Source organism: Centroberyx affinis, unplaced genomic scaffold (assembly GCF_046629955.1).
Source record: "Centroberyx affinis isolate AG114_WGS23_722 - 3 ecotype Tasmania unplaced genomic scaffold, CSIRO-AGI_Caff_v1 ptg000063l_1, whole genome shotgun sequence".
Taxonomy (NCBI): Eukaryota; Metazoa; Chordata; class Actinopteri; order Beryciformes; family Berycidae; genus Centroberyx; species Centroberyx affinis.
Window position 1 is genome coordinate 290691 of NW_027278774.1, and position 71503 is coordinate 362193.

The 71503-nt window shown below is 39.4% G+C and overlaps 4 protein-coding genes across 6 annotated transcripts; 2 read left to right on the plus strand and 2 right to left on the minus strand.

The window, feature by feature from the left end:
* Positions 1-17795: 17795 nt before the first annotated feature.
* LOC139644728 (uncharacterized protein PF3D7_1120000-like) lies at positions 17796-22089 on the minus strand. Of its 2 annotated transcripts, XM_071520191.1 has the most exons (11): positions 22009-22089; positions 21732-21791; positions 21321-21359; positions 21149-21178; positions 20489-20566; positions 20288-20335; positions 19451-19498; positions 19151-19331; positions 18670-18771; positions 18511-18588; positions 17796-18363 (listed from the first exon to the last, which is right to left on the minus strand). In XM_071520191.1, exons 1-11 carry the CDS (start codon positions 22029-22031, stop codon positions 18175-18177), a joined length of 876 nt encoding a protein of 291 aa, XP_071376292.1. In that variant the 5' UTR covers positions 22032-22089; the 3' UTR covers positions 17796-18174. The 2 variants fall into 2 exon arrangements, with proteins under 2 accessions (XP_071376292.1, XP_071376300.1); XM_071520199.1 differs by lacking the exon at positions 21321-21359 and having other exon boundaries at positions 22009-22046.
* A 129-nt stretch (positions 22090-22218) lies between these two features.
* Positions 22219-25500, plus strand: LOC139644765 (heat shock 70 kDa protein 12A-like). The gene is made up of 4 exons (XM_071520245.1): positions 22219-22551; positions 23158-23382; positions 23504-23675; positions 23916-25500. Exons 1-4 carry the CDS (start codon positions 22270-22272, stop codon positions 24944-24946), a joined length of 1710 nt encoding a protein of 569 aa, XP_071376346.1. The 5' UTR covers positions 22219-22269; the 3' UTR covers positions 24947-25500.
* Positions 25501-34935: 9435 nt separating this feature from the next.
* On the minus strand, positions 34936-41990 carry LOC139644612 (uncharacterized). 2 transcript variants are annotated; one of them, XM_071520047.1, is made up of 16 exons: positions 41865-41990; positions 41587-41646; positions 41176-41214; positions 41004-41033; positions 39845-39916; positions 39423-39461; positions 39251-39280; positions 38595-38672; positions 38409-38456; positions 37638-37715; positions 37437-37484; positions 36600-36647; positions 36300-36480; positions 35825-35926; positions 35666-35743; positions 34936-35518 (listed from the first exon to the last, which is right to left on the minus strand). In XM_071520047.1, exons 1-16 carry the CDS (start codon positions 41885-41887, stop codon positions 35330-35332), a joined length of 1143 nt encoding a protein of 380 aa, XP_071376148.1. In that variant the 5' UTR covers positions 41888-41990; the 3' UTR covers positions 34936-35329. The 2 variants fall into 2 exon arrangements, with proteins under 2 accessions (XP_071376148.1, XP_071376157.1); XM_071520056.1 differs by lacking the exons at positions 38409-38456; positions 38595-38672 and having other exon boundaries at positions 41865-41985.
* A 60-nt stretch (positions 41991-42050) lies between these two features.
* Positions 42051-45866, plus strand: LOC139644601 (heat shock 70 kDa protein 12A-like). The gene is made up of 4 exons (XM_071520035.1): positions 42051-42407; positions 42995-43219; positions 43341-43512; positions 43714-45866. The coding sequence occupies exons 1-4, from the start codon at positions 42126-42128 to the stop codon at positions 44742-44744; spliced, it is 1710 nt and encodes a 569-aa protein (XP_071376136.1). The 5' UTR covers positions 42051-42125; the 3' UTR covers positions 44745-45866.
* The last annotated feature ends 25637 nt before the right edge of the window (positions 45867-71503 follow it).

Here is a 71503-nt window from a genome sequence, read left to right on the forward strand (position 1 = left end):
GCCGGAGCCATTTGAGGAAGAGCTCCGTGTCCATGTACCCTTCTCCTGGACACCATAGTTGGGGGGCCCACCCAGCCTATAGGCATTGCTTGGGAGGCAGCCGGGGTAAATGATGAAGGGTGGAATGCTTTCCCCGGCTGCATTCACACAGCAGTGCACCGTGATGTGCTCTCTGGTCGTCTGCTGCTGCTGGTATATGTGTTTCCTCCCAGTCTGGCAGAGGACTTTCTCCCTGGACCTAGGCTTGTCCCAAAAGCCAGTTTCATCACAGTTGAAGATGAGATGTGGCTTGTCCTCCAAACTGTGTTTCATATAGAGGGCCTCATATATCTTAAAGAAGCCTTCTGGTGTAGCGCCGTGGACTCTGGCTCTGTCCAGGGAATCTGCCGTCCTAGAGGTCAGTTCTGGATGGCGGCCTTGAACCTGGACCACCAGGCGTCACTTGGCCCCTTCTCCAAAATTACCATTGCGCTCTCAGTTCTGCCACTCTCCTTGATGATCCCAATGGCTAGTACTTTGACTAGGGATCTAGTCACCGGGAAGCCATGGTCTGCCATCCAGATATAAAGAAGATGAGGGCATCTTCCTCCGCAGGTGTCAGGGCCGAATTGGGATGAGGGTTGTGGGTCCACTGCCTTCTCTAGCATCTCCTTTGTGTACTGCTTTTTCTTTCCTGACATCTTTCTTCCCTTGCTTTCCCTTGTTTTGCTTTCCTGACTGCTTTGAAAATAACATGTTAACATTAGTAATCATGTTAATGTTTAATCAGCTAATGTTATGTGAATAATTTTGAATAATGTTAATCAAGTTATATAAAATCACAATATTTGTCAGCTTCATGTAAGTTAACTTAACTAAAATCATTATAAACAATCGTTTGATGTATGAAATCTTATTAAATCTGTGTGAATATCCTAACATTGTGTTTAACATTAAATAACGTTACTTTTTATGAAAAGTTGGCTATGAAATAACATCACAATCAATTCACAGTTATTTATAAGTTAATTCATGTTTCATCTGTTAAAGAATGAAAATTTAAAATGTTAAAATATTCAATTGGTGTAACTTAACTGACGCTTTATAATTAACACTGTTGTGCTGTGACGTTAACATCATCACTGCGCGCAGGATGACATGCAAACAGCGTCTGTGTTGACAGACTTGCTGCCTCAGTCTGAGAGTGGCGCCAAGCGGTCATCGCCCGAAACCGACGTTAAAAAATGCCCATTTCAAAGCATTTATTCAACAAAAAGTAATATATTTAACAACTTGTGATAACATAATAATCATTTCATATAGACTGTAGTACTGTGAGAAGCATAAATTAAATCGAAATGTACATTTTCGCTGCTCTAGTTGTCTCCCCACCCAAGCTGCAGTCTGGACTGGAGCTTGCCCACTCCCCATTTTCAAGCGTAGTGGGCACACCTAGCAAAACTTACTGAAATCTCACAGGAACAAATGGCGGGGGGTCAGATATATATTTTATTCATGACCTGGAAGTATTTATTCAGCGATCGGCGGGAGAAGGTCATCTGTATGGAACATTGTTGTGTACGGAACATAGTTAGATTAAATCAATAAAATCTGTAGTTACCATATTAGTATAAAATGCAATGCTACTGATTTTGAAGTTCTGACAATATGTTTTTTTCAAATACAGAAGCGGTGAAACGGTGGGACAGGTCGGCAACTGACCTCAGTGTCACCTTCATAGTTGGTGACTATCTCAAACATGCCCCTGGGAGGTCTGGTGGTGGGGGGTATAATAAGAGGAGTGCAGCCAATAATGCAGCTTATGATACCCCATCCACATGACCCCATGACAATGTGTTAATTGTTCAAGTTTAATTCATGTTAATTGTTCAAGTTTTGATAAATACATATTTTCACAATCTACTGTTGTACTGCAAAATGACTGAGTTAAACATTAGAATGTAGATGAGCATTTTAGATGAGAAGTTGTCTATATTTGTGATCACATATTTATTGCCCTTGTATTTTTAGACAATGCTAGTTTTTCAAAATGCCAAAGTTAATAGTGCACTTTTTCCACCTCAGTCTTGCTCTGGATTTAAGTAATATATAAATTAATCTAGCAAGGCAAATCAGTAAAAGGGAGCAAGGCAGCAAGCAGATTACGTCATGATGGCGTTGTGATGAAGTCTTTCAGTGACGTCCAGGACTAGGCCAGATCACAGCTGATATGGGGATGATTTAGATTATTTCCAGGACATCGTCACCAGGATGTCATCTCAACTTTTTAATGACCCCAACCGGCCGTAGAACCAGCTGTTTTAGGTCACTAAAAAGTCGTCGAGATGACGTCCTGGTGATGACAAAGGAGTTGGATGGTCTATCTAAACATGGTGAAAGTATCAAAACGCACGGTTGCCAGATATATCCACACAATCCATATTAAAAAAGCGAGCCTCTAAACGACTTCCGTAACTTTGTGGCATCACGAAGGTTCGCTTATTTCACATGAACCCTTCACAGACCCTTGATATAACATCCAAGGGTCTGTGAGTGAGACTATCACTCCCCAAATGACAGAAAAATTCAAATATTTGTCTTATACTGAGCCAATGCAAACAGGGAAACATAGTCAAGTAGATTGAGTTCTTATAGTGACCATGGAAAACATCTCCTTCAGCTTTCTCCCTTGGTGCCCCCTTCTACTTTCGAACACCTTCAGCAGGTTCGCAGAGTGCAGGTCCAGTTGTGATAGAAACTTGTAGAGGGACGGTCGTGATGCGTTTGAACTCTGCATTTATCTGAAAGCACATATGGTACCACTTCATTAGACAATTTTCACCAATGTGGCACATTGACATGCACACAAGTCACACCAACTATTACAGTACTGAATAGGGTTGTCATGGTGTTGCCATTTTTACACTGGTGGTGCTTCCCTCCTCAATCCCTGTCATACCGTTATACTGCCTTTTGCCACAAGATGGCAGTATAAGCGCTATCAAAGTCAGTCGCAGACGTGATTTCCTAACAAGTAGGTCTGGAATACCCACACTGAAATTTTAATCAATATATTGCATCAAAATAAAACTATAAGTGTTATCCCATCAGACAGTTCCAGAAGGCAATTAATCAGTAATATTAATGACTATATACCTGAGAAGTAGGGGGGGACCAAATCCTCCACCATAATTAAGACACGAGTGACCTGTAATCTGGAGAGTATACTCAATTATTGGTAAAATATCAATGATAATATGATTATCAGTCAATTATGATTAATTGTAATGCTCATCAAAACAAACAAAAAGTTGCACATGAATTGAACACCGTCATATTAGTGATTCAGTATGTTATTTGTATGTTCGTTTATCACTTAGTAGCCTAAATTTAACATGGAAGATCTGAATATGTAGGCTACTTTTATTTTTTTGATTACAAAAATAATGGTGTGAGGCTAGTAAGACCAGGATGATTCCAAGACCACATGCCACCGGGAACACCGCCCACCACAACAACCCTAGTACAGAAGACCATTTACTAACCTCAGTCACATCGAAGAGCGCTGGCCATCTCATCATGAAATCGCTGATCATGGGAGCACAACGAATGACTTTGTATCTTCTTAATGCGAATGTTCTCTCCATTTTAGCCCTAACAGTCTCCCTGTTGTTGCGTTTCTTAAATCTGAAAGGAGTTCAACTCTAATGTTCTCTAGGGTCTGGTCATTCTCTCCAGGGGGATAGGAGGGGCAGTAAGCCACTTCACCTCTTCTTGGTCTCTTAACATCAAAAGCAGGACTACGTTTCCCATCTGGTTTATGCTTCAAAGCATTTACAGCAACTTCAGGACATCCAATTTTCCAGAGATGTGTGCGGTAGTTTGACAACTTGTATTTGAGACTTGTTTTCCATCCTCCATACCCAGTTTCTGAGCCTCTTTCTGCTAAACATGGATGTCTCAGGATGAGCCCCTCTGCGACTTTTTCAAACTCCCTATCTTTGACAGACTTTTTGCTGGACTATCTCCTGAATCAACCCTTCAAGTATGTCAGACTTGAGCTTTGGATCAGGGATCAGCAGTGTCCCTTTTTCTCTGTAGGCCTTGTTGGCCTGCTCAAGGTTCAACTCTGCATCGTATGAAAAACAGGGAACACGGAAGATGTCTGGCCAAGAAGACCTCGAGCAAGTGGACTCCAGAGAGGAGAGTATGACTGTATCATCACCAGAAGAAAGAGATCCATCAGGGTGACTAGGAACGTATGTTGGAGTTAATGGGGAACTGTCCATACAGCCACCAGCAGCAGCATTCAAAGGTCTGAGGGACATGTGTATCACTTTGACTGTAGCTTTGTCCTGTATTTCTTCCATGGAAGTCAAGTTCATAAACTTGTTTCCGAAAAGTGCATCCATGAATTGCAGTCGAAAGGGGTCTGTTAGACCCGCAAACGTAATAACGTCCCACAAACGTAATAACCCACAAACGTAATACAAATCTGCACCTTTTAATGTAATAATCCCACCAACGTAATAAGTTTCCCACAAACGTAATAACAGTTGCCTACCGCAAACGTAATACGTCATTTCCCGCAAACGTAATAACTATTACGTTTGCAGGGATTTGTTACGTTTGCGGGAAGGTGAAAATCTTCAGCTTTCAAAATTGTAATAACTTCCCACAAATGTAATAAATCACTAATATAATCAAAATCTGCAGCTTATACAAGTTGCTAACTCTAAATATCTTCAAAAGCCAATGACATTTTCTTCCCACATATTGTTGTCCTTTAGGTTCTTGCCTGTTTAGACTGATCAAGTGTTGTGTATACAAATGAGCAATAAATCCCAAACATATTTATTCCAGATTTCTTCAAGGTTTTACTACAAAGACAAGTGCAAAAAAACACAGGATTGGCAAAAACATTGTAAAGGTTTATAACCAATCATAGTAACCCTATACAAAAGCTTCAGTATGAATTTGCTCAGCAATTAAAATATTTAATATACAGTACAGGCCAAAAGTTTGGACACACCTTCTCATTCAATGCGTTTTCTTTATTTTCATGACTATTTACATTGTAGATTCTCACTGAAGGCATCAAAACTATGAATGAACACATGTGGAGTTATGTACTTAACAAAAAAAGGTGAAATAACTGAAAACATGTTTTATATTCTAGTTTCTTCAAAATAGCCACCCTTTGCTCTGATTACTGCTTTGCACACTCTTGGCATTCTCTCGATGAGCTTCAAGAGGTAGTCACCTGAAATGGTTTTCCAACAGTCTTGAAGGAGTTCCCAGAGGTGTTTAGCATTTGTTGGCCCCTTTGCCTTCACTCTGCGGTCCAGCTCACCCCAAACCATCTCGATTGGGTTCAGGTCCGGTGACTGTGGAGGCCAGGTCATCTGCCGCAGCACTCCATCACTCTCCTTCTTGGTCAAATAGCCCTTACACAGCCTGGAGGTGTGTTTGGGGTCATTGTCCTGTTGAAAAATAAATGATCGTCCAACTAAACGCAAACCGGATGGGATGGCATGTCGCTGCAGGATGCTGTGGTAGCCATGCTGGTTCAGTGTGCCTTCAATTTTGAATAAATCCCCAACAGTGTCACCAGCAAAACACCCCCACACCATCACACCTCCTCCTCCATGCTTCACAGTGGGAACCAGGCATGTGGAATCCATCCGTTCACCTTTTCTGCGTCTCACAAAGACACGGCGGTTGGAACCAAAGATCTCAAATTTGGACTCATCAGACCAAAGCACAGATTTCCACTGGTCTAATGTCCATTCCTTGTGTTTCTTGGCCCAAACAAATCTCTTCTGCTTGTTGCCTCTCCTTAGCAGTGGTTTCCTAGCAGCTATTTGACCATGAAGGCCTGATTCACGCAGTCTCCTCTTAACAGTTGTTCTAGAGATGGGTCTGTTGCTAGAACTCTGTGTGGCATTCATCTGGTCTCTGATCTGAGCTGCTGTTAACTTGCGATTTCTGAGGCTGGTGACTCGGATGAACTTATCCTCAGAAGCAGAGGTGACTCTTGGTCTTCCTTTCCTGGCTCGGTCCTCATGTGTGCCAGTTTCGTTGTAGCGCTTGATGGTTTTTGCGACTCCACTTGGGGACACATTTAAAGTTTTTGCAATTTTCCGGACTGACTGACCTTCATTTCTTAAAGTAATGATGGCCACTCGTTTTTCTTTAGTTAGCTGATTGGTTCTTGCCATAATATGAATTTTAACAGTTGTCCAATAGGGCTGTCGGCTGTGTATTAACCTCACTTCTGCACAACACAACTGATGGTCCCAACCCCATTGATAAAGCAAGAAATTCCACTAATTAATCCTGATAAGGCACACCTGTGAAGTGGAAACCATTTCAGGTGACTACCTCTTGAAGCTCATCGAGAGAATGCCAAGAGTGTGCAAAGCAGTAATCAGAGCAAAGGGTGGCTATTTTGAAGAAACTAGAATATAAAACATGTTTTCAGTTATTTCACCTTTTTTTGTTAAGTACATAACTCCACATGTGTTCATTCATAGTTTTGATGCCTTCAGTGAGAATCTACAATGTAAATAGTCATGAAAATAAAGAAAACGCATTGAATGAGAAGGTGTGTCCAAACTTTTGGCCTGTACTGTATGTAAACAACAACATGTAAACAACAACATGTAAACAACGCAAAGTATTGTTTTAGTAACAAGAGGTCAGTAACAACTGGATATTATTTATCTTCACTAAACACAGTAGTAGCCTATGTTTGAACCATGTAAATAAAAGATGTCGGCATATCGTAAGCCAACATATGTATTTTGAACATACATATGCAAAATATTGTTTTTGTAACAAGAGTAACAAGAGGTCAGTAACAACTGGATATTATTTATCCTCACTAAACACAATAGTAGCCTATGTTTGAACCATGTAAATAAAAGATGTCGGCATATCGTAAGCCAACATATGTATTTTGAACATACATACATACATACATACATAAGTCTTTCAATCTTTGAAATAACGAAAACAAAACATTTCTCAAAACTTCTGAAAATTAAAGGCTTGCAAACAATTAATGACTAAATTAATCTAAATTCCCCCGTATGTAACAGAAAATTTCCAAGATAAAATAAAAGGATAAATAACATGTTACATTCAGGTACAGGGGAATTCAGATTCTTTCCTGCATTCACTGACTAAGCTCACCTGATGTCAGTCATTAATCGTTTCCAAGCCTTTAATTTTCAGTCTTAAAACATTAATTCAATACAGGGCATAAGTTCATTCTAGTAAATGAGTTAAACAACAACTGAATATCAGAAGTTAATGATATCTTTCTTGCTATGTCAGCTGAAGTTTTTGTGTCTGTGTGTGTTCACACTTCATTATACGTAAGCCAGTCGTATTTCAAGAGCGTGGCAAACCGACTGCAGGGTTTGGGTTCTGATATTCCACAGACAATTTGATTGTGATGACAGAAAATGCAGTCTGATTTGTTTGGCCAGACAAAAGCATTTTTCTTTCCAAGTTGTTGCATACAGTTCACCTGCAGCTCCTCCTCACCACCTCCCCTAAGTGGAGTAGGCATACATCTTTTTTCATGTGATGATAGACAGAAAAAAAGTGTTAAAAAGGACAAAACATACATTAAACTTAGCTATTAGTTATAAAATACAAGAATAAATTGTTAGCTCATATGAATAATTATTCCGTGTGTAGGAAAACACAGTTCATATCATATGGTGTGACAAACGGATCATATGAAGTGACAAGCAAAACCTGTCACACAATATGATGTAGTGTCACACCATATGAGGTTTCATGCACTTAGCACAACATTGGGCCTTGTGGTTATACGCTAGCATGCTAACAGCATACCCACTGCAACATGGTAACATAGATTTAAAAGTAATAATGACAAAAAAGTAATTTATCTTTGGCATTTTTATGTAAAAATCGTCACACTAAAAGACACTGGGAAAGGGTGCTGAAGTGGGAGTGCCAAAAAGATTTGATTTAATGAAAAAATGACAAGAGACAACTCACCTTGTAACCCTTCCATGTCCTTCTGATATGTTTTCTGTATTTTCTGGTTGAACAAGGACCCCTCCTCCCCAAGGGTCTCCAAACAATTGCCTGTTTAAATATCACAATATAGTGTCACACCATATGAGAATATCAATTTCTGGGACAAAATCTTTTTGATCAGAGCTGACTCAAAATATTATGCCTGGTCTTTGAAAAGAGCAGACTCACAAATAGACATCTGTGTTATCATTCTGTACTTTATTGAGGAGAGGTCCATTTATTTTTCTTAGTTTTATTCAAGTTTACACTTTGTGAAACATGCTTGGGACAGTCACACCATATGAGCTTTTTCATGTTTGGTTGAAAATTGTGAAAAAGTGAGCAATGAATTGCATGAATGTTCAGTATGTTCACATAAAGCAGCATGTTCTGAACAATATCAAATAAATTTTTGACAAATTGAATTTGTATTTATTTGTTTTTGACACTCTGAACCACAAAAAGGCCATGTCACGTCAACCACCCCTCCGCGAAATCTTCCAACGAAAACAGCTTGTAAATCAGTGCAAATTATGTTTCCGATGTTACACAAGGAACATGACAGTGCTGGTCAGATTGAAAAATACGTGATTTGACCTTGATTACAACCATTTAGTTATCCTCGTGGAGATTTCAGTGGCAAAGTCTTTTTCTCTAGAATTTATGTGAGTTGAAATAGAGTGATATTCTGGGCCAGATCTGACTAGTCATCATATGACTTGATCTGGACCCTATCAGGCTCTAACTGATTTGTCCGGGTCCATCTGTGTTTGCTGGGCTACTAAATGTACAATCATAACTTTATTTATTAAAATGTAATTTTGAAAACAATGTTTGCATTAATGCAGGATGGTAATTCGTTGCTAATTCAGAGTTCTACATCTTCGGAAATAAGCCCAAATAACCGCTTGTTCTTCCATAGATGGACATGGACAAGAACGAAGAAATGGTCCCCACAATATCAAACAAAGAAGTAAGTAACTGCGGAAATAATGCATTAGCCTACATTAGCATTCTTTAAAGATATAACAATATAGGAGTTTACTATTCAGTCTGCTCCTCTGCCAGGAAAAAAAAGCAAAGCAAAAATCATGCAGTGAACGGTGCACTGCAATACATAGCAACCAACACAGCAATCAATATCTGATGAATCTAATAATAAACTCACCGATGAAGTTCACCTCTTGAAGAGGAAGGTGTCCCGGCGATCGCTCATGTGTGCGAACTTCTCTGTGGCCTTGGTGTTAAAATCCAACAGTCTATGAATGAATTCATTTTCAATAGATAGCATAACAGGGGGCATGCTCATGCAGCAACCAGCAGCAGGTGTACTGTCCTGTGTTGTCAGTTGTTTTAAGTTGGTTTTATGTGTTATGTAAATGTTTTTAAACGTTCCCAGTGTTTTGTGGTAAGGTGCTCATGTGTAGGTGTAACTGGGCATGCAGACAGATGATAAACCTGTAAAACAGGAGAATTTGTGAAGAAATAACGCAGAGGAAACTTGCTGCCGTTCGTCTGGACGGTCTTGCCAGAATTTATTAAATAAACACATTGTCAAATGCTTTATGTTTTCCTTTTTTTTTTCTACTCTTCCACTTAATCCCAAGTCTCTCTTTGGTTTCCATTCAAACACATTCACTAAAAATGAACACATTCCATAAACAAATAGGGGAATAAATCCACATGCTATATCATCGATGTGATGACCCATTAGGAAGGAATATAAACCTTTCTTCATATATAGTAGTTCTGTACTCACTTACAGTCCTGTTAACTGTACTCACTTTAAACCCACTGCTTTGTATGTCCCCAGGCAAGATAACGGCATATTAGCATTCACAGGGTATTTATATGAATGACCTCAAACCAACATGGCACATATTTTATAAACAAAATAAGCACAAAATAAAACACTTGAAATGTAAAACTAACCAAGTGCACGGGAACTGTAAACATAAAAACTGGAACTCTACATTGATCAGGGAGCAGGAGTCTATGCTAAAGAAAAATAGCTAACGTTAGTGTCCGCCATTAACAACGAGGCCGTCTCCACCATAGCGGAGCCAGAGCGAACACGACAAACTACACAGTGCATTATAAACACAGCTTAAAAACATAAGCGATAAAGCTTCTCAATGCTTATTTATACCTTTTGTGCCTTTATACACATCACTAACCTGTAAAACAGGAGAATTTGTGGTCGGTCTTGCCAGAATGGCAAGCTAACGACAGCTATGTAGTCTAAGACAGTCCCTTTACGGCAAGCGCTCTGCTGTCCTCTGCTGCCCTCTGCTGTCTGTAGTTGTGTACATATGTGTACAAAAGCCTTAGAGGACTTAGTTAAATCACTATTACCTGAATATAAATTACTCATACAAAAATAAAATATTACATTAAATTAAACCAAAAATGTGACCACATATTTTGCCATATATACTGCAAGGTATGGACTAGGAAGCGGTTGAGGAGAGGTGGCGTCCGCCTCAAGATGAAAAGTCGGCCTCTCTCTCGTACTCCCCTGCCTTCTATTATATTTTCCAATGTCCAGTCTCTTCGTAATAAAATCGAGGAATTGCAAGCCCAGGCTCGCTACAACCATGAATTCAGAGATGCCTGCATCTTCGCCTTGACGGAGACATGGCTGTCGGATAGAGACACAGACAAGGACCTTGAAATTGATGGATTCGGTCTGCCCATTCGGCTCGACAGAGACTCTGCGATCACAGGCAAGTCCATGGGAGGGGGAGTATGCCTCTTTGTAAATCAACGTTGGTGCAAAAATGTTATAGTTAGAGATAGGTTTTGCACTGCAGATCTGGAATTGCTTTCTGTCCCACAGCGACCTCATTATTTGCCTCGGGAGTTTCCTCAGGTATTTGTCACTGTTGTCTACATCCATCCAAAGGCTAATGGAAGTAATGCCTGTGAACTTATACTCCAAGTAATACAAAGGCTACAATTAATATCTCCTGATGCCCCTAACATCATTCTTGGTGATTTCAATCATTGCACACTGTCAAAAGCTTTGAGGAACTTTCATCAGTATGTTACATGTCCAACTAGACATGATAGGACTTTGGACTTGTGCTATGGTACAATTAAAGGGGCATATAAATCCATCCCTATCCCACCCCTGGGCACGGCCACCCACAACTGTGTGCACCTCATCCCCGTATATCGCACTGCACTGAGGAGGGGCACGGTGCAAACGATGCAAGTGATGGACTAGACAGAAGATGCTTGCCTGACTCTCCAGGGTTGTACTGACTCTACTGACTGGTGCATGTTTGCTCCGACATTGATGAATTGACTGATGTTATTAGTAGCTGGGTATCCTATTGTGAAAATGTTGTTATTCCAGACAAAACTGTTATGGTATACCCGAACAGCAAGCCATGGGTATCCAAGTCCCTTAAAATGCTGTTGGACAAAAAGAAGAGGGCATTTAAGGAATGGAACATTTCAGAGCTGCGCAGGCTGCAAAAAGATATTCAATTGGAAATCAGGGCAGCTAAAAGCAGGTATAAGGACAAAACTGAGACACAGCTTAGTATGAATAATCTGGGCTCCATCTGGGATAGCATGAAAACCATAGTGGGGCTCAAGGAAGGTACTAGGAGCAAAGTAGATCTTAATGGCTACAATTCAGACCACCAGTTGGCACAGGATCTCAATGAGTTTTATTTTTTTATTTGTCAGGGACAATGCAAAACAAACATTGTAACAGGTTACAATAACATGATACAGATGCATACAGCTGCATATGGGATTTCTAGCCAAGGCTAATTTGCGACCCCTGTCCCTGGTTAGGCTTTTCTACTTAAAAAATGGTCATAACATCATCATTACCAAAAGTACATTAGTTAATTGAGCAGATAAGTCGTGACATTCTCATACGTGTGACATGATCATACAGAAGTTACAATATTTAAATTTAAATTACAGTCATTTTACATGTGTTGCGTATGTGTGCACATGTGTATGTGTGTATCCCTACTTCATGGCAATTTACAGTATGTGTATGTGCATAATGTTTGTAGATTTGTATGTCCGTGTGCATGCATGCGTGTATGTATGTTTGTCTATGTGTGTCTGTTCCTCTATCCATGTGTCCATGTGCATGTGCATGTGTGCGTGCACAAGTGCATGATCAATGATCAATGATCGCAGGTTTGGTTTTGTTTCAGCCAGTCTTTCACCTTTTCATTGAACGTTTTCGGATCAGTCTGTGTTTTTATTTCTGTTGGTAGGGCATTCCAAAAATGTATCCCTTTTACTGAAAAAGATGACTGACCGAAAGTAGTTTTGCGCTGTGCCACCCTGCAGTTGCCATTTGCTGATCCCCTAGTGGCGATTCTATTGGTGTTTGTTTTTGTGACATATGGACAAAGTACAGCAGGGGCGAGATTGTTCACACATTTAAAAATCAATTTGATAAAAGAAAACTTTATAAAGCTGTCATAACTGAGCAACTTGTACTTTTCCAGAATTATACAGTGATGCCATTTCATTTGTTTTTGATCCATTATTTTCAGTGCTTGTTTGTATAGTGATGTAACTGGTTTGACAGTTGACTGTGAAGCCTGGCTCCATACAGTTACACAATAGGATAAATGTGAAAATATCATGGCATGCATGAACAGTTGAGCTGCCTTAAGGGGTATGTAATGTCGTATCATTCTAAAACAGTTCAGATTTGTCTTTACTGTCTTGCAAAGCTTTTTTAACGTGTTTATCAAATTTAAGTTGGGAGTCCAGAATGACTCCTAAGAATTTAAAATCACTGACTTCCTTTATTTCCTCTTGATCTATTTTAATTCTAAGTGTATCTTTTGCTTTCCTTCTCATGGAAAAACACATTGACACAGTCTTTTTAAGATTCAGGGTTAGATGATTATTTTTGAGCTATTGGGATACACCCTCCATTTCATTTGTTAGTGTCTCTGCTGCTACATAAGGGGTTTTAGCCGATACATAAATGATTGTCATCAGCGTACATTTGACAACCAGCTCTTTTACAGCATGTTGGTAAATCATTTATGTATAGGCTGAAAAGCAGAGGCCCCAAGATTGAGCCTTGTGGAATACCCATTCTGGATCGTCGGGGGATTGTTTTGCATTTATTTTAACACATTGCTCTCTACATTCAAGATATGATGCAAACCAACTGGTTGCTTGCTCTGAAAAATTAAAGGTGCTAAGTTTGTTCAGAAGTATGTCATGATTCACGGTGTCAAAAGCCTTTTTAAGGTCTAAAAACACCGCTGCCACTACATTACCCTTGTCTAGTGAGCTCTTGATGTTTTCAGTGAGGTAGCAGTTGACCATTTCCGTTGAGTACCCTGGCCTAAATCCGAATTGTTTAGGATAAATGAGTTCATTGCTTTCAAGGTGGTCAACCAGTTGTTCTGCAATAACTTTTTCCAAGACCTTTGAGAAAACTGGTAGAATAGAAATCGGTCTATAATAGCCTACTTGTTCTGGTGCTCCAACCTTAAAAACTGGTGTGATGATCGCCGTTTTCCAGCTTTGTGGGAATTTACCAGTTCTGATGGAAAGGTTTATCAGATACGTTATAGGTTTGATCAGGGTGGAGCTGTATGTTTTAATAAGAGCAGTATCCATCCTAAACAGATCCTTTGCCTTTGAATTACTTAATTTGTTGATGATTTTACCCACTTTCTCTTGGTCAACCTCCTTAATATAGAAAGATTGCGATGAATCTGTCCTAGCAACCTGTGGTAATTTTACTGGTTCAAAATTTTCAGCAAGCTCCTCCACTGATTGAATGAAGTAATTATTAAATTCATTTGCAATTTCTGTACTGTCAGTACTAATCACTCCATTCACTTCCAGCTCCGTTATTGATTTTCGTTGACTGGGCTTAAGTTTAGTAAGACTATTTAGGTGTTTCCAGAGAGAGGTGCTATTTCCTTCATATTCCGCAATCAGTTGCGTAACGTATCCTGTTTTTGCCTTGCGCAGTTCCCTTACTACCATATTTCTCAGACTTTTAAAGATAAGGAGATCCGTATTCATTTTGGTGGACAGTGACTTTTTCAGTGCAACATCTCTTTTTTTCATTAACTGCCGAATATCATTATTCAGCCAGGGTAAAGAGACTCTTCTTCGCTTGCATTTAAAGATTTGTGTATATTTCTCAATCAGTTCTGTAAGTGTTTTTATGTGTTTTATATTTTATGTAAGTATTACAACAGTTATCTAGATCATTTGTTTGTAAAACGTCATTCCAGTCAATATTATTTAGTTCGTTTTCAAATTGTGGCATTATATTTTTGGGAATGACTGCATTCCCTGATTTATGTTCATTCATAAAAATTGGTAGACGCTGTTTTGTTAATTTTCTGGCAATCAGGGTCAAGTTATGGTCAGAAAGGCCCGTTAATAAGTTATACGTCCTTGTGACTCGTTCGGGTCTGTTTGTGACAGATCAATCATGGTTTTACTCATTCGAGTGATTCTTGTTGGACCCTTTACCATCTGTTGAAAATTATGTTTTGACAATATCATTTTCAACTTTTGTTTGCAACTTTTATCTAACCAATTTATATTGAAGTCTCCAAAAAAGAGAGATTCAGAGCGAAAATTTGACAGTTTAAGCAATTCATCTAAGTCATGATAAAATGAGATATCATGTGATGGTGGATTATACAGGATTACAATGTTGAAATTCATCTTGGGGGACAGTACTACATTTAAGGCTAGACATTCTAAAGATGTGTCCAGTTTGATTTCGTTACATTTAAGAGTGTCTCTGACATAAAACAATACGCCCCCTCCCCTGCCAGATGATCTATCCTTTCTGTGGCAAACATAGCCGGGAACATCAATCATGCTGGTTGCGATATTACAGTTAAGCCAGGTTTCACTCAGAGCTAGAAAGTCTAGATAAGAGTCCGTCAGTAGATGTTGAATTTGATCTCCTTTTGATATTATACTCCGAATGTTCAAGTGGCCGCCCAGGATACCTTTAGGTTTAGACATAGAGTCCCATATCACCTTCGCATGATTTACAGTCTGGAAAAATCGAAATTCATGTTGTTTTCATGCTGATCGGATACCTTTTTCACAGTGTGGTTTAGGAATCCCGTTAGCTACGGACATCACCCACTCTGGTGGTTTGGGTCGCCTGTGAGAGTATGGTTGTTCAAACTCACCAGACAGTTCATGTCCCTCTGGGTGGAAAACCGTGCTGGCAGGTGGACTGAGGTCTCGTCGGTCAGTCGCAACGTGAAGCGCGTCCGGCGCAAGCAGTTCGGACAGGCCCAGCAGCAAGTCGGTCCCTCCGATCGATCCACGCGCAGCCCCACGACGCGCCGCTCCAACCGAGTCCGCCGCTCCAGCAAAGGACGCCGCTCCAGCGAGGCCCGCGCCCAGCCGCCCCCCGGTCAGCCCACCTGCTGGTGTCTGCTCCGGTGAATGGTTGGACACTCTGTTGTGAATGTGTGCAGAGAGAGCAGCCGACTAAAACGTCCGATACCTCGGCCCAGCGAGGGGAGAGGACCTGAGAGGAAGACGGACTTTCCACAGTTTTTAAGTTCGTTAAAAAGACGGTTAAAATCCTGTTTTAAAACTTCAGACTGCTGCTTGGTGGTGTCGTTTACCAATATGAACAATAATGTGTCTGCCAGCTGGTTCTGAAAGAGTGACAGCCAGCTTTGATCGGTGGCCGGAGGGATTGACCGAGCAGCCGGACAGTGCCGCTGGAGCAAGGGGCACCGTGCACGTCGAGGCAGTGGCTGCGATGACGAGGTGGGATGGAAGTCTCTTGTCAGCGGGGGGAAGTCCTGCTCATCCAGGCTGTTGTACCGGTCAGTGAGCTGAAGTTCACAGGGAGGAGAAAGGCGCGGGGGTGACTTCTTTCCCCTGCTATCCCTACGAACTATAGACCAAGGCTCCTGGTTGAGAGTGGAGTTGTGGATTTTCGGATTTGGTGTGAATGCAGCCTTAGCCAGTTTCTTTGGTTTTGCTCCCTGCTGTAGCCAGAGGTCTTCATCGAGGGATTGGGCAGCCGGGATAGTGGAGTCCAGCTCAGCTTCAGCTGAGGCGGTAGGAGCGGTGCCCACTGCAACCACGGAATCAAGGAACAGTTCTTCATCCCTGAGCCGGTAGAGATTGGAGATACGTCCTTCCAGCTCGGCGATGGTTTGGGTCAGTCAATCACACCCGGATGGAGAGGTGAGCGGTGGCATGCTGGAGTCAGACGATAGCTGGGGAAACAGAGAAAATGACTACGGCAGCAACGGTGTAGTGTGTGTTGAAGTCCAGCTACTATAGGTTTTACAACTGATTGCAGAGACACAAGGTTAAAACTTACACGCGAGGACTCCACAAACGGGAGTCCACAGCGTTATCTTGGCTTGGGCAGAGATAAGAGCAGGTTTAGGTCCTCCAAGGAGTGAAACTTACCGGTACGGGCCCAAATACTGGGCCCGTTGAGATGGATGAGAATCCGACAAGTTTAGCGATTCTATCAGGCGGGCATAGATGTCTTTCCATCACTCGATTTACTCCAGATCCAAGCGTCCGATGGCTAAACTCTTTTACCCGGTTAAAACATATAGGTAAAAACAACAAGGATCTAAAAAGTGTATCATAAGATTATGGCTTAAAACTGAATAAAAAGTCAATTTGTGACAGAGCTTCCTGGCGGACAAACAGAAATGCCGACGCATGCGTGATGACAGACATGAGACATTAAACTGAGGCCTGGCTCAGTTTGAATAGGAGCCGGTGTCAAAATGCCGGCAAATCAGTTCCAGCAATTTAACTGCTCAAATTGTACGTAGTAACATTTCTGGCAAAGTTCTGTATCAATCATATGTGTGAACAATTCCATAACATTAACGGCACAAGCACGAATGTGGATGCTCTGACGTAGGACACTCTGTTGTTGAACTGTGTGAGCCAATTATAAAGTTCATAAGGTGACAAGTTCATTCCGCACCAGCTGTGCCGTGTAAAGACCACATGTAGGAGGGAAATACAAACCACAACGGGCAGTAGCATTTTGACGAAGGATTGGCAAAAATGTCGAATTGGACAGACGTGGAAATAAGAGAGCTCCTCAGCGTCTGGGCGGATGAAGAGATTAGCCAACAGATAATTCACCTGCTATGTTTTCAAACTGCAGTGACTCAAACACTAAACACTAAACATAATTTCCGGGAAATGACAACAGAGGAATTTAACGGTATTGCCAGTGTTGTGTGAATGGTAGGCTTACGTTAAAATGCATAAAGGTATGTCTCGTGTGAACAACAGAAACTGATACCTTTACCGGAAAAAATTATCTGTCAATTTTTATAGGTTACATGTGTGAAAGGGGCTATAATATGTCAAATGTGTTACTCCCCAATGGAATTTTGTTAATTTATTTAAAATGAGAGAATCTGTTACCATCATTCATCATTCAGATTTGTTGTTTTATCCTCTTTTTGCTGGCTCTCTGTGATGTTTTCATAATGAATCATCAGTGAATTGAACTTGTGTTGATTCAAATTTTCTTCTCAACTTTATATTACAGTGCTCTAAACACTGATCACACTAGATCAGTTTCATCTGGATAAGCTTGAACCAATTGTTGCTTAGAACTCTGCCCATAGCATGGAGTAAAAGGCAATAGGCTGCACTGAGTAATTTATCACATTAACCCTGCTGTCTATAGTGTAAGATGTGTAAAGAGTAATTGTGAAAAACAGTCAAACAGTAGCTAATTTAATTCACTCAACTTTATTTAATAAGATAGAAACCAGAAACTTTGATTGTTTGCAAATATTGTCAAAAATAATTGATGAAACCTTAAGTATCCTTTCATGCTAAATAATAATCTGAAATTTATTAATACAAGACTTAAAATACCTCAATAGAAAATACCCCAATTAGAACTATACAGAATGCCTGATTTCAAATTAATGAAGCTGATAAGTGGTTAAAAAGTTGAATATAACGTAGTGCTGTACAAATGAAAGCTTGATCAAAACAGAAATTAAAACAAAACCTTTGCAGGTTTTGCTAAATAGTATAATTCATGATTCATGACACCTGAGCATCAACACTGAGCAACACATCTGATCAGCTTGGTTCTCCTCATCAAAACCAGACAGATTCTTTACTTCATTGCTCCATTGGCTCATTCTCCTTGTCAGAAACACATTTGATGTCAGAGGGGAAAATGTCCCAAGCGTCCAGCCCAGGAACGTGCTTCTTCCAGTCGGGCTGAAGAGGAGGATTGTTTAAAGCCATCAAACAACCCAACCAGTAGCATTCAGCAGCGAGATGTGCTTTGTGTTCCAGGAAAGGAGTCTGCAAAATTAGAAGGTGAGAAATTGCTAAGTTTTACATGTTGAATCTAGCAAATTAAAGTTAAATTTCCCATTCCCATTTGCCCATTTGGTCCGCAAATTTCTGAACTTTTTCGGTGCACAAAACACTGACATACACCTGACATACCTTAACAATATCTTCTTTTCTGCTGTAATACAGAGCCATCTGAAGATTTTGAACTGTTGACAGTTTGTACTCTGTAACCTGTAAGAAAGAAAGAACACTGACAAAAGTATAGTAACACAAGCTTAAAGGTGTCAGTTTTCACCAGTGGCCCTACAGTACCTTCTGAGGTGTTGATCCTCTGCTGTGCTTGTTCAGGTCAAACATTTCCTCTATGTGCTGCTTCTTTTTCTCCATTTGCTCTCTTGCATCCTCAAACATGCACTATGAATATTAATAGTTTAGTTTAGTTTTGCTTTATTTCACAGTGATAAAGAAATGCATTAATGAGGACACAGTAATAAAATGTGAGGATAAAAACAGAAAGAAGAGATGAAATTACTAATATTTGCAGGTGAGATAAAAAAAAACAACAACCAACAAATAACAAACAACAACAAATTCAAAATAAAACAAAACAAGGAGCCACTGAAAACTTCTCAAAACAAAACAAAAAGATAAACAAACTGAACAACAAGAGCAGGTTTATTACAAGGTTTATGACTCGGATCAGGAATTGAATAAGTGAACTACTCAGTTATCTCAGTTCAATGTAGTTTCCCAAACAGCATCAGTAACTTAGAGTCACCAGACTGCACCGTACCTGAATCAAACGTTTGGCCGACTTTATGTTGTCATCCTCTGATTTCAATTGGCCTTTGATTTTAGGCCACTGTATGATTCTGAGCTGGTCGTACATCTCTTTCAGTCGAGTTTTATTGACTGGGTTGTTCATGTTCTCAGAGTCTCCTGTCTTTATTGAAAGAGACATTTCACTTGCCACTCTATGCAAGGAGAGATGAACACAATAAGATTTCTCCTACTTTATTTACATGCTTAAGTTTCCCAAGGCAACACTATATAAAGCAAATTGCAATTTCTTTTTTCAAGATGCTGCATGTACCTGTCTTTGAATGATTTAAATTCTTCCTCAGATTCTTTCAGGGCGGATCTGTAGGGATAAAATGTAGCGTGTGAAAATGTCACTTTTATTCAACAAGTTCATAAATAAACGGAATTAAAGTTTGTAACAGCATGTAACACATTCATGTAACAGGATTATATTTTTAAATTTACTAACAATATTTTTGATGTATCCAATCCATAGTTCACATCTTAATGGTAGCCGAAAATTTTCTATGAACGTTGTCTGGCCTCAAACTGTCCTTTTATCCTTTAATTGCTATTTATTTATTGAGGGTTTATAATGAATTTATCTCTTGAATTCTCTGCATCTCGACTTGGAACAACCTGCAGAGGGAGCTCAAGCTTCAGAAACTAGTCACTATTTTAAAGTCAATGGAAACAGCATCTATTTAAAATTGAAAACATTTCAAAGGTTTTGATGACTTCTGTGTTTGTGACTATAAACATGTGTATTGTTAATGCCTTTGAAACTATGTGAGTGTTTGTAATTGTGAATGTGGAGCAGGGCGTTGCTGGAGAAGAGCGTCCGTGTTCAGCAAACCAAACCTGGGTTTGTAAAGGTTAAATAAATATGTTTTTAAAAAATCAGTAACGCATTGCTTTGTGGGACCTTTTTCTCAAATCCAGTACATTAAAGAAACATAGATAGAAGTCTAAACGTGTAATCCTTAACATGTTACATACCTGTTACATCATGTAAACCCTTTACAAATAGTGTTACCAAGGCAACTATGTCAAGCTAATTTGAATTCATTACCTATTTCATTGTAATATTTAAAATTACCATTAAAAGAATGTTCAGAAAAATATTTACCTCGCCTCCTTAAGTTTCTCCTTGTAATGTTCTTCCATTTCAGCCATACTGTGTTAAAAGAATCTTAAATGGTTATTTTGGTTAAACCAGGTTCACTGTAATTCATAACTTTAATACCATAAATGTATGTAGTTCATGGGATGTTTTTTTGATTATCTCTGTCACTTCCATAAAATGAATACAATATTATCAGAAACCCACCTGTTTTTATATTGTAGTGCATTTTGTTGACACCGATGGCAACTTGATGTGACACATGCATCTCTCTTGGAGCTTTGGCTGTGTAAAGGAAATGGAAATTCTAATTGGTATAAGATGTCTGTTTCTGTATGATTTTTTTTGTGCCAAGTTTTACTGCTTGTGGTTGATTGATTATTCAGGAGTGAAACATATTGGGGCAACTTCAGAGGCAAAGTTTCAGGATTTCCCAGTGGAGTTCCACATTCACAAAAGTTTTTTTTCCGACTAGACTCCATCAGTGTCCATGAAAGAAACCCACTACATATATGGTAGGTCTTTACTGTAAAGTTCTACCAAAACAGTTTATCTTACCCACCAAATTCCATCTATTTTGTATAACACTCTTCTATTCAAAAGTCAGCAGCATAGATCCATTCAACAAATTATACAAATATAGCAAGAACATGTCCTAGTTTGTGTGAGAATTAATGTTAACCCAAGCCAACCAAACAGTGCTGCATCTTTCACCTACATGGCAACAGTCTACATGCCATTTGACAACTGTATTTTAAGGCAGATGATAAAATTAAGGGGAAATTGTAGAAACTTCTTGTGCACCAATTTTCAGCTATCAGCTATATGCCATGAGTGTAAGTAAAAACGGTCAGTTGCATAGCATACCTTCCAGGATCTGTCTGATAGTTAATGGCCCTGAATATGTGGAAGAAATCAAGTGTTTAGTCATTTTTAATGTTTCACTTGTTATCTGATCAACATAATTCATGGTTTTTAGATGTATAGGATGTGAAGTCACTGAGAAATGCAGCAAATTGTAGCAGATAACAACCTCTACCTCTGCTCTGGTGGATATCCTGCATCATGAAATTGCCCACTGCATCCACAGAGTTTGGGGTTTGGAGAAAGAGCCGATGATGGCATCCCATTATCAGGGTACATGCATTTTGAATTGACAAAGACGATAAATTACCTGTAGTACACTAATACAGGATGTCTTTCTCACAATGAATTAGGATTCAGCAATGAAATGATAAGTCTATGTCTGTGAAGTTCAGCATTTTTCCTTCGCTAAGTATTTTACAGACACTCTTTGAACATTTCCTAAAAGTAAGGTGTTATAGGCTTCTAGCAACCAATTACAAATTTGCATCTTAATTTAATCACAATCAGCATGTCTCAGTGAACAAAGTGTGTCAAGACACAAGTTCAAACTGTGATGTGTGAATAAAAATGCTGATAACCAAACCTTTGGACATGGTGTTGCTCCCTCCAGACATCCTTTACTTCATCAGATTTTGAGTGATATCTGCAAAAGGGGCATAACAAAAATGTTATCAAGCAGCATGTATCTCTATCTTGTACTGTTTGAACAAGTAATAGAATATGATATTTTGTATAGGAATGAATTTAATTAAATCTGAAAACAGTATGTCACTCCACTCAACAGCTGCTGCATTCTACAGTATAGACTTTTCAATGGGAAAGTTGTTGGAACTTGTTTTCTTGATTTTATTTCTACTCACCTATGCTCTCGCTTTTTATTCATTTTGCTGTTTCTCTTATCTCTTATCTTGTCCAAGGCAGATGTGTACTGAAGCTACAACTCTGTCTGTCAGCGGTACTAATGTAGGTTCCAACAAACTCCAAGGGGGTTGGGCCTCAGCGAAAGAAAAGAAAAGCTTACAGGCTATAAATACACAAAGTGAAACAGTATTCTTCACTTTGTTGGAAGCACTGCTGCTGCTGCATTTAGATTTTTTTATTTCAATTTTGTTGATTCTACCATGGGTGATTCGTTTATCATAGCGATAGACTTTGGTACTGCATACAGTGGATATGCCTTCAGTCTGTCACCCAGAGAGGCACAAATCCAACCCACTGTGCCATCCTGGGGAAAAGAGAATGGATTTGAAACCTTGAAGACTCCTACCTGCATTCTTTTCGATGAAAATGAAGAATTCCTCAAGTTTGGTTATGATGCCAAAATGGCATATACTAGAATGGGTAGCGAAGAAGCAAAGAAAAACTACCTCTTTGAAAACTTTAAGATGGCACTCTATGGAAAAGTGAGTAAAGAGTGGTCTGTAAATCTAAATGTACAGTAGTTTTACATTTGAATGCCTCATGCATAAAGGCAGAATATACATTTTCCTATAATGTAGATTAGATTAATAAAATGATATCTTGTTATTACCCACACATCAGAGCTACCTAGAAATTATTTTTAATCCAAGATGTTTTTGTAATGCTGTATTGCACAGTTTCAGGAGGGAAAAAAGATTACTAAATTTATCTTTAGTGCTGAGTCAAAAGGAAGAAGAGAATTGAATCCAAATTGAGGGTTGAAGTGGTTGTAGTGGAAGCTGGTGATTGAAGCTGGAAAATAGCTCTTTCACTTCGGTTGTTCTGCCCTCACAACGTGTTTGTTTACAGTGGTTGAATCTCAGTGTCTCACTTAGTGTCCTAGTGTCATATTCTGCAGTGTTACTCAGTGCTAAAGATGGGTCATAGGCTATTTTGACTTTAGACCTTCCAAGTCGGACTCCTTTACATCACCACACAGTAACTCCTGGTTCAATCTGACTCAAATGGCAATGTTTTGTGTGATGACTTTAGAAATCAGGTTCCAGCTCTAAGAATATTTGCACTAACATCTTGTCAATCATCACCAGCAACTCAGCAAGAATGTAACGATTGCAGCCATAAATGGCAAGTCGATGAGTGCCTTGAAGGTAATCGCAGGAACCCTGCGCTACCTGAAGGAACATGCACTGAAAACCATCAGTGACAAGACAGCTGGGAAGAAGTACATCGCCTCTGATTTCACCTGGGTGCTGACTGTGCCTGCTATCTGGGATCCTTCTGCAAAGCAATTCATGAGAGAGGCTGCAACTGAGGTAACTGCATTTAAACTATAATTTAAGCTGGCATTTAAATTATGAAATGATTGGCAAAATATACAATACACATTTTCTTCCTCATATTAACAAGAATGTGTGACTTTTATTTTATTTCTAGGCTGGTATTGTGACTGAACACAAAGCAGACAAGTTGGTAATAGCGCTGGAACCCGAGGCAGCCTCAGTCTGGTGTAAGAAGCTCCCATCTGATGGTTTCAGAGCAGAGAACGTTGGCCAAAACACACTGGAGCAAGCTCCTGGAACGCAGTACATTGTTCTCGATTGTGGAGGTATGTGGTGCTGTTAGTAATTATGCAGACTATTTTCTGTATTTCCACAGGCAACAGCATACAAGTTTGAACATTTGCCATTTCCCATTTCAAATTTTACTTACATTGCAAAATATTTATTGTTAAGCATAGCTTTTATTTATTGCCTCAGGTAATAGTGTCCAGATTTGTAAGAACATATTGTTAGCTCAAATGCTGTAGTTGCTCAGCAGTTTTAAGCGCAGCCTTTTTGTCTTATAGGTGGAACTATTGACATAACTGTACATGAAGTGCTGGGTGGAGGAGCCCTGAAGGAGCTGCACAAGGCCTCTGGTAATGACCTGGGAGGTCAAAATGTTGACAAAAAGTTCAAAAGTTTCCTCAAAGAAATATTCTCTGATGACCTCTGGGATGAGTATGTAAGAAGTTATCCCAGTGAGTTTCAGAAGATGATGTACAGCTTCACGGTTCTTAAATGTGTGGAAGAGGATGTGGAGATTACCTGCTCGTTTAACTTAGGAGCATTAGCTCAGAAAAGGCAAAACATAGAAATGTTTTTCCAGAGAGTGCAAGGTGCATCCTGGGATGAGGGAGCGATCAAAATCTCAAAAGAGAAAATGAAGTCTTTCTTTGATGAGAGTCTTAGCGGGATCACTAAGAATCTCAGAGAAATCTTGAAGAAAGATTTAAGAATTGAATACATTGTATTAGTGGGGGGCTATGCCTCAAGCCAGATTCTGCGCAGACACATTAACAGGCAGTTTGGCAGTCAGTGCAAAGTGTTGTGTCCTTTAAATGCCCAAGAAGCAATCATGAAGGGAGCTGTCATGTTTGGAAGACATCCAGAGGTTGTGGCATCACGAAAAAGTGCCTTTACTTACGGGATCAGTGTGTCTCAGAGGTTTGACGAGTCCAGGCATAAGGCAGAAAACAAGTTCTCAAACAAAGAGGGTGACTGGTGTCGTGATGTTTTCAACAAACTGGTGGAAATTGATCAAAATGTGGGTTGGAATGAACCCAAAGAGCACATCTTCAGTCCAATAGAAGCAGATCAGACATTGGTAACGTTTAGTTTTTATCGCACAGAGAGAAAAGATCCTAAGTATGTGGATGAATGGGGAATGGACCCAGTTGGTTCATTTGAAGTTAGCATGCCTGACACTAAACGTGGCATGGCTCGCGAGATCAAATTAGAAATCAAGTTTGGCTCCACAGAAATACAAGCCACAGCCACTGACGTAGATTCCAACTCAACAGGATCTATCAAGATTGACTTCATGAGCAAAGCATAAGACTGTTACAAGAATATCCAAAATGCAGCTGTTTCCTCTATAGGAGCTTGGGGACCCAAGTTATGCCTGGGTTATTCTATAGCAGGCAGATGCAGATGATAGGCAAAGCCTAAGCCTAAGCTTACAAAAATGTTGGATGGTTTGACATTGATTAAATTGGAGGAATTATGATTTTTCACTTTCTTTCTTATTATACTGATGTTATATTTTATAAGGGTGTTTGTTTTTCATGTCTGTCAATAGATTTTGTATTTCTCAAAACTGCTGAAACAGTTACTGTTACAATGAAGCAACTTGTATTACACTTTAATGTTACATGAGATTAACCTAACTAATAATTATGAGCACAGTACTGCAGCATTAACATAAGCATCTGTAGCATATATCAGTGTTGCATATATAAGTGAAGTGTTTTTGTTCTTCATGTTCATCATACAGTTTGGTGTGTTACTCCCTGATGAAGGCCACAGTATAGCCAAAATACTTTGGAGTTAATTTTAATATGTTGTTTTGAACTAGTCATTCAATAAAGGATTTTTCATTTTTTGCTTGAAGACTGCCTTGGAACTCTCTTTTCATTGAAAGCAAAAACTCCAAGCCAAAGAGCATCTTCAACAAATGCCTCCACACATTGGGTGACTGAATCTTCAACACCTCTTGAGTGCTGTATCTGATTAAAATTTCCCAGGACGCATGTTAATACCAGGTGTAAAGGGGGTCTTTGTAATCTTTTACTTCACAACAAAACGGAGGGGAAAATATTGTCTCAGCAAATGACAAAATGATATACTGTACTGTCAAAAACATGCCCTGCTTCTTTATCTGTTTTTTATTTTTATCTGTGTTGCATAGGGGTCCTTGACCAAATGTTATTGAACTTCCAGTTATAGCAATGAGATTAACCTAATTAATAATTATGAGAACAGTAGTGCAGCATTATCATAAGCATCTATATATAAGTGTTGCATACATAAGTGAAGTGTTTTTGTTCTTAATGTACCATACAGTTTGTTGTGTTACTCCCTGATGAAGGCCACAGTATAGCAAAAATACTTTGGAGTTAATTTTAATATGTTGTTTTGAACTAGTCATTCAATAAAGGATTTTTCATTTTTTGCTTGAAGACTGCCTTGGAACTCTCTTTTCATTGAAAGTAAAAACGCCAAACTAAAGAACATCTTCAACAAATGCCTCCACATGTACAAACCCAATAAAACACACACTATTATCTCTTGATTAAAGACATTATTTGTTCAAAAAGTTACACACTGAAAGCAGTGCTCCATTACAATAAGGAGATAATTTGTAAAATACTTGAGTGAATAAACTGACATCATTATCAACAAACTGATGGCTCTTTAAAGCAATATTCCACTGAGTTTTAACATGGGGGTTATTCGGCACTTGACCACCATGAAAACCAGAATATAATCTACTCACCAAGATCAGATAGTAGTAGTTTCACTCTTGCCATACGCAAATTTCAGGGCACTACGTCTGTTGAAAAACTGTAGCGCTCCTAGGTGTGTCCAATACAAAACAATGATAGTAATTATTTGCTTGTCCCTCATAGGAAAAATTCTCTTAAGTGTTTTTCCATTAATTGCAAAAGGGCAAGCCAACAAATTGGTAGTGTTGTAACACTGACCTCTTCCTCCTCTTCCCACCTTACTGTTTTGGATTTTTTTTATAGCAATAATATTCATTGTTGCTTGCATGAAACTAGCCTGAGACGCCAGTATGTGACTTGTGTGGGAATACATGAATCTAGCACATCAGGCTGATATGAAACAAGTTCCTCTGGATCACACTGCATTCCTTTAAATCATACATCATCCTCACACATCATTGTGGTATGGCTGTCCACTTTGTTTTCATCATTCCATTGTCATGGACTTCTCACGCAATCAGTTCTTTCTGAGGCAAAACTACAAATGAAAGATTCCTCTTAACTAAGTGAAGTGTTTTTGTTCTTCATGTTCATCATACAGTTTGGTGTGTTACTCCCTGATGAAGGCCACAGTATAGCAAAAATACTTTGGAGTTAATTTTAATATGTTGTTTTGAACTAGTCATTCAATAAAGGATTTTTCATTTTTTGCTTGAAGACTGCCTTGGAACTCTCTTTTCATTGAAAGCAAAAACTCCAAGCCAAAGAGCATCTTCAACAAATGCCTCCACACATACAAACCCAATAAAGCACACACTATTATCTCTTCATTAAATACACTAGTGCAGCAAAAAAAAAAAACACACAATAGGCATAGGCTATCAGTCGCTTGCTTTGAGCCCCGCTGCTGCACATAGCGCTGTTTGCTTATTTATTCAAAGTTTATTAATATTGAACGTGTCGCGTGTCCAAATTGCACCAAATCTGACACTGCACTTCCTTGGGTCCCCAGCAATACACCCAAAACGTTACACACTGAAAGCAGTGCTGCATTACAATAAGTAGATAATTTGTAAAATATTTGAGTGAATAAACAAACTGACATCAACATCAACAAACTGATGGCTCTTTAAAAAGGTCTGAAGAAGTTAAACTGCATCTTGCATCTAAAAGTGGGAGTATTTGTTGTGTTATTTTATCTTTCTATTTTACTTGATTTGATTCTTTTAATGCAGTGCATTTTTTTTGTTCTTTTATATGAATATTATCTTTTTTATCTGTCTTTTATCTGCTTTCTACTGATGTAAAGCACTTTGAGCTGCATGTTGTGTATGAAAGGTGCTATACAAATAAAGGTTATTATTATTATTATTCTTATTATTATTAAACTCATTATTTGTTCCCAGAGTTACAGCCTAATCTTAACAGTGACAATCATCTTCCCACTGGTATTGGCATATGGGAAAGAGGTGTGAGGCAGGCATGTGTCAGAAGAAAACCTTACCAGGGTTTCTTCCGTTTTTTTTTCCTTACAAGTTTTGCGTTGTTTTCATTGAGGGTGTAAGGTTAGGGGGTGTTGTTTCATTTATTGTTTCAAGATTAGCATTGTGAAACTCTGAGACAGTTACTGTGATTATGGCTAGATAAATAAACTTGACTTAAGTTGCGACCCATTCTGTCCCTATACACTTGGAGTGAGAGCTGTGTTTGCATTCTTGGCATTAAGTCAAGCAAGTTCAAGATAGGCTGACAAGGATGTGCTTTGTCTCCCCTCCTGTTCATAATATTAATGGACATGATATCAAGGTGCAGCTGAGGTCTGGAGAGTGTCCCATTCAGTGGCATTAGGTTAGTTGTGCAGGGATAGGCAACCTATGTCATGGAGGGCCGAGAGTCTGCAGGTTTTCATTCCAAGCAAAGGCTACACCAGGTGATTTCAATGATTAACACACCCTCAACCAGTGAGGAGGAACTAATCATTGAAATCATCTGGTCTAGACTGGTTGGAATGAAAACACAGGACAGCAAACGCACAGTCCCCTCGTGTTTTCAGTCTGGAACGAGGTTCAACTAGCAGGCCTTGCTCAGAGGACCTGAGGGGCCTAGCAGGGGTATAAGGCAATAGTAGTTCACCAATATACTCTGTAGCAAGACCATTCAAAGCCTTATAGGTGAGGAGGAGGATCTTGAATTCAATCCTAAATTTAATCGGAAGCCAGTGTAGTGACATAGGTGATGTGAGAGCAATATGAGGTCTTAGTGAGTAATCTTGCTGCAGAGTTTTGGACTAACTGTAACTGGGTAACAGCGTCTTGGCTTGGGCAGGAATAAAGAGCATTACAGTAATCTAAGCGGGAGGACACAAAAACATGGATAACCATTTCCAACTGTTGGAAGGATAACAGTGGGCGTAATTTTGCAATATTCCGCAGGTGGATGTAGCAGGACTGAATAACTGACTTAACATGTTTATCGAATTTCAGCTGGTGGTCAAAAATGACGCCTAGGTTTTTGGAAAAAGATTTTCTATTTGTAGCCATTTGTAGTCTGTTGAAAAACTGTAGCGCTCCTAGGTGTGTCCAATACAAAACAATGATAGTAATTATTTGCTTGTCCCTCATAGGAAAAATTCTCTTAAGTGTTTTTCCATTAATTGCAAAAGGGCAAGCCAACAAATTGGTAGTGTTGTAACACTGACCTCTTCCTTCTCTTCCCACCTTACTGTTTTGGATTTTTTTTATAGCAATAATATTCATTGTTGCTTGCATGAAACTAGCCTGAGACGCCAGTATGTGACTTGTGTGGGAATACATGAATCTAGCACATCAGGCTGATATGAAACAAGTTCCTCTGGATCACACTGCATTCCTTTAAATCATACATCATCCTCACACATCATTGTGGTATGGCTGTCCACTTTGTTTTCATCATTCCATTGTCATGGACTTCTCACGCAATCAGTTCTTTCTGAGGCAAAACTACAAATGAAAGATTCCTCTTCACTAAGTGAAGTGTTTTTGTTCTTCATGTTCATCATACAGTTTGGTGTGTTACTCCCTGATGAAGGCCACAGTATAGCAAAAATACTTTGGAGTTAATTTTAATATGTTGTTTTGAACTAGTCATTCAATAAAGGATTTTTCATTTTTTGCTTGAAGACTGCCTTGGAACTCTCTTTTCATTGAAAGCAAAAACTCCAAGCCAAAGAGCATCTTCAACAAATGCCTCCACACATACAAACCCAATAAAGCACACATTATTATCTCTTCATTAAATACACTAGTGCAGCAAAAAAAAAAAAACACACAATAGGCGTAGGCTATCAGTCGCTTGCTTTGAGCCCCGCTGCTGCACATAGCGCTGTTTGCTTATTTATTCAAAGTTTATTAATATTGAACGTGTCGCGTGTCCAAATTGCACCAAATCTGACACTGCACTTCCTTGGGTCCCCAGCAATACACCCAAAACGTTACACACTGAAAGCAGTGCTGCATTACAATAAGTAGATAATTTGTAAAATATTTGAGTGAATAAACAAACTGACATCAACATCAACAAACTGATGGCTCTTTAAAAAGGTCTGAAGAAGTTAAACTGCATCTTGATGTGCTTTGTCTCCCCTCCTGTTCATAATATTAATGGACATGATATCAAGGTGCAGCTGAGGTCTGGAGAGTGTCCCATTCAGTGGCATTAGGTTAGTTGTGCAGGGATAGGCAACCTATGTCATGGAGGGCTGAGAGTCTGCAGGTTTTCATTCCAACCAAAGGCTACACCAGGTGATTTCAATGATTAACACACCCTCGACCAGTGAGGAGGAACTAATCATTGAAATCATCTGGTCTAGACTGGTTGGAATGAAAACACAGGACAGCAAACGCACAGTCCCCTCGTGTTTTCAGTCTGGAACGAGGTTCAACTAGCAGGCCTTGCTCAGAGGACCTGAGGGGCCTAGCAGGGGTATAAGGCAATAGTAGTTCACCAATATACTCTGTAGCAAGACCATTCAAAGCCTTATAGGTGAGGAGGAGGATCTTGAATTCAATCCTAAATTTAATCGGAAGCCAGTGTGGTGACATAGGAACCGGGGTGATGTGAGAGCAATATGAGGTCTTAGTGAGTAATCTTGCTGCAGAGTTTTGGACTAACTGTAACTGGGTAACAGCGTCTTGGCTTAGGCAGGAATAAAGAGCATTACAGTAATCTAAGCGGGAGGACACAAAAACATGGATAACCATTTCCAACTGTTGGAAGGATAACAGTGGGCGTAATTTTGCAATATTCCGCAGGTGGATGTAGCAGGACTGAATAACTGACTTAACATGTTTATCGAATTTCAGCTGGTGGTCAAAAATGACGCCTAGGTTTTTGGAAAAAGATTTTCTATTTGTAGCCAATGGACTGAGTTGTTGGAGGATGTTAGTAGAGACCTGATCTGGGGCGAAAACCAGAACTTGAGTTTTACTGAAAATTTTGAGACATCCAGTTACCAATCTCGGCCAGACACTTATGCAGAGTAGTTAAGTTTGAGAGGTCACCGGGCCTATGTAGGATATGTAGAGTTGTGTATCATCCGCGTAGCAATGATAAAACACACAGCCAAATTGACGGATCAGGTGCCCTAAGGGGATCATATACAATGAAAATAAAATGGGTCCAAGAATTGACCCCTGAGGCACACCACAAGTGAGAGGAGCACAGGTGGATGCCTTGTCATCAGCTAATACAAAAAACTTCCGGTTGGATAAATGAGAGGAAAATTTATTAGGATAGCGTGATCAATAGTATCAAAGGCCGCAGACAAATCCAACAGAACTAGAATAGCAATTTCACCGTGGTCTAACTGCATGAGAATATCATTCGTGACCCTGAGGAGAGCTGCCTCAGTGTCTGGCGAAAGCCTGATTGGTATTTATCAAATATGTCATTTCCTTCAACCAGTTCCAGAAGTTGCTTGCAAACCAATTTTTCTAAAATCCTAGAAGCAAAAGGTATCTTAGAGATCGGTCTGTAGTTTGTTGGTATGCTAGGATCTAGGTGCGGTTTCTCTAGAAGAGGATGAACTGAGGCCACTTTAAAGGATTTAGGAACAATGCCTGACAAGAGGGACTGGTTCATAATAGCGAGCAGAGATGGTCCAATAATGCTAATTGCTTCTTTAAATAATCTTGGAGGTACAATGTCAAGTGGACACATGGAAGAGCGAGTGAGAGAATTTTTCACAATCCTCCACCAAAGGTGAGGACATGCGGGAGTTATTTAAGAGGCGGTCAATAGATTTAAAAAGATACCTAGGATTATGTTTGTTTGTGGTGATGAGATTATTGAAATAGGCATTTTGTGCATTCTTAATTTTTGGATTTAGCAAGACCATCAGGTCTTTCATTCGAGTATAGTGGACAAGCAGTGGTGTGGTTTTCCACCTACACTCTGCTTGTCTACATTCTCTTTTCGCAGAGCGGATGTCATCATTTATCCAGGGAGATAAACTGGTTTTAGAAGCAGATTTGGTCTTAAGAGGGGCAGCAGCTTCTAGAGCAGACGCACATATAACATTAAATGGTTAACTATGTCATCAATATGCAAGGATGATGGCCCACCTTGATTCAGCACAGGAAGAAAAGTAGAAGAAAAAGTGGCTATAGACTGACTGTTTATGAGGTGACATTTTACAGTGCGCTTCTGGGTTAAATGGTTTGATGTAAAAAAGTATCAAACAAAATACATTTATGGTCAGAGATAAAATGATCCAATTGTAGAGAACAAAGTGTCATGCCAATGTGAAAACTAGGTCAAGGGTATGGCCACGGTTATGGGTAGGACCTTTTACATGTTGTAAAAAATTAAAAGACTCAGTTACATTAATAAAATCACTTGCCGGGGCATTTGTTGCGTCATCTACATGGAAATTAAAATCACCAGCCATAATCACTTTATTATACTTGACAACCACATCAGCAATAAAATCAGAGAATTCAGATAGAAAATTACTGTTCGGTTTTGGTGAACGGTAAATGACAATGCAACATACAGCATTGGTGCAGCTGATAAGAAACACGAGAGCCTCAAAGCTGGAAAATCTTTTAACAGTAAGAAGGAGCATTTAAAAACATTTGTAAAAACCACAGCTAGGACACTAAGAGATAAACTGTGTGATGGACAGACTGACTGCAGCCATGTGTGCAGAGAGAGCAGCCGACTAAAACGTCCGATACCTCGGCCCAGCGAGGGGAGAGGACCTGAGAGGAAGACGGACTTTCCACAGTTTTTAAGTTTGTTAAAAAGACGGTTAAAATCCTGTTTTAAAACTTCAGACTGCTGCTTGGTGGTGTCGTTTGTACCAATATGAACAATAACATTATGGACGTATGGGTGTTTGCTGAGCAGAGGCGGGATCTGCTGCATCACGTCAACAATTTTAGCACCAGGTAGGCAATGGGTCACTGCAGTTTTTGATTTTATGTCTTACAATGGAATTCCTGATAATCAGAGATGTAGGAGTGTGCGGTGGGGACTTGCGGCGAAGAGGCGTGGTCACGGCCCTGGGAGCAATGTGTCTGCCAGCTGGTTCTGAAAGAGTGACAGCCAGCTTTGATCGGTGGCCGGAGGGATTGACCGAGCAGCCGGACAGTGCCGCTGGAGCAAGGGGAGGTTGAGATGGCTGCGAGGACGAGGTGGGATGGAAGTCTCCTGTCAGCGGGGGGAAGTCCTGCTCATCCAGGCTGTTGTACCGGTCAGTGAGCTGAAGTTCACAGGGAGGAGAAAGGCACGGGGGTGACTTCTTTCCCCTGCTATCCCTACGAACTATAGACCAAGGCTCCTGGTCGAGAGTGGAGTTGTGGATTTTCGGATTTGGTGTGAATGCAGCCTTAGCCAGTTTCTTTGGTTTAGCTCCCTGCTGTAGCCAGAGGTCTTCATCGAGGGATTGGGCAGCCGGGATAGTGGAGTCCAGCTCAGCTTCAGCTGAGGCGGTAGGAGCGGTGCCCACTGCAACCACGGAATCAAGGAACAGTTCTTCATCCCTGAGCCAGTAGAGATTGGAGATACGTCCTTCCAGCTCGGCGATGTTTTGGGTCATATGAAGGCAGCGGTCACACCCGGATGGATAGGTGAGCAGTGGCATGCTGGAGTCAGACGATAGTTGGGGAAATAGAGAAAATGACTATGGCAGCAACGGTGTAGTGTGTGTTGAAGTCCAGCTACTATAGGTTTTACAACTGATTGCAGAGACACAAGGTTAAAACTTACACGGGAGTCCACAGCGTTATCTTGGCTTGGGCAGAGATAAGAGCAGGTTTAGGTCCTGCAAGGAGTGAAACTTACTGGTACGGGCCCAAATACTGGGCCCGTTGAGATGGATGAGAATCCGGCAAGTTTAGCGATTCTATCAGGCGGGCATAGATGTCTTTCTCTTTTACCCAGTTAAAACATATAGGTAAAAACAACAAGGATCTAAAAAGTGTATCGTAAGATTATGGCTTAAAACTGAATAAAAAGTCAATTTGTGACAGAGCTTCCCGGCGGACAAACAGAAACGCCGACGCATGCGTGATGACAGACATGAGACATTAAACTGAGGCCTGGCTCAGTTTGAATAGGAGCCGGTGTCAAAATGCCGGCAAATCAGTTCCAGCAATTTAACTGCTCAAGTTGTACGTAGTAACATTTCTGGCAAAGTTCTGTATCAATCATATGTGTGAACAATTCCATAACATTAACGGCACAAGCACGAATGTGGATGCTCTGACGTAGGACACTCTGTTGTTGAACTGTGTGAGCCAATTATAAGGTTCATAAGGTGACGAGTTCATTCCGCACCAGCTGTGCCGTGTAAAGACCACATGTAGGAGGGAAATACAAACCACAACGGGCAGTAGCATTTTGACGAAGGATTGGCAAAAATGTCGAATTGGACAGACGTGGAAATAAGAGAGCTCCTCAGCGTCCAGGCGGATGAAGAGATTAGCCAACAGATAATTCACCTGCTATGTTTTCAAACTGCAGTGACTCCATCACAAAGGCTAAACATAATTTCCGGGAAATGACAACAGAGGAATTTAACGGTATTGCCAGTGTTGTGTGAATGGTAGGCTTACGTTAAAATGCATAAAGGTATGTCTTGTGTGAACAACAGAAACTGATACCTTTACCGGAAAAAATTATCTGTCAATTTTTATAGGTTACATGTGTGAAAGGGGCTATAATATGTCAAATGTGTTACTCCCCAATGGAATTTTGTTAATTTATTTAAAATGAGAGAATCTGTTACCATCATTCATCATTCAGATACATTACATGTTGTTTTATCCTCTTTTTGCTGGCTCTCTGTGATGTTTTCATAATGAATCATCAGTGAATTGAACTTGTGTTGATTCAAATTTTCTTCTCAACTTTATATTACATTGCTCTAAACACTGATCACACTAGATCAGTTTCATCTGGATAAGCTTGAACCAATTGTTGCTTAGAACTCTGCCCATAGCATGGAGTAAAAGGCAATAGGCTGCACTGAGTAATTTATCACATTAACCCTGCTGTCTATAGTGTAAGATGTGTAAAGAGTAATTGTGAAAAACAGTCAAACAGTAGCTAATTTAATTCACTCAACTTTATTTAATAAGATAGAAACCAGAAACTTTGATTGTTTGCAAATATTGTCAAAAATAATTGATGAAACCTTAAGTATCCTTTCATACTAAATAATAATCTGAAATTTATTAATACAAGACTTAAAATACCTCAATAGAAAATACCCCAATTAGAACTATACAGAATGCCTGATTTCAAATTAATGAAGCTGATAAGTGGTTAAAAAGTTGAATATAACGTAGTGCTGTACAAATGAAAGCTTGATCAAAACAGAAATTAAAACAAAACCTTTGCAGGTTTTGCTAAATAGTATAATTCATGATTCATGACACCTGAGCATCAACACTGAGCAACACATCTGATCAGCTTGGTTCTCCTCATCAAAACCAGACAGATTCTTTACTTCATTGCTCCATTGGCTCATTCTCCTTGTCAGAAACACATTTGATGTCAGAGGGGAAAATGTCCCAAGCGTCCAGCCCAGGAACGTGCTTCTTCCAGTCGGGCTGAAGAGGAGGATTGTTTAAAGCCATCAAACAACCCAACCAGTAGCATTCAGCAGCGAGATGTGCTTTGTGTTCCAGGAAAGGAGTCTGCAAAATTAGAAGGTGAGAAATTGCTACGTTTTACATGTTGAATCTAGCAAATTAAAGTTAAATTTCCCATTCCCATTTGCCCATTTGGTCCGCAAATTTCTGAACTTTTTCGGTGCACAAAACACTGACATACACCTGACATACCTTAACAATATCTTCTTTTCTGCTGTAATACAGAGCCATCTGAAGATTTTGAACTGTTGACAGTTTGTACTCTGTAACCTGTAAGAAAGAAAGAACACTGACAAAAGTATAGTAACACAAGCTTAAAGGTGTCAGTTTTCACCAGTGGCCCTACAGTACCTTCTGAGGTGTTGATCCTCTGCTGTGCTTGTTCAGGTCAAACATTTCCTCTATGTGCTGCTTCTTTTTCTCCATTTGCTCTCTTGCATCCTCAAACATGCACTATGAATATTAATAGTTTAGTTTAGTTTTGCTTTATTTCACAGTGATAAAGAAATGCATTAATGAGGACACAGTCATAAAATGTGAGGATAAAAACAGAAAGAAGAGATGAAATTACTAATATTTGCAGGTAAGATAAAAAAAACAACAACCAACAAATAACAAACAACAACAAATTCAAAATAAAACAAAACAAGGAGCCACTGAAAACTTCTCAAAACAAAAAGATAAACAAACTGAACAACAAGAGCAGGTTTATTACAAGGTTTATGACTCGGATCAGGAATTGAATAAGTGAACTACTCAGTTATCTCAGTTCAATGTAGTTTCCCAAACAGCATCAGTAACTTAGAGTCACCAGACTGCACCGTACCTGAATCAAACGTTTGGCCGACTTTATGTTGTCATCCTCTGATTTCAATTGGCCTTTGATTTTAGGCCACTGTATGATTCTGAGCTGGTCGTACATCTCTTTCAGTCGAGTTTTATTGACTGGGTTGTTCATGTTCTCAGAGTCTCCTGTCTTTATTGAAAGAGACATTTCACTTGCCACTCTATGCAAGGAGAGATGAACACAATAAGATTTCTCCTACTTTATTTACATGCTTAAGTTTCCCAAGGCAACACTATATAAAGCAAATTGCAATTTCTTTTTTCAAGATGCTGCATGTACCTGTCTTTGAATGATTTAAATTCTTCCTCAGATTCTTTCAGGGCGGATCTGTAGGGATAAAATGTAGCGTGTGAAAATGTCACTTTTATTCAACAAGTTCATAAATAAACGGAATTAAAGTTTGTAACAGCATGTAACACATTCATGTAACAGGATTATATTTTTAAATTTACTAACAATATTTTTGATGTATCCAATCCATAGTTCACATCTTAATGGTAGCCGAAAATTTTCTATGAACGTTGTCTGGCCTCAAACTGTCCTTTTATCCTTTAATTGCTATTTATTTATTGAGGGTTTATAATGAATTTATCTCTTGAATTCTCTGCATCTCGACTTGGAACAACCTGCAGAGGGAGCTCAAGCTTCAGAAACTAGTCACTATTTTAAAGTCAATGGAAACAGCATCTATTTAAAATTGAAAACATTTCAAAGGTTTTGATGACTTCTGTGTTTGTGACTATAAACATGTGTATTGTTAATGCCTTTGAAACTATGTGAGTGTTTGTAATTGTGAATGTGGAGCAGGGCGTTGCTGGAGAAGAGCGTCCGTGTTCAGCAAACCAAACCTGGGTTTGTAAAGGTTAAATAAATATGTTTTTAAAAAATCAGTAACGCATTGCTTTGTGGGACCTTTTTCTCAAATCCAGTACATTAAAGAAACATAGATAGAAGTCTAAACGTGTAATCCTTAACATGTTACATACCTGTTACATCATGTAAACCCTTTACAAATAGTGTTACCAAGGCAACTATGTCAAGCTAATTTGAATTCATTACCTATTTCATTGTAATATTTAAAATTACCATTAAAAGAATGTTCAGAAAAATATTTACCTCGCCTCCTTAAGTTTCTCCTTGTAATGTTCTTCCATTTCAGCCATACTGTGTTAAAAGAATCTTAAATGGTTATTTTGGTTAAACCAGGTTCACTGTAATTCATAACTTTAATACCATAAATGTATGTAGTTCATGGGATGTTTTTTTGATTATCTCTGTCACTTCCATAAAATGAATACAATATTATCAGAAACCCACCTGTTTTTATATTGTAGTGCATTTTGTTGACACCGATGGCAACTTGATGTGACACATGCATCTCTCTTGGAGCTTTGGCTGTGTAAAGGAAATGGAAATTCTAATTGGTATAAGATGTCTGTTTCTGTATGATTTTTTTTGTGCCAAGTTTTACTGCTTGTGGTTGATTGATTATTCAGGAGTGAAACATATTGGGGCAACTTCAGAGGCAAAGTTTCAGGATTTCCCAGTGGAGTTCCACATTCACAAAAGTTTTTTTTTCGACTAGGCTCCATCAGTGTCCATGAAAGAAACCCACTATATTAGTTTTATTTTATTCTCTTGCTGTTTAATACTGCTGTTTATATATTTTTTTCTTGCTATTTTTGATGACTTCGGTGTATGTGACTACAAACATGTGTATTGTTAATGCCTGTGAAACTATGTGAGTGTTTGTAATTGTGAATGTGGAGCAGGGCGTTGCTGGAAAAGAGCGTCCGTGTTCAGCAAACCAAACCTGGGTATATAAAGGTTAAATAAATAGGTTTAAAAAATCAATAACATATTGCAGTGAGGGCCCTTTTCTCAAATCCACTGTGCATTAAAGAAACATGTGACATAAGTCTAAACATGTAATCCTTAACATCTTACATGCCTGTTATGAATACATTATGTAAACCCTTAACAAATAATGTTACCAAGGAAACTATGTGAATCTAACTTGAATTCATTGCCTATATCATGTGCTATATTTAAAATTGCCATTAAAAGCATGTTCAGAAAAATATTTACCTCGCCTCCTTAAGCTTCTCCTTGTAATGTTCTTCCATTTCAGCAATACTGTGTTAAAAGAATCTTAAATGGTTATTTTGGTTAAACCAGGTAATTCATAACTTGTACATAAATGTACGTGGGATGTGTTTTCTAGATTATCTCTATCAGTTCCATAAAATGAATACAATATTATCAGAAACCCACCGTTTTTTATATACTAGTGCATTTTGTTGACACTGTTGGCAACTTGATGTGACACATGCATCTCTCTTAGAGATTTGGCTGTGTAAAGAAAATGGAAATTCAAATTAGTATAAAATGTCTGTTTCTGTATGATTTGTTTTGTGCCAAGTTTCACTGTTTGTGGTTGATTGATTATTCAGGAATGAAACACTGGGGCAACTTCAGAGGCAAAGTTTCAGGATTTCCCAGTGGAGTTCGCCACTGACAAAAGATTTTGTCATCGACTAGGCTCCATCAGTGTCCATGAAAGAAACCCACTACATATATGGTAGGTCTTTACTGTAAAGTTCTGACAAAAAAGTTTATCTTACCCACCAACTTCCATCTATTTTGTATAACACTCTTCTATTCAAAAGTCAGCAGCATAGATCCATTCAACAAATTATACAAATATAGCAAGAACATGTCCTAGTTTGTGTGAGAATTAATATTAGCCCAAGCCAACCAAACAGTGCTGCATCTTTCACCTACATGGCAACAGTCTACATGCCATTTGACAACTGTATTTAAAGGCAGATGATAAGATTAAGGGGAAATTGTAGAAACTTCTTGTGCACCAATTTCATATCAGCTATATGCCATGAGTGTAAGTAAAAACGGTCAGTTGCATAGCATACCTTCCAGGATCTGTCTGATAGTTAATGGCCCTGAATATGTGGAAGAAATCAAGTGTTTAGTCATTTTTAATGTTTCACTTGTTATCTGATCAACATAATTCATGGTTTTTAGATGTATAGGATGTGAAGTCACTGAGAAATGCAGCAAATTGTAGCAGATAACAACCTCTACCTCTGCTCTGGTGGATATCCTGCATCATGAAATTGCCCACTGCATCCACAGAGTTTGGGGTTTGGAGAAAGAGCCGATGATGGCATCCCATTATCAGGGTACATGCATTTTGAATTGAAAAAGAAGATAAATTACCTGCAGTACACTAATACAGGATGTCTTTCTCACAATGAATTAGGATTCAGCAATGAAATGATAAGTCTATGTCTATGAAGTTCAGCATTTTTCCTTAGCTAAGTATTTTACAGAAGCTCTTTGAACATTTCCTAAAAGTAAGCTGTTATAGGCTTCTAGCAACCAATTACAAATTTGCATCTTAATTTAATCACAATCAGCATGTCTCAGTGAACGAAGACTGCAGTCTGTGTGTGAAGACACAAGTTCAAACTGTGATGTGTGAATCAAAATGTTGATAATCAAACCTTTGGACATGCTGTTGCTGCATCCTCTCAGTCTGTTGTCTTGAGTGTCCGTCATATCTTGGGGGAAAACAGCTGCAAAAGGAGCAGGTGGTTATATCTTTTCAATTTACTGACAATATTTTTTAAGTATGTATCCAATCCATAGATCAAATCTTACTGGTAGCCGAAACTTTTCTGTGAACATTTTCTGGCCTCAAACTGTCCTTTTACTGCTATTTATTTGTTGGAGTTTATAAGGAATTTATCTCTTGAATTCAATGACATAAGTGCAGAAGGACTGGCTCGATGGTCAAACAACAAACGTTTAATTAATTTGGTTTTTATTTTCTCTGCACCCTCTACGTGGAATAGCCTGTAGAAGGAGCTCAAGCTTCAGAAACTAGTCACTCTATTTTAAATTAAATTGAAACATGTACTGAAAAATGAAAATGTTTTAAAAGTTAATTTTATTTCATTGTCTTGCTGTTTAATACTGCTGTTTATTTTATTTTTTTTGCTAAATGAATACAATATTATCAGAAACCCACTTTTTTTATATACTAGTGCATTTTGTTGACACTGTTGGCAACTTGATGTGACGCATCTGTCTTAGAGATTTGGTTGTGTAAAGAAAATGGAAATTCAAATTAGTATAAAATGTCTGTTTCTGTATGATTTGTTTTGTGCCAAGTTTCACTGTTTGTGGTTGATTGATTATTCAGGAATGAAACATTGGGGCAACTTCAGAGGCAAAGTTTCAGGATTTCCCAGTGGAGTTCGCCACTGACAAAAGATTTTGTCATCGACTAGGCTCCATCAGTGTCCATGAAAGAAACCCACTACATATATGGTAGCTGTTTACTGTAAAGTTCTGACAAAAAAGTTTATCTTACCCACCAACTTCCATCTATTTTGTATAACACTCTTCTATTCAAAAGTCAACAGCATGGATCAATTCAACAAATTATACAAATATAGCAAGAACATGTCCTAGTTTGTGTGAGAATTAATATTAACCCAAGCCAACCAACTTTCACCTACAAGACAACAGTCTACATGACAACTGTATTTAAAGGCAGATGATAAGATTAAGGGGAAATTGTAGAAACTTCTTGTGCACCAATTTTATATCAGCTATATGCCATGAGTGTAAGTAAAAACGGTCAGTTGCATAGCATACCTTCCAGGATCTGTCTGATAGTTAATGGCCCTGAATATGTGGAAGAAATCAACTGTTTAGTCATTTTTTATGTTTCACTTGTTATCTGATCAACATAATTCATGGTTTTTAGATGTATAGGATGTGAAGTCACTGAGAAATGCAGCAAATTGTAGCAGATAACAACCTCTACCTCTGCTCTGGTGAATGTCCTGCATCATGAAATTGCCCACTGCATCCACAGAGTTTGGGGTTTGGAGAAAGAGCCGATGATGGCATCCCATTATCGGGGTACATGCATTTTGAATTGACAAAGAAGATAAATTACCTGTAGTACACTAATACAGAATCTCTCTCTCATGTTGCATTGCATTCAGCAATGAAATATGATAAGTCTATGTCTATGAAGTTCAGCATTTTTCCTTCGCTAAATATTTTACAGACACTCTTTGAACATTTTCCTAAAAGTAAGATGTTTTAGGCTTCTAGCAAGAAATTACAAAGTTGCAACATAATTTCATCACAATCAGCAACTCAGTGAACAAAGTGTGTCAAGACACAAGTTCAAACTGTGATGTGTGAATAAAAATGCTGATAACCAAACCTTTGGACATGGTGTTGCTCCCTCCAGACATCCTTTACTTCATCAGATTTTGAGTGATGTCTGCAAAAGTGGCATAACAAAAATGTTATCAAGCAGCATGTATCTCTTATCTTGTACTGTTTGAACAAGTAATAGAATATGATATTTTGTATAGGAATGAATCGAATTAAATCTGAAAACAGTATGTCACTCCACTCAACAGCTGCTGCGTTCTACAGTATAGACTATTCAATGGGAAAGTTGTTGGAACTTGTTTTCTTGATTTTTTTTCTACTCACCTATGCTCTTGCTTTTTATTCATTTTGCTGTTTCTCTTGTCTCTTATCTTGTCCAAGGCAGATGTGTACTGAAGCTACAACTCTGTCTGTCAGCGGTACTAATGTAGGTTCCAACAAACTCCAAGGGGGTTGGGCCTCAGCGAAAGAAAAGAAAAGCTTACAGGCTATAAATACACAAAGTGAAACAGTGTTCTTTACTTTGTTGGAAGCACTGCTGCTGCTGCATTTAGATTTTTTTATTTCAATTTTGTTGATTCTACCATGGGTGATTCGTTTATCATAGCGATAGACTTTGGTACTGCATACAGTGGGTATGCCTTCAGTCTGTCACCCAGACAGGCACAAATTCAACCCACTGTGCCATCCTGGGGAAAAGAGCATGGATTTGAAACCTTGAAGACTCCTACCTGCATTCTTTTCGATGAAAATGAAGAATTCCTCAAGTTTGGTTATGATGCCAAAATGGCATATACTAGAATGGGTAGCGAAGAAGCAAAGAAAAACTACCTCTTTGAAAACTTTAAGATGGCACTCTATGGAAAAGTGAGTAAAGAGTGGTCTGTAAATCTAAATGTACAGTAGTTTTACATTTGAATGCCTCATGAATAAAGGCAGAATATACATTTTCCTATAATGTATGTAGATTAGATTAATAAAATGATGAGCTACCTAGAAATTATTTTTAATCCAAGATGTTGTTGTAATGCTGTATTGCACATTTTCAGGAGGGAAAAAGAATTACTAAATTTATCTTTAGTGCTGAGTCAAAAGGAAGAGGAGAATTGAATCCAAATTGAGGGTTGAAGTGGTTGTAGTGGAAGCTGGTGGTTGAAGCTGGAAAATAGCTCTTTCACTTCGGTTGTTCTGCCCTCACAACGTGTTTGTTTACAGTGGTTGAATCTCAGTGTCTCACTTAGTGTCCTAGTGTCATATTCTGTAGTATTACTCAGTGCTAAAGATGGGTCATAGGCTATTTTGACTTCAGACCTTCCAAGTCGGACTCCTTTACATCACCACACAGTAACTCCTGGTTCAATCTGACTCAAATGGCAATGTTTTGTGTGATGACTTTAGAAATCAGGTTCCAGCTCTAAGAATATTTGCACTAACATCTTGTCAATCATCACCAGCAACTCAGCAAGAATGTAACGATTACAGCCATAAATGGCAAGTCGATGAGTGCCTTGAAGGTAATCACAGAAACCCTGCGCTACCTGAAAGAACATGCACTGAAAACCATCGGTGACAACACAGCTGGGAGGAAGTTTGTCGCCTCTGATTTCACCTGGGTGCTGACTGTGCCTGCTATCTGGGATCCTTCTGCAAAGCAGTTCATGAGAGAGGCTGCAATTGAGGTAACTGCATTTAAACTATAATTTAAGATGGCATTTAAATTATGAAATGATAGGCAAAATATACAATACACATTTTCTTCCTCATATTAACAAGAATGTGTGACATTTATTTTATTTCTAGGCTGGTATTGTGACTGAACACAAAGCAGACAAGTTGGTAATTGCGCTGGAACCCGAGGCAGCCTCAGTCTGGTGTAAGAAGCTCCCATCTGATGGTTTCATAGCAGAGAACGATGGCCAAAACACACTGGAGCAAGCTCCTGGAACGCAGTACATTGTTGTCGATTGTGGAGGTATGTGGTACTGTTAGTAATTATGCAGACTATTTTCTGCATTTCCCATTTCAAATTTTACTTGCATTGCAAAATATTTATTGTTAAGCATAGCTTTTATTTATTGCCTCAGGTAATAGTGTCCAGATTTGTAAGAACATATTGTTAGCTCAAATGCTGTAGTTGCTCAGCAGTTTTAAGCACAGCCTTTTTGTCTTATAGGTGGAACTATTGACATAACTGTACATGAAGTGCTGGGTGGAGGAGCCCTGAAGGAGCTGTACAAGGCCTCTGGTAATGACCTGGGAGGGCAAAATGTTGACAAAAAGTTCAAAAGTTTCCTCAAAGAAATATTCTCTGATGACCTCTGGGATGAGTATGTAAGAAGTTATCCCAGTGAGTTTCAGAAGATGATGTACAGCTTCACGGTTCTTAAATGTGTGGAAGAGGATGTGGAGATTACCTGCTCGTTTAACTTAGGAGCATTAGCTCAGAAAAGGCAAAACATAGAAATGTTTTTCCAGAGAGTGCAAGGTGCATCCTGGGATGAGGGGGTGATCAAAATCTCAAAAGAGAAAATGAAGTCTTTCTTTGATGAGAGTCTTAGCGGGATCACTAAGAATCTCAGAGAAATCTTGAAGAAAGATTTAAGAATTGAATACATTGTATTAGTGGGGGGCTATGCCTCAAGCCAGATTCTGCGCAGACACATTAACAGGCAGTTTGGCAGTCAGTGCAAAGTGTTGTGTCCTTTAAATGCCCAAGAAGCAATCATGAAGGGAGCTGTCATGTTTGGAAGACATCCAGAGGTTGTGGCATCACGAAAAAGTGCCTTTACTTATGGGATCAGTGTGTCTCAGAGGTTTGACGAGTCCAGGCATAAGGCAGAAAACAAGTTCTCAAACAAAGAGGGTGACTGGTGTCGTGATGTTTTCAACAAACTGGTGGAAATTGATCAAAATGTGGGTTGGAATGAACCCAAAGAGCACATCTTCAGTCCAATAGAAGCAGATCAGACATTGGTAACGTTTAGTTTTTATCGCACAGAGAGAAAAGATCCTAAGTATGTGGATGAATGGGGAATGGACCCAGTTGGTTCGTTTGAAGTTAGCATGCCTGACACTAAACGTGGCATGGCTCGCGAGATCAAATTAGAAATCAAGTTTGGCTCCACAGAAATACAAGCCACAGCCACTGACGTAGATTCCAACTCAACAGGATCTATCAAGATTGACTTCATGAGCGCAGCATAAGACTGTTACAAGAATATCCAAAATGCAGCTGTTTCCTCTATAGGAGCTTGGGGACCCAAGTTATGCCTGGGTTATTCTATAGCAGGCAGATGCAGATGATAGGCAAAGCCTAAGCCTAAGCTTACAAAAATGTTGGATGGTTTGACATTGATTAAATTGGAGGAATTATGATTTTTCACTTTCTTTCTTATTATACTGATGTTATATTTTATAAGGGTGTTTGTTTTTCATGTCTGTCAATAGATTTTGTATTTCTCAAAACTGCTGAAACAGTTACTGTTACAATGAAGCAACTTGTATTACACTTTAATGTTACATGAGATTAACCTAACTAATAATTATGAGCACAGTACTGCAGCATTAACATAAGCATCTGTAGCATATATCAGTGTTGCATATATAAGTGAAGTGTTTTTGTTCTTCATGTTCATCATAGAGTTTGGTGTGTTACTCCCTGATGAAGGCCACAGTATAGCCAAAATACTTTGGAGTTAATTTTAATATGTTGTTTTGAACTAGTCATTCAATAAAGGATTTTTCATTTTTTGCTTGAAGACTGCCTTGGAACTCTCTTTTCATTGAAAGCAAAAACTCCAAGCCAAAGAGCATCTTCAACAAATGCCTCCACACATTGGGTGACTGAATCTTCAACACCTCTTGAGTGCTGTATCTGATTAAAATTCCCCAGGACGCATGTTAATACCAGGTGTAAAGGGGGTCATTGTAATCTTTTACTTCACGACAAACAGAGGGGAAAATATTGTCTCAGGAAATGACAAAATGATATACTGTACTGTCAAAAACATGCCCTGCTTCTTTATCTGTTTTTTATTTTTATCTGTGTTGTATAGGGGTCCTTGACCAAATGTTATTGAACTCCCAGTTATAGCAATGAGATTAACCTAATTAATAATTATGAGAACAGTAGTGCAGCATTATCATAAGCATCTATATATAAGTGTTGCATACATAAGTGAAGTGTTTTTGTTCTTAATGTACCATACAGTTTGTTGTGTTACTCCCTGATGAAGGCCACAGTATAGCCAAAATACTTTGGAGTTAATTTTAATATGTTGTTTTGAACTAGTCATTCAATAAAGGATTTTTCATTTTTTGCTTGAAGACTGCCTTGGAACTCTCTTTTCATTGAAAGTAAAAACGCCAAACTAAAGAACATCTTCAACAAATGCCTCCACATGTACAAACCCAATAAAACACACACTATTATCTCTTGATTAAAGACATTATTTGTTCAAAAAGTTACACACTGAAAGCAGTGCTGCATTACAATAAGGAGATAATTTGTAAAATACTACAATAAACTACAACAATAAACTGACATCATTATCAACAAACTGATGGCTCTTTAAAGCAATATTCCACTGAGTTTTAACATGGGGGTTATTCGGCACTTGACCACCATGAAAACCAGAATATAATCTACTCACCAAGATCAGATAGTAGTAGTTTCACTCTTGCCATACGCAAATTTCAGGGCACTACGTCTGTTGAAAAACTGTAGCGCTCCTAGGTGTGTCCAATACAAAACAATGATAGTAATTATTTGCTTGTCCCTCATAGGAAAAATTCTCTTAAGTGTTTTTCCATTAATTGCAAAAGGGCAAGCCAACAAATTGGTAGTGTTGTAACACTGACCTCTTCCTCCTCTTCCCACCTTACTGTTTTGGATTTTTTTTATAGCAATAATATTCATTGTTGCTTGCATGAAACTAGCGTGAGACGCCAGTATGTGACTTGTGTGGGAATACACGAATCTAGCACATCAGGCTGGTATGAAACAAGTTCCTCTGGATCACACTGCATTCCTTTAAATCATACATCATCCTCACACATCATTGTGGTATGGCTGTCAACTTTGTTTTCATCATTCCATTGTCATAGCTCATAGCTTGACTTCTCACGCAATCAGTTCTTTCTGAGGCAATACTACAAATGAAAGATTCCTCTTGGCTCTTTCAGTGGTTCATCAGAATGCAATGCTGGTATGGTGTCCTGGATGGCATTTAAAGGGTTTTAAGGAACCTTTGTTATTTGCAAAAAAAGTTTCCCCAATTTGACCGTGGGTGATTCGTTTATCATAGCGATAGACTTTGGTACTGCATACAGTGGATATGCCTTCAGTGTGTCACCCAGACAGGCACAAATCCAACCCACTGTGCCATGCTGGGAAAAAGAGCATGGATTTGAAACCTTGAAGACTCCTACCTGCATTCTTTTCGATGAAAATGAAGAATTCCTCAAGTTTGGTTATGATGCCAAAATGGCATATACTAGAATGGGTAGCGAAGAAGCAAAGAAAAACTACCTCTCTGAAAACTTTAAGATGGCACTCTATGGAAAAGTGAGTAAAGAGTGGTCTGTAAATCTAAATGTACAGTAGTTTTACATTTGAATACCTCATGAATAAAGGCAGAATATACATTTTCCTATAATGTATGTAGATTAGATTAATAAAATGATGTCTTGTTATTACCCACACATCAAAGCTACCTAGAAATTATTTTTAATCCAAGATGTTGTTGTAATGCTGCATTGCATTTCACGAGGGAAAAAACATCAAAAGAAAGAAGAGAATTGAATCCAAATTGAGGGTTGAAGTGGTTGTAGTGGAAGCTGGTGGTTGAAGCTGTATAAAATGGTTATGGTTATGTTACAAACCATAACCACCATCCCTCGGGCTAGACTAAAAACTAAAGGCGACAGAGCCTTTTCTGTCAGGGCCCCCCACACCCTAGAACAACCTCCCTGAGGAGATCCAACGAAGATCCAATATTGTTTATTATCATCTACCATCACTTCTCTTTTTTTTAAAAATTGTATTCTGTCAGGAACGTTGTATTCTTATTTTATCTGTGTAAAGCACTTTGTAACAATGTTTAAATAAGTACTATATAAATAAAGAAATTAAATGTTCTTCCTGAGGAGACTCAGGTCCTTTAGCATGTGCAACAGGCTGCTGCAGATGTTCTACCAGTCTGTAGTAGCCAGTGCACTCTTCTTTGCTGTGGTGTGCTGGAGAGGCGGCATCAAGGCAGAGGAAGCCAACAGACTTAACAAGCTTGTTGGACCTGGACCCTAGCCCCTCAGAGCCCCTTCCCGGTACCGGCACTAATAACTGAACTCCTGACCATTGATTATGTATATATACAGTATCTATATATGGATACGCATTTATTCGAATATTCATTTATTATTATTATTTGCATTTTTGCACTGTCTCTATAGTTTTTATATTATGTACATCACCTCTATTTTTTGGCTGGACCGCAACAGTGGGGCCAGCCCTACAAACGCGAATGTCTGTCACTCACTGATTGACTGACTGACTGAGTGATTAAGTTACACCATTGGTCGGCCGTGGCACGTGGCACATCATAGGATCACAGAGCCAGAAATTCAGAGATCAGGAGCCCGTTTCTCCCACACAGTAAGCAGGCTGACCAATATCATGCATGTAAGCTGAAGCTAAAGTAGAATCTATACAATTATATCATATCGGCATTTATTTCGATGCATATGCGCAAGCTCAGTCCACCTGAAATCCTCTGTTCTGTCGGGGGAGAGAGACACACAAACAAGCATGGAGGTTTCATCACGCCGAGGGCTTACTGCCGACCTTCCTGGAGTTTCCCGGGGCCATGGTTCCGGCCAGTGCTGCTAGCTGGGCGCCGATTTGTTCCCGATGATCCAGCCGAGATTTCGGCGGGGGTCCTGGCGACGATACGTCACCGGGTGTCCGGCGAACAGCGTTTTCGGCACCGATGGGTACTAGAGCGCCTGGCGCTTGGATCGGGAAGCTCGATGCGGGCCGTGGGCGCGGTGGAGACGACAGCGGTGGAGACGACAGCGGCGGAGAGAGAGACGGGATGCGCTGAAACGGAGATCAGTATGGATGTATGGACTATTATTCTGTATTAACAGTCTACAGCGGAGTTAGTTACACCATTGGTCGTCCGTGGCATGCGGCACACTCATACACGGTCCAGCCATATACTAGGTTTTGACCTAGCCTTGTTATCTTATTACCTCTTCTCTTTTATTATCTTGTGTCTCTTTTAGTATCTTGTACTTGTTTTTCCTATTATTTCTACTATTCTGCCAGTTTCTGCTGTGGCACCTGAATTTCCCCAAGGGGATTAATAAAGTGCTATCTTATCTTATCTTATCTTATTTTATCTAATCTTAATTTTGGAAGAACTTTCTCCACAAGGTCACAAGTATCGACTTGACATTCTTGAATTTGATAATCAATAAACTGATGGGAACATCACTTCCAACATGTTATCCTCTTCAGTAAAGACAAAGAGAAAAATACTGTTTTGTTACTAAGTTAAGGATTCATTATTGCAATGGTGGTCTTTACTGTAATTATGGAAGTGATGGTGATGTAGCTATGTACAAGGCATGCAGCCAAGTACTGTGGGCATCACCAAAGTACCCATGATCCCACTAAAGGATGTCCTCAACTGTATTATGGCTTTTATACAAAAGTTAGCAATGCAACTGAAATGCATAGTGTATATTTATAAGAATAGAAAACAGGAGAAAACAAGAACAATCCCTAACCAGCTGCCTGGTTACCACAGGCACAGCAACCCCACTGAGCAAAAGACGTGATTTCAACGTCACGTCTATGCTTTAGCTCTCATATAGCCCAGGATCATTACGGTTATGTATAGACCTATTTTAGACCAAGCAGTAAATACATTATTACAATGAATAAACATCTGTAAATACCAAAAATATGCACCAGAGAAGTCCTGTAGACTATCCTACAAGATAATTATCTGAGCACAAGAAGTAATTTCAACATTGCGTCTATGCGTAATATAGTCCAGGATAATTCTGTCTATGTATAGACATCTCATAAACTTTCACTTTTCAACCCCATTTAAACCTAATTTAGACTAGACAGCTATGGCCATGTAGACGTGTTTTAAACATCTAATCAACATAAAATTGCTCAGTGGGACTGGTAAGCCACAGCTAGGCATGCTTGATGGAATTTAACATCTTGGGCTGGTCAGACTGCTTGGCTGAAACTACCTGTTGCATTATCTGTTGATAATCATGTCATCACATTTTTTACTGACAGGTGACTGTCAGTTGCGTGCGATGGAGATTTTCCCTTGGCTCCAGACATACAAAATGCCACCTGTACTTGTTTTCATGTGGGTGTTGTTTTTCATCTATTGCATGACAGCAATTTCACAACAAAAACAATATCCAGGTTACAGTACATGACCTTACCTGAACTTCATGTCTTTTTTTTTCCCGTCAGTTAAATATCTGATTTTTGGTTAATGTAGCAAACAATGACATATATTACTTGTCTAAACCTTTTTTGTTTTTATTTTACGGCTTTCTGGGAAAGAGAAAAGAGGAGGAATGAATACTGAAATATTTTAACTAAGTAAAATTACTGCAACTTCAGTTCAATTTGACTGAGTAAGAGTTCTTGTCTAGTAAGTCCTTTCAGTAAACAAATCTGAGTAGCTCCTTAAGAAAGTACTTAGTTACATTCAAGCAATAATGCAAGATTTTGCGTAGCCTATGTTTCAAAATTGTGACCAAACACCACAAACCCAGGCTCATTTAACTTTTGCGGACACCCGTTTCACATCTGAAACAAAAATATAAAAAATACTCACTTTTTTGATTAAACAGTTAATAATTCAAACAAAATAATATTATGATCCTATCATGAAAAAGCCATGTTCAAGCTCTGAAACAAAGATCAATAATCTATGACAAACAAAAAACATGTCCCAAATGTGCCTATTTTTCATTGTACTCATCAATATGTCTCTTGTCTATGCAGTATGGTAGTAAAAAAGTAGTAAAAAAAAAAAATAATAATAATAATAATAATAATAAAATTGAAAACCCCTATAGGGTCTTTTTGACATACTTTTGCATATTTTCCTTGTTAAATTTGTCATTAAATGGTCAACTATAGTTCAACTTGACACAGCCAGGAAAAACACATGAGTTGCAGTTGTCGACAATGCCACGGATTGATCTTTAGTATTTGAATGGGACAATGCTCTGTTTCATGTACGCAGGCTTTGCTTACATCATTCTCAGTTTAACCACAATGTAGCATTTTTTGGACTGACCTGTCAATTTTATTCATCTAACTGGAAACCAATTTCTGCACAGAGCGGAGCTGCCAAACACCCTGTACTGAGCACATTAGAGGATAGACAGGTTAAATAGAGGTCCACATGTTGCCTATTGAAGGTTTGTGAAATATATGCTGCCCAATGAAGTCAAACAGAATGCAGTAACTACTACTTCTTCTGTGTTTTGAAAGTTAAATGCCATGACCAGCGTATAGCTTTCATAACAGAAATCATACCTTTAAATGCTACTAAATGATATATAGTTCTTGTTTGTACTAACAAAAGTGGATTGTTGGGTCATTTTTCTTAGTTTCATTACTTATCACCTAGCTCCCCCTGGTGCACGTTAAGAAATAAGTCTTATTTGAACCAAAGCAATCCACGTCTTCTGCCTTTTCAGGATGAAGTTGATGTACCATCTCCACCACTAAAGGTGGGTCTTATGCAAGTCCCACTGTAATGATTAATATAAGATAAAGATAAGATAAAGGATGATTATATGGTAATTACACCATGGTATCACAATTAATTTACCAATGATTTATGGATATTTAAAAATGTTGCAAGTACGCACCTTTAAATTCCCAGATTGCAACACTACAAGCAACCGATAGGAATGAGTGCAAGGGACAGCACCACTTTGAGAGTAGAGAATATCCAGTTTAGTCTTTTATCCATACTGTTTTTTTCTCTTTCATAAATGGTGGAGTGGCTGTTGGCAAGAGGTTAGAGAAGCGTGTGACTGGAATGTTGTCGGCTTGAATACCCAGAAACTGCAAAAAGTAGAAAATATATAAATAAATATATAACACTCTTTGCTCCCTCAACAACAACTGTCAAGGTATGACAGAGATGTGGCTGATGCACTTACAATAAGTGCAAAAGGCAGAAGAAGGTAACATTCATGCATCCATATTTGGAGTGACTGTGCTTTTTCTGTAATGGCAGCCAAACTCTGGAATCTTCCCTCATACTTTTAGAGCTGCAAACTCTGATGAAAGTTTTAAACAGTGTCTTAAAACCCATCTTATTATCCTGGCTTTCCATTGATTTTATTGTTTTTGCAGAGACGAGTTTATGCTGTTTATGGAAAGCTGGTGCTGAAGGGGATCATGAGGGATGACCTTTACCTCCACTTCATGACATTCAGTGTAGCCATGTGCATCTTGGTGAGCCCAACACTGGTCAATCAGTTGCAGGTTATGCACATAACCTGCTAAACTACTTTGTTGTCAGGGGACAAGATCTCTATGGCAGTGAATTCTTGGTGTACAACACCCACGTGATGCTCCACATAACTGCCGATGCAGTCTTGTTTGGCGGTTTGGACAACTGCAGTGCAGATAAATGTTAGTGTGTAGTGAAATTACACATCTGCAGGAGTGTTTTTTTTTTTTTTTTTAATGTGGCCCAGTGGAAAATAAAATGTCCACCGTCAACAAGACCACGTGGCCTAAAGGATAAGATTGAGGAAGGATTTGGAAGCTGTGGTCCAGGTGAGCAGCTTTGGTTATCTTACATTTTTATTTTTTTATTATTATTATTGTTATTTACAGACAAGGTATCACCACTCCAGAAACAAGATAAAGTGCATACATAAAAAACAAAAGAAACAAACAAAAACCAAAAAGGCCCCACATGCCCCTACATAGTGTTAGTGACGATAAAATGACAAACAGACAGACAGTCAGTCAGTCAGACAGACAGACAGACAGACAGACAGAACAGATAGACAGACAGTCAGTCAGAAAGACAGACAGACAGACAGTCTCCACAGGTTATACTTAATTAAGGTTTATCATTAATCTATAGAGGAGAAAAAAAGAAAAAAAGGGTCTTAGTTCATTGGCAGATTCAGAGTTTTCAGGAAGGGGGCCCAGGTGTCATGAAATTTAGCTGTTTGATTTTTGTGATTTGTTCCATTGAGAGGTGTTCTGCTAACAAATTGAGCCATTTTGATGTTGTTATTTTGTGTCTGAATTCCAGTTGAGCAATATTGTCTAAAATGGTCAAGGTGATAAGTATGGCATTGTGGTATTTGTGTAGGTGACTGATGGGTGTGAGGTCTCCCAAGAGGCAGAGGGAGGGGGAAAGTGGATCGCTGTGACCCAAGGTTTGGGAGATGGTGGTTATTATGTTATTCCAGAAATTTTGAGTTGGTGTGCAAAGCCATACTGAGTGAAAGTAGTTGTCTGTGGGGTTGAGAGTGCATTGTGGACATATGTCGGTGTCTGTGAAGCCCATTAAGTGCATCCTGTGTTGAGTTCTGTGTGTTCTGTGTATGGTCTTATACTGAATGAGCTGTAATCTGGGGTTGCTGGTCATCGAGAAGATGTTATTGCAAATTTGTTTCCAGAGGGTTGCATCAATATTAATCGATAAATCATTTTCCCAGTCTGTGGTGGGGACAGATGTGGTGGAATCTTTTGTTGATGAGATAAGTTTGTATAATTTTGATAGTGGTTTCTTGACTGTTGATATTGTAAATAGGTCTGTTACTAATGGCGGTGGTTGCAAGTTGTTATGTCAATTTCTTTCCTGAGTGCGTTCTTGAGTTGTGGATATTGTAGAAAATGTTCTTGAGTGAAATCAAACTTCTGGATTAATTGATGGAGTGTTAATATGGTATTATTCTCAAACAGGTGTTCTAAGTGAGTGATTCCTTTGATTTTCCATGAATTAAAAGAGAGAATGCGCTTGTTGATTACAAAGTCTGGGTTGTTCCAAATTGGGGTGAATTTACATAGTGAGGGTGTGTGATTGGTGATCTTATTGATTTTCCACCAAGCTTCCAGAGTTGTGGCAATAACTGTGTTCCTGTAGCAGTTATTTTTTGTTATTGCTGTTGAGAGAAATGGTAGATCTTTAATGGACAATTCGTTGCATTCTGATTGTTCAATCTCTAACCATGGGTCTTGGTGAACATTTGAGTGAATCCATTTCATGATGTATTGTAATTGATTGACTAAGTAATAGTGGAGAAAATGTGGGGCATTTAAACCCCCAAGCTGTTTGCTTTTCTGTAGTGCTGTGAGTTTGATTCTAGGTTGTTTGTTTTTCCAGTAGAATTTTGTGATTAGTGAATTAAGTGTATTGAACCAATTGGGTGTTGGTTGGACAGGAGTCATTGAGAAGAGGTAATTGATTCTGGGTAAAATTGACATTTTGATTGTTGCGATGCGGCCTGCAAGGGAGAGTGGTAAGTTATTCCAGTGGTTTAATTGATCTTCGGTGGATTTAAGGATGGGGGTAAAGTTGAGGTGGAACAACTCTGGAAGATTGGAGGAAATATCAATGCCCAGATATCGAATGTTACCAATTGAGATGTTGAAGGGTAGTTTTGGGGTTGCAGTATTCCACTGGTGTTGATTTAGTGGGAGGATGGTGGTTTTGGACCAATTAATGGAGTAGTCAGAGATGGAGGAGAATGTTTCTATGAGTTTAAACACTGCAGGTAATGATATTGATGGTTTTTGTATATATAGTAATAAATCTTCGGCATATAAACTGACCTTATGGGTTGAGTTGGTGGTGGTAATTCCAGTGATTTGAGTGTCTTGGTGAATGGCGGCTGCTAGGGGTTCTATAAATAGTGCAAATAATAATGGGGAGAGTGGACATCCTTGCCTAGTACCGCGGTTTAATGTAAAACGTTGTGAGGTTATTCCATTGGTGATTACTGATGCTGTGGGTGAGTTGTAAAAAATTTTGATCCATTTAATAAATGACTCTCCAAAACCAAACCTATCTAGTGTTGCAAATAAAAAGGTCCAGTTTACACGGTCGAATGCTTTCTCTGCATCTAATGATATAATGGCTGTGTTAGTCTAGACGGCGTGTATTGTTTGAAGAGTGTCTACCTTTGATGAAACCAGTTTGGTCTGGGTGAATTAGAATATGAATGACTTTTTTAATCTCATAGATAGTGCTTTACTAATAATTTTGATGTCTGTGTTGATGAGTGACAAGGGGCGATAGCTTGAGCAGAGAGTGGGATCCTTGTTAGGTTTGAGGAGAACTGATATGAGTGCCGAATTCATATGTGTTGGGATGTTGGAGGATTTGTAGATTTCTGTTGTCATCTTAATGAATAGTGGCGATATTGTGTTCCAGAAGTGCTTGTAAAATTCAGTGGGGAAACTATCTGACCCAGGTGCTTTGTTATTTGACATGGCTTGAAGTGCTTTCTCACAGTCATCTAGTGTAATGGGTCTGTCTAAGATATTTGCATGATGTTCTGGTAGCTTGGGAAGATCTATGTTATCAAAGAATGTGTTTATTGTAGTTAGGTTAGGCGTGCAGTCTGGTTTATAAAGGTTGTTATAGAAAGTTTGAAATGTTGCTGATGTATCATTTGGAGTGTACATGGTGTTCCCCTATGAGTTTTTAATATTTTGTATAATGTTTTTTTTCTTGTTGTTGCTTGAGTTGATTTGCCAGATATTTTCCTGATTGGTCACTGTGTTCAAAGTAGTTATGTTTTAGCCTCTGTATGATAAATTGGGTCTTCTTGTTTATGATGTTATTAAGTTTGTAATTTGTTTCAGTTAGTTCTTTTTTTATATCATCAGATTGGTTTGTAGCTAGTATACCATTCAGTTCTCCCACTCTCTGCTCAAGTTCTTTTTCCAGTTTTTGCTCTTTCCTTTTTTTATTGGTGGAGTATGAGATTATTTTTCCCCTTATCACTGCTTTGGCTGTCTCCCAGAGTAGTATAGGTGAGGTTGTTGGAGAGTCATTTAGTTCTATGAAGGATGTAGGAGTGTTTAGAACTTGTGCTGTTACAATGAAAGGTAAACTGTACAGTGTCCAATTTAGTCAGAAAATGTCAAAGTTTTACAGTATGGCTGACTTTGAGGACCTGTCATGATTTTACTTAAACAGCTTGGACCTAAATGTTGGTGTGTAGTGAAAGTAGTGTTTTGACATAGAACTTGTATAGTTAGAGGTAAACTCTACAGTGTCCAATTTAAAAATTAAAGAAAATAATAAAAGAAAATATCAGAAAGTGTAATATATGCAGCATTTATAGTTTAAAAAATGGCACATATTATGGCCTTTATTTATTATTATTTTGACATAAAACATCAATATGGGTGCTCACTTATTGAATTCGATGATTAAATACAAAGTAATTGGTTTAAAATAGTATTTATATATGTTTAAAATCTCGCGCTTTAATTTTGAAGGATAAACGCCAAAACCGGAAGTTATTTTCTGTTAATTCGAGCTAACATAACACATCTTGTTATGATGCTATGATGAGAATTGCTGTAATCATTTTGATGAAAGTTCCCCTTTACTTTTAAACGTTAAATTTAAACATTGTCATTTTTGGACTACATAGGATGCACAGATTAAATATTACACAGTCACCTTTCATTTTTTCTGCAAAAGTTATATATCAAAACCCTCCTACAGACCTGCACTTTCACAACACATAGGCCCACGCAGTTAAAATAGCAGGCCCTCAAAGTCTGAAAGTCTGATTTGATGTGTGTGCCTCATTTCTCTGACATGAGCCCCATTCTTCTATTACCACCACCAGCTACATGTCACTCGCTCAGTTCTCTTTTCGATCGAGGTTCAGTATTTCCATCTGAAGTAGTTGAATTTCCTGTAGCTTAAAACCGAAAAAAGAAGTACAGGTTGTGCTCACTCATTTGTCCCAGTGGCTGTGAGGCCCCACAAGGGCACTTAGGGTCATATTTGTTTTTTGTCCACGTTGTTGTGAAAGCAAATTATTGCCGCATAATCAGTCATATCAAGAGGGCATGCAAATCCGGCAGACCAAAAAGGTGTCACACACTTCTATGTAATTTGTGATAATGGGCCATTTGACAAGTGTTTTGGCAATCAGGAAATGTCTGAATATTCTCATGATCTGGATGCAGACATTAGTGTTGTATGCAATGACAGGCCAAAACAAAACATGAATAAGGTCTTACCACTTTTTGTGTTTCTAAACCAGTCATCCGCTTTCAAAGAATGCCACAGAAGGCTTGCAAGAGCAGAAGCACAATCTCCAGTGTTGTTTAGAAAAGCTCTAGAGACATTCAATATAGTCAACACAATAAAGGATTTATCAACATTGGATACACAGCAAGTGACTAAGGAAGATGTACGTGACATGATAGCAAGTTTTGTGAAAGACACACTTGGAGCAGATTTTCTTGGGGAAGACCTACTATACCTATGGAGTCTATGTCAATACATTTGTTGTCAGTGTGGTGATCAGGCAGCACCTTTTAGCTAGACAATGAAACAACTTATATGCAGAGGGACCGCAGCTGATGTGTTCAACCAGGACCAAGACATCTACACTTTTTTTTGCCACTTTGCAACCTTGCTACTATTTGCTACTAAGTATTCTATGCTTTATTTATTATTTATGTATATATTTCACATTTCATTTGTCACATTTCATTTTTTCAGTCATACTGCCTGCCATTGAAACCAGTAAATAAAAATTTTACAGTGTGAAAAAGACTTGAGACTATTGTATGTGTTTTGAATGTGTGTCTTAGATACTTTATTTTACAAATGTCACAGTGTTAGTCTGGCTGACTTTCATTTAAACAGCTTGGACCTAAATGTTAGTGTGTAGTGAAAGTACAGGTCTGTCGGAGTGTTTTGACATATAACTTGTGCACATACAATGAAAGGTGACCTGTGTAGTGTTTAATCTGTGTAGCCTGTATGTAGTCCAAAAATGCCAAATCTCTGTTTAAATGTAGAGGTGAACCTTCAACTAAATGATTACAACAATTCTTCTTGGAAAAACATTGTACAGATTGTATATTTGCATTTTGTTGCTTAATTATTTGTTTGTTTGTTTTTTTGTGCAAAAAGACGTTTATTTAGTCAACATTTGAGTGTTGTGGATTTCTAGAAATTACGCTCTTATTCTGAAAAAATCACACCAGAAGTCTTATTCTTATTTCAGCTGGCGGAACATAGCCTGCTGACTTGATGCTGCCCCAGATAGTAGCATAACAACATGAAGTCGGATTGTATGGTTTTTACAGTGTCAAATATTTTGCCTGGTGCCAGAATTCACCCACACTTCCTGACAGCAACCACCGCAGTATCGACTTGGAGCTCTACAGTGAAGTGAGCTTTATTTTCTTTATTTTACATTATGGCTTCCAATCTGTGTATCCTTCTCAGAATATCACTCTTTTATTGTTGTTTGCCCAAGTGCAACACTAAGCCTTTACACCTTGCATTAAAATGCGTCTTGTATCCAGATTGTATCTAGATATGATTTAACCTGATTACATTTACACCTGGTATTAATATGTGTCTCCAGTGTCCACATTGAGATCCGATTGAGATCCGATTGAGATCCGATCGAGATCCGATCGCTCTGTCCAGCTCAAACAACCGAACGTCACATCCTCCTCTCGTTTGCGCGGGTCCAAAAAAAAAAAAAAAAGATGATACACATCCGTGAAGCCGCGCTACTGTATGGACTTGAATATCCATGCTAGTAGCTTTCCTCGCTAACTGGCTAATGGCTGCTACCTCGCTGGTTTGGAACAGTCACGTGCGTACTCTCCGCAGAGCCACAGCATTTTATGGTAAATGCGGTAACAGCGCGGTGTTCGTGGAGATTGCAGAATCTCCTCCGATTGTCAATTTTTGCCAGTTGTCAGCTGTCAGTTGGCTCGATTAGACTACTTCCCTGGTAACCAACGAACATAGCAACCATTAACCAATCATAGCCTCTGAACTGACTGTGGCGTTTGCGGAGGCCTCCGCAGAGTTTCATTTTTTGAGAGGAGCACGGAGCTAGGTGCGGACCCTCCGAAGACCCCCTGCGGAGCTCCGCACTCGCCGCACAGACCCTCCGCACCACGAACACCGGGCACACCGCAGAAACCATAAATGTGCCTTTATGCTTGCTTTTGGAAGCAGGGGAAGAAGCCGTCTTCAGCAACTGGAATGCCGAAGACGAAAGTCACGCGCGATTACGTATTTCCGCCCATGTAGTTGTTGTATGTGGATTGAAAACACAATTGCATTTACACTTGTGTTCAATGTGCTCACAATGCGTCCCTGACCACCTCCGGAGGTGGTTTGGCCGATCGGATCACAATCCGTCACACCTGTACTTTCATGTGGTCAAGCACTATCCAATTGCAATCTGATCACCCAAAACGCATTTTAATGCAAGGTGTAAAGAGGGTCATTTTCTTTACTGGAAACAAACACGTGTGTTATTAGCCATGATTTAATTTTCATCTAACTTTATTCTATTCTATTTTATTTCCTCTAGGCGTTGCTACACTGTACAAAATGTCCATCTGAATAAGTCGCTTATGTATTCAATATTAAAATCTTGCTTTTTCGTAAAGTGTTGAAAAAAAAATCTCCCAGTTGTGAGGTAATTACACCTGTTTGCAATTCAGCTTGTTTCTACAATTTTCTATATTCAAGTGATATTATATTGAAACAAGATGAGAGCTCTGATCTGCATGTTTCAAGATGACGTGACAGTTTTTTAAATTATCCTTTCAACAAGTGAAACTGCATTGGAAAACTATAGTGAAAATACCTCACCATTGGAAGAAATTATCAGTTACTTCAAGAAAAGTATGATTGTAAGACAGTCTATGTGTATACCCAGTCCCTAACCCTAACCCAGGGGAGACTCTTCCTCCCCTCTTGCCAACCACTTCCTGAAAGATGGCCACTTGGTCACAGAACTTAAGTTCTGGGCCATACAGAAGGTCAAGTCCCCTGTGAGGGGTGGAGGTTATGACCAGGTTCTACTCAAAGCAGAAGCCCAGTGGATTTTTAACCTGGGTACTTTATCCCCAGAGAGACTCAATGAAGAACTCAATCTTTCATGCTTTTTGTGAATTTGTTGCATTAGAGTTTCACCTCTTATTTTCTATAATTGCTGCATTTTCTATTATACTAAATAGTGCTATAAAATTATATAATATAGTATATTATTGGGGTATATTGTATAATGTTATAACATATTTAAAGTTTCCTCTGTTTTGTCTCAAGTGGCTACTGAGTCTGGTAGATCTGTTTTTCTATCATTTTCTATCATTTTGCATTTATTATTAGCATTTGTTATCTAGTCTGTCCCAGGTGAGCTTATATCATTTCCTTTCATTTTCCCTCCTTTTTTCCTTATTTGTAGGATCCTCTTCCACTCCCCTTCAATGCTGCCTGAGGAAGAGCACTTAGCTTGAAATGCATTGCATATGTTGCATAGGTTATATGTATATAACCTATATACCTGTTCATTATGCACTTTTGAAGCTTTAATAAATATTTTTTGAAGTTGCACAAGTAAGGTGCTTGCAAAGAGATGCACGTCAGGTGAATTGAAGACTCTAAATTGCCCATAGGCATGAGTGTGTTTGTGTGTTGTATGGTATATGATGTATATGATGTAGCATATGATGTATATGATATAATATGTATATGATGAAGTAAACAATGTATATGAAGTATGTATATGACCTAGTATAGGATATACTGTATATGATGTGTGTTTTTAAGGGCACATTAAGCTATTTTTTTTACAGGTGTGTGGGTGCTGGCATGCTGGGAGTTGTTAATTATATATTTATAGATATTCTCACAAACCTACAAAATGTTACAGAGCTAGAACAACAAACTACAGTGTTCCAGTGAATTTTCCAGTAAACCGTCATGGTACTGACTGAAAGACTGTGTGAATGCTTCCATGGAATAGCTGAATAATCCATCCATCACTTCACACCTCTCTTTATCTGTCCATCACAAAACACTCCTGTCACAGACAGCAAATGGATCAAATTACCCACCCAGCAGTACTTTCGAAAGCTTCACTTGCATCCTTTATTTATCAAGGGAAGGATAACAGACTGTAGGCTGCAACTGGATATCCCCATTTTAACTGTTTATCTTGTGTTGCAGAAAATCATGGTGGCAGCTGCTGATTTGCAACTTTGTACTTGGAAAGGGGTTAAACTCACTTTTAAAGAATATAATTTTACAGCTGACATTCTTACCCCATTTCCCTAATCTATTCTCATTGGTTCCAGGTCCCTATAGAGAGGGATTCATTCTATGCCTGTCCACTGTGGAAATAGCACTAGTAGAGGTTAAATAGTGGAAAGTGGAAATACTATTAGACCAGAGTGCCTGCCCGCTGGAACTATCTAGTGCAGATGTGTGCAAATCTCTAAAAAGAATTAATGCACGCAAGGCACCTGGGCCTGATGCTATCCCCGGCCGCGCCCTCAAGGTATGTGCAAACCAGGGGTCGGATTCACAAAACCCTCTTAAGAAAAAAATCTTCTCGAGTGCCATTTTTTTCTTAACTTTAGCCTTAAGAAAAAAAAATAGGAAAAAATGCTATTCTCAAAAACAGTTCTTATATATTTTCTTAACTTTCTTCTTATGTGTCTTCCTAAGAAAAAACTAATAAATGGTATTCTTGAAATGAAAGTTCTCAAATTTGTTCTTGATTATTTTCTTAACTTTAAGACAGCCCTTCACCTGTCTTAAAACTCCTACAGTGAAAAGGTAAGCCCCTAATATCATATATTTAAACACATTTTAGACAAGTAGGTTATAGTTCAAAGTCTTCATAGGTTCCCCTACACCTAACATTAAGATGAACATTTATTGTAATGCTTTATTTGGTGTAGGGCCAGGTAGGCCTCTGTCTCATGTCTGTTGAAAATAAGCTAGCAAATTTTACAGTTACCAACAGCAACCAATGTTTAAATCTTTTCATATACTTCATTAGTTGTAGTTGCCCTAAATAGGTTTTTCCCCAATTGTTTTGTAGATGGAAGCACTTTGGGTTGCCTCCTAGCCTTGTCTCCTAGCCTCCTAGCCTCGTCTCCTAGCCTCAATGGCAGTAAGCCTAAAGTGTATTAACCAGAATTAATTCAGGCTCTATTTTGAGAAGTTCTTAAGATGGAAAATGAAAGATATTCATAAGAAATGAGACTGTTACTAAGAAAATATTGAGGAATTGCACTTAAGAGCCTTCTTAAGAACTTCCTAAATTTTCCTCTTATGTCATTTCTTAAGATCTATCTTAAGAACACATTGGTGAATCCGGCCCCAGCTAGCTAATGTTTTCACAGACATTTTCAGTCTCTCCCTGCATCAGAACACAGCTCTCACTTGTTTCAAAAAGACCACCATCGTCCTTGTCCTGACTCTCCTGTACTCCCTGTTCACGCCAAGGTTATTATAGTTTTGCATTTTTCATTAGTTTTTATTTTTATTTCGTTTTGACTTTTTGTTTTCAATTTCAGTTTAGTTTTAATTAGTTTTTAAAGCAGGTTTGCTAGTTTAGTTTTTATTTTTTGAAAATGCTTAGTTTTAGTTTAGTTTTTATTAGTTAGTGTTAGTCAGTGTTAGTTTTAGTCTTTTTTTGTAATATGGGGTATTTGTCAGGGGCGAAATTCAAAAAGATAAAAAAAAAAAATTGAAAAAAAAAAAATTGGAAGATGGATTTCATATCCACCCAAAATACTAGGCTTATGTATGAAATAAATTGACAAAGACAAAAACTAAAGACATTTTCTCTATAATTTTAGTTTATTTTAGTTAGTAGAAGTAGTAGTAGTTAGTAGTTTTAGTTAGTTAGTATTTTAGTTAGTTTGTAAACCCACAATACAATTTCAGTTAGTTATCGTTTTTTTGTAAAGCCTCGTTTTTATTTTTATTTCAGTTAACGAAAATGTTTTTTCACACCTAGTTTTCGTTAACGATAATAACCTTGGTTCACGCATGATTGTGTGGCCACAAGCAGTTCCAACACCATAGTCAAGTTTGCTGATGACACCACATCATAGGCCTGATCTCTGATAACGACGAGACGGCCTACAGAGACGAGGCGGGAGACCTGACAGCATGGTGCCAGGAAAACAACCTCCACCTCAACATCAGCAAGACTAAGGAGCTGATAGTGGACTACAGGAAGCAGCTGGGGGGAGGACACGCCCCTATCCACATCAACGGGGCTGCAGTGGAGAGAGTCAGCAGCTTCAGATTCCTCGGAGTGAACATCAGCGAGGACCTGTCCTGGACCCGGCACACCAGTGTCATCATCAAAACAGCAAGGCAGCGGATCTTCTTCCTACGCAGGCTGAGCAGGTTCGGCACGGACAGCAGGATACTCTGACACTTCTACAGATGCAGCATCGAGAATATCCTGACCTGGTATGGCAGCTGCACCACATTATTAAAGACCACAGCCACCCCAGCCACAAATTGTTTGAACTGCTACCATCTGGCAAACGGTACAGAAGGATCCGGACCCGAACCAACAGGTTCAGGGACAGCGTCTACCCCCAGGCCATAAGACTTTTGAACACTTGAACTTGAAATCCCCCCACCCCCACTCCAGAAAAAAAACACACACACACACACACACCACACATGCATACTTGCAGACTGCCCACTTTTGCCAACCGCCCTTTACATCTTATCTTCATTCCATTTGTAAGAGCCATAATGTGAGAATATAAGTTAATTTAAATATCATACAAAATTCATAGTTCATAATTTCTAGTCATTGTATAAGACATAGGTAATGTACAAAAACGAATACATGTATACTGAATGTTCCATTTAACATAGTGAGTGACGTCATGTGCAGTAGAGTCGAGCAGAGAGCTGCGTTAGGCATGAGAGCACATAGTTTTTCTACCGTGTGACACAATGTAATTTCAACTTTTTCAGTAAACGTTTCTAAACTGGATTACATCTCCTGTCATTCGCGTCAGACTGAAGTTACTGCGCCTACAGCTCGTTTGTGGCTTATTTTGACATCCAGACGGAATGCCACTACATTTAGTAGAAAAACTGCTCGGAGGTAATTAGCACGAACGAACCACGGAGGAGCGCTGGATGCTAGCTAACGCAACCGGTGACTTCTGATGGGGAAGTCCGACGCATCACTCGGAAGAAGTCCTCAACGCAACGTTGTGGTATGCCCTTGACTGAACGAAAACTTCGGAAAAGGTAAAGAAAGGATTGAGAACCTTTTTAAAGACTCGAATCTGTGAAGATAAACGGCCAGACGCTCTGAAGTAAATGAAGATTGACAATGCTAATTTGATGCTAAGTTAGCTGCTCAGTGGATTTCTCTGTGTGCAAATACGATAGCTTGCCTTAGTAAAAGTCATTGAAGTCTCTGCGTGTTTCAGAAGTTGTGATGCACCTGTTTGATGAGAAAAGTGGAAATACTTTTAATCATTTGGACACAATTTACGCATTGCTTTGCTGATATGATGGCTGAAGACAAGGAAGTAATTGACGCTGTAGAAATGGAATCTAAAAGAACGATCCAACTAACTGAGAGAGCATTGGAGGATAAACTGCATAGACTTATTGGAGCCAGGAGAGGAGTATTAGCTCGGATAACTGGTAAAAAGAAAGAAGTTGAAAGTTTGCTGAGTGATGCTGGCAATAGGCAAAAAGTGCAAGAGTGCATGCAAAATGATTTCCCCGCTCTTGTCATTGAGTTTAAAGAGCTCAGTAGGCAAGTAGAAGATCTTCTGCCTGAAGAAGAAAAGGCTGCAGATCTAAGCAATTGGTTTGAGCCTAAGATGTTGACTATCAGACAGTTTGCAGAAGAAACTGAAAAATGGATGGATGCTTTGAGTAAAAGCAAAACAAACAAAGGAAATAGAGCAACTGATGATGATGATGATGAGATAGGCAGTATTCATGATGAAGATGTAAATGATGATGTAGGCCCTGAGGATAGTGCATCACAAGTGGCAGTTGGTAATATCAAACCAGCACAGAAAAAGGGTTCAATTGTTGGACGCTCATCTGTCATGTCCGCCAGATCATCAGTTTGTGCTACTGAAGAAGCAAAGCTAGCTGGATTAGTTGAACGTGCTGCAGCTTTACAGGAGAAACAGGAGCTTGAATTGGAGGAAGCACGTATTAAAGCCAAGCTGGAAAGGCTGACTTTAGAGGCAGCTATTGCAGAAAAGAGAGCTCAAGTAAGAGTACTGAAAGAGTATGAGAGATCAGAGGATGGGATGAACAGCTACGTCCGCTCACATGTGGCAGGTGGAGTTCGAGTGAAGGAAGAGGAACGGAAATGTCAGCCACCCACTAACATGCTTGACTCGGGAGGTAAGATTCCATCCAGGTCACTGCAATTTACAGAGCCACAGGTTGTGAGGTCAAGACACACAGACAACACCGACAGGCAACAGTGTGACAGAAGCAGTGATGGCATTATTCATGCTGGTTAATCAACAGAAACAGGCTCAGCTGCCAGTTAAAGACGTTGCAGTGTTCAAGGGTGATCCACTTACCTATAGATCCTTTATCAGAGCTTTCGAACAAGCCATTGAACAGAGAGCCGATAATGATCAGGAAGTTGTACTACTTACAACAGTACACTGCAGGAGAACCACAAGAAGTTGTGCGTAGCTGCGAACACATGCTATCGCACAGAGGATTCAAGGAAGCAAAACGACTGCTTCAGAAGCATTATGGAGATGAGCTAATGATAGCTAGCATTTACATTGACAAAGCCTTGAAGTGGCCGCAAATCAAGTCTGAAGACGGAAAAGCGCTCAACGCTTACGCTGTATTTTTGACTGGCTGCCGTAACACAATGGAGGATGTGGAGTTAATGGAGGAAATGGATAACCCTACAAATATGAGGATAGTGGTATCCAAATTGCCATACAAAATGAGGGAAAAGTGGCACAATGCAGCATTCGAAATCAAGGAAAGGAGAGGACACAGAGCAAGATTTGCTGACCTTGTTATCTTCATTGACCGTCAAGCAAAAGTAGCTTTGGATCCACTCTTTGGAGACCTCCAAGACAGTCGCGCATCTACGGTGGGGAAAAGCAAAGAAAAAGAGACACCTGTCAAAAGTGGAGTGAAAAGAAGCAGCTTCGCAACCAACGTGTTGGTGGAGAGGAAAAGGCCAGATGCAACAGCGAAGCAGGCTAGCCCATTCAAAGTAGTTAATGCCTTCGAAACACCGTGTCTTTTCTGTCAAAAGAATCATACGTTGGAGTCTTGCATCAAGGTTAAAGAGCTAGCACACAAGGAGCGTGTTGAATTCCTAAAGACAAAGGGGCTATGTTTTGGGTGTTTAACACAAGGCCATCTTAGCAAAACCTGCAAGAGGAGAATGGTGTGCAAACAGTGCTCCCAGAGACACCCAGACATTCTTCATGTGGAGAAAGAAGCCAATAAGAATACATCTCTGTCAACGAGTGATGACAGCACTCTAAACGAAGAGGTCTCAGGTGCTCAGAAGTCCGTCGCACAGGAAATAGTTGGCTACACTGGGGCCGGAGAGGGGGCCGGAGAGAGTGTATGTTATCGATTGTGCCAGTGAAAGTGAGATCCCGTAAGGGTGGAAGGACTATAGAGACGTATGCTTTTATGGACCCTGGAAGTACAGCCACGTTCTGTACAGAGGAGCTCCGAAAGAAACTGAACATGAGAGGAAAGCTGACTCAGATCTTGTTGAGCACAATGGGCCAAGAGGAACCTGGTGGACAGAAGCTGTTTAGCAGTTACAAACTCTCAGACCTGGAAGTGTGTGGCCTGGAGGACACGAAGTACATTCAGTTACCAAAGGTCTTCACACACAGCAACATCCCTGTTCAGAGAGAAAATATCCCCAGTCAACAACATCTGCAAAAGTGGCCATATCTGAGCGAAGTAAGCTTACCACACATTGACGCAGATGTGGGCCTTCTCATAGGAGCCAACAACTCAAAGGCGATGGAGCCGTGGCACATAATCAATAGTCAAGATGACGGGCCCTACGCCGTGAAGACTATCCTGGGCTGGATGGTGTGTGGACCTGTAAAGAACGAGAGCATAAATTCCATGGATAAGACAGTTCATTACAGTGTCAACCGAATCTCTGTGGTGGAAATAGAACAGCTACTGGTCCAGCAGTATAACACAGAGTTTCCAGAGCATCATTACGATGACAAGGAAGAGATGTCTCAGGAAGACAAACAGTTTATGCTGTCAGTGCAAAAGACCACAAGGTTTGTGGATGGGCATTACTGCATAGGGCTGGACAGAGAGCTGCTAGTCTGAAGAGAAAACTGAGAAAGAATGAAGTGTTTCTTGAAGATTACAAAACCTTCATGGAGAACATACTTGATAACGGCTACGCTGTTGAAGTTCCACAAGAACAGCTTGACCGTGACGACAACAGGGTCTGGTACGTACCACACCACGGGGTGTACCACCCAAGGAAAAAGAAAATCTGCGTGGTCTTTGACTGCACGGCTTCCTTTCAGGATGTGTCGCTGAATGGTCAGTTACTGCAGGGACCTGACCTCACCAATACGCTCATTGGTGCCTTAGTGAGGTTTCGTGAAGATCCAATAGCGATGATGGCAGACATTGAATCAATGTTTTACCAGGTGAGAGTTCCGGAAGCAGATGCCGACCTATTGCGATTTTTGTGGTGGCCGGACGGCAACCTAAGTGCACCAATAAAAGAGTACCGTATGACAGTTCACCTTTTTGGAGCAAATTCGTCTCCTAGTGTTGCTTCTTATGCCTTACGGAGAACGGCAGAAGATAGAAAAGACACTGCAGCTCCAGAAGCCGTTGAAACAGTTCTGCGCAATTTCTACGTAGACGACTGTTTAAAATCTGCGTCTACAGAAGAAGAAGCAGTTGCCTTGGTGAAGAACCTTCAAGACTTGTGTAAGGAGGGAGGTTTTAACCTCACAAAATGGGTAAGCAACAGCAGGAAAGTCTTGTCATCCATCCCTGCAGAGCACCGAGCTAGCGAGCTAAAAGATCTTGATCTCACTCATGATGCCCTACCCACTGAACGAGCCCTTGGTGTACAGTGGTGCACGGAAGATGATACCTTCGCATACAGTCTCAAGCTGCAGGACAAGCCAATGACCAGAAGAGGTATCCTTTCTGTCATACACTCCATCTACGACCCTCTTGGCTTCCTGGCGCCAGTTGTACTTCCTGCCAAGCTTCTTTTGAGGGACCTGTGCAAAGAAAAGCAAGGATGGGATGACGAAATCAGTAGCTGGCAAGCCGATCAGTGGTGTAAGTGGCTGGAAGATCTCACTCACCTTTCGAACTTCAGCATAAACAGATGCGTTAAGCCTATGGGATTTGGACACACAGTAGAAGCACGGTTGCATCATTTTTCTGATACATTTTTCTGATACATTTTTCTGATACATTTTTCTGTCTCACTATTGATACATCAATAGTGAGACAGCTCGCTTCAAAACCTTTGTGGCAAACAGGATTACTCTCATACGAGAGGCTACCAAACCAGTACAGTGGAGGTACATCAGAACATCGCAAAATCCTGCAGATCAGGCCACCAGAGGCATGAAAGTTAAGAGCTTGATGCAAGGTGAAACGTGGATAAACGGACCACAGTTTCTGTTACAGCCAGAAACTGAATGGCCACAGAGACCAGATAATGTGACTCAAAATCTGCAAAATGATCCAGAGGTCAAGAACGTCACAGTGCATACCATCACAGCTGAAGAAAGGTCTGACCCTGTGAACAAATTGCTTCAGTACTACTCAAGTTGGGACCGGCTAAAAAGAGCGGTTGCATGGATTTTGAGAGCCAAGGAAACATTGATCCACCTGAAAAACAAAAGAAAAGAGTTACAACGCTCCATGCAGTCAAGATCAATGGTTTCCTGAAGAAGTGAAGGCTCTCTGCAGTAATCTGTCTGTCAAGAGAAATAGTCAGCTGTACAAGCTTGACCCCACTTTGCAAGATGGCATCTTGAGAGTTGGAGGACGGCTGGACAGATCCGCCATGCCAGAGGATGCAAAACATCCAGCAATTCTCTCAAAACACTCCAGAGTTGCCACTCTCATCTTGCATGATGTTCATGAAAAAATTGGACACTGCGGGCGCAACTACATGTTGTCGCAGCTAAGACAAAAATTTTGGATTCCTCAAGCAACCTCAGCCATCAGGAAGCTTATATCAAAATGCACAGTCTGTAGGAGACTGAGGGGCCGAATTGGAGAACAAAAAATGGCAAATCTGCCAGAAGATCGTCTTTTACCAGATAAGCCTCCTTTCACCAATGTAGGCTTCGATTACTTTGGACCCTTTGAGGTTAAACGGGGCCGGGGAACCGTCAAAAGGTATGGCGTAATGTTTACCTGCCTCACCATCAGGGCAGTGCATATAGAGGTAGCGGACAGTCTCGACACCAGCTCCTGCATCAACGCCTTGCGCCGTCTCATAAGCAGAAGAGGCCAGGTCACCATCATGCGCTCTGATAACGGCACAAATTTTGTTGGTGCAGAAAGGGAGTTACAAGAGGCCATTGAAACCCTGAACCAATCACACATTGAAAAGGCTATGCAGAAGAAGGGCATAAAATGGATTTTCAATAGCCCAGCCGCCTCCCATCAAGGAGGGGTTTGGGAGCGGCAAATCCGTACTGTACGGCGGATCCTAAGCGCCCTAGTGAAAGAACAGACCCTCACAGACGACAGTCTTCAAACTCTCATGTGTGAGGTTGAAAGCATGATTAATGACCGACCGATCACAAGCCCATCAGATGATCCGCATGATATAGAGCCTTTAACACCCAACCATTTGCTGCTGATGAAAGTACAGCCAAACATGCCACCGGGAACCTTCAACAAGGATGATCAGTATGCTAGAAGACAGTGGAGGCAAGTGCAATATCTTGCGGATTTATTTTGGACCAGATGGACTCGTGAATACTTGCCTCTCCTCCAGGAGAGCCAGAAGTGGTCAAGACTGAAAAGAAACTTCAAGCCTGGAGATGTGGTGCTAGTAGTCGACAGTACGTCCCCACGAAACACTTGGATAATGGGAAGAATAATCCAAACCATACCTGACTCCAGTGGAACGGTACGCCGAGTGAAGCTGCAGACCAAAAGCAGCACCCTGGAGAGGCCTGTAAATAAACTGTGCTTGCTGCAAGAAGCAGTATGAAAGCAAGAGGACCACATGATGAGGAAATGTGACGAAAAAAGACTGATAAATACGAGTTTAAAATAGTCAATTGCTTCAGTTTGATGGCTCTTAGTATTTGAGTTAGTTTGATAATTGCTTAATCTTCCTGCTTAACCATTAGGGGCCGGATATGTAAGAGCCATAATGTGAGAATATAAGTTAATTTAAATATCATACAAAATTCATAGTTCATAATTTCTAGTCATTGTATAAGACATAGGTAATGTACAAAAACGAATACATGTATACTGAATGTTCCATTTAACATAGTGAGTGACGTCATGTGCAGTAGAGTCGAGCAGAGAGCTGCGTTAGGCATGAGAGCACATAGTTTTTCTACCGTGTGACACAATGTAATTTCAACTTTTTCAGTAAACGTTTCTAAACTGGATTACATCTCCTGTCATTCGCGTCAGTTACTGTGCCTACAGCTCGTTTGTGGCTTATTTTGACATCCAGACGGAATGCCACTACACATTTCATACGTCCATATACTGTATTTTGAAAAGTGTATATATCATACAAATTTTTATTTTATTGTATTTAATTATTTTATTACACTCTGTCACTTTATATTTTCTATTACTTCTTATTGAGGGTCACTTTACCATTTTGCACAAGTGTACTGCATTTGTTTACTTTGTTACTTGTTTACTTTGTTGTGGCTATCTCTAGGCTCAAGAATTTCATAGCTAGCATTGTCTGATTCTTGCTGTTTTGTTGTGCTTATGACAATAAAGAACCTTGAACCTTGAAATATCAAACCAAAAATGTTGGTACTCTTGGGACACCCACCTGAAACATTTGTACTACAGTAGGTTGGGCGCCAGTGAGTTCCAAGGCGAGACGTCACCTGCACTATATAAACAGCTGTTTACATCCTCACATCCTCTTTTCTGCAGAAATCCCGGGACAATAGACCATAGTAGTCATCTCTCCCACATCTCTCCCTTGATCTACACCTGATCAAGGGAGAGATCAGGTCTTGATCTAGACCTGGTCAAGGGAGAGATGTGTTAGCATGTCTGCCAACAGACTATGATTGAAGCTTTTGTTGCTCTATTCTGATTGGTCATCTGTTTCCTTTGCTTTCTCCACCCCTTTTGTGTGAAATAGGTAGGGATATTTTACACGGTTTCTTTTCTTTTTTTCTTTTTTTTAAATTGCAAGACAAAAGGAAAAACAAAACAATAAATACAGGACAGGACAATTAATAAAACTCTAGCCAGAAAACAAGAGAGCAGAGTGACATTAGTTGTCGGGTATTGTGTTGATCTGGTGTGTGTGTGGGTATGACTTAAGTCACTTTCAGGGACACACACCAGACTTAAGACCAGTTGATTGGGGATGGCTTGTGCAATTGGGGACAAAAGCTGTGTCCCCAATTAGTAAAAAGCTAATTGGGTCAGTGGTTAAGGTTAGGGTTAGGTTAGGGTTAGGTTTAGGCAAGTAGTGGTTATGGTTATGGGTTAGGGTTAGGTTTAAGGTTAGGGTTAGGTTTAGGCAAGTAGTGGTTATGGTTAGGGTAAGTCTGCAGGAAATTAATGTAAGTGTGTGCGTGTGCGTGTGCCTGCCTGTGTCCCACATTGTCAGACTAGGAAGAGGTCTATAAGGTGGATGGGAGATAGAGT

Excerpts from the sequence above, each read along its gene's own strand:
- LOC139644728 (XM_071520191.1), bottom strand. The coding sequence starts at position 22,031 with ATGAATAAAAAGCGAGAGCATAG. Across the intron at positions 18,772-19,150 it reads CGGCCAAACGTTTGATTCAG|TGCATGTTTGAGGATGCAAG; the intron begins GTACGGTGCAGT and ends TAATATTCATAG. Across the intron at positions 18,589-18,669 it reads GAGGATCAACACCTCAGAAG|GTTACAGAGTACAAACTGTC; the intron begins GTACTGTAGGGC and ends TCTTTCTTACAG.
- LOC139644765 (XM_071520245.1), top strand. The coding sequence starts at position 22,270 with ATGGGTGATTCGTTTATCATAGCGATAGACTTTGGTACTGCATACAGT. Across the intron at positions 22,552-23,157 it reads AGATGGCACTCTATGGAAAA|CAACTCAGCAAGAATGTAAC; the intron begins GTGAGTAAAGAG and ends AATCATCACCAG. Across the intron at positions 23,676-23,915 it reads CATTGTTCTCGATTGTGGAG|GTGGAACTATTGACATAACT; the intron begins GTATGTGGTGCT and ends TTTGTCTTATAG.
- LOC139644612 (XM_071520047.1), bottom strand. The coding sequence starts at position 41,887 with ATGAATAAAAAGCAAGAGCATAG. Across the intron at positions 39,917-41,003 it reads TATCAGACAGATCCTGGAAG|CTGTTTTCCCCCAAGATATG; the intron begins GTATGCTATGCA and ends CTCCTTTTGCAG. Across the intron at positions 35,519-35,665 it reads GAAAAGAAGATATTGTTAAG|ACTCCTTTCCTGGAACACAA; the intron begins GTATGTCAGGTG and ends CTAATTTTGCAG.
- LOC139644601 (XM_071520035.1), top strand. The coding sequence starts at position 42,126 with ATGGGTGATTCGTTTATCATAGCGATAGACTTTGGTACTGCATACAGT. Across the intron at positions 42,408-42,994 it reads AGATGGCACTCTATGGAAAA|CAACTCAGCAAGAATGTAAC; the intron begins GTGAGTAAAGAG and ends AATCATCACCAG. Across the intron at positions 43,220-43,340 it reads TGAGAGAGGCTGCAATTGAG|GCTGGTATTGTGACTGAACA; the intron begins GTAACTGCATTT and ends TTTTATTTCTAG.